The following is a 72,089-nucleotide window of genomic DNA, read 5'->3' on the forward strand; positions in this document are numbered from 1 at the left end:
CCACTTCCACTGAATTGTGTGTTTGTAAAAATCTTTAAGATTACTTGAACCCTTCAATTTGCTTTGACCTCATCACTTATATAAACTGTCTAATATGCTAACCAGGAATCTTTCCTGAGTAGCAGTGAGCAGCTAAGTACCCATACACTCTTGAGTTCAAGCAGTTGATTTGATAGCTTCTAAAAGTTTGAAAATCCCACCTCTTCTAAAATGAACCGTATTACATGTGTATGTAGGGGAGCCCAGTAATACCCCTGCTGTTAGGCTCAGATGAGGTGTTACCCAAGGAAGAGGAGAAGCCTTTCAACAGACAGACTAATGCTCTGGAGGAAGATCACAGAGGAGAAGCTGGAGGCTAAACAAACTCTGGCACAGAAATCGGTTTAAAAGATCCAGTGAGCAGTCATATGCTAGAGAATCACATCAAGTGTGCCATCAGAGAACAGAGACTTGGCCAGAGAGAAAAAATTCAAGCAGCTTGGTTAAGGAGACAGATCTGAGCACTTGCTGTTCTTTGCAGCTGCAGCTGCTGTGGCTGTTGCAGCAGCCTCCATATCAATAGAGAGAGCAACAAACACTGTGAACTAGTGGATTCTATTCACCACTGGCAAGAACTGACAAGGAAGACGTGAAGGACCTTTACGATGAAAACTTTAAAAACCTGAAAATGGAATTAAAAACAAAACTTAGGAAGTAGAAACCCTCCCCCCCCCAAAAAAAAAATGCTCCTGGATTGGAAGGAACAACATCGGGAAAATGGCAATATTTCCAAAGGCTATGTACAAATTCAATGAGGTACCTATCAATATTCCGACGTCTTTCTTCAATGAAATAGAAAAGGAAATCCAAAAATTCAAATGGAAGAATAAAAAACCCCAAATAGCAAAAATGAGTCCTTACAGAAAGAACATTGCTGGAGGAATATAAATACCAAACTTCAAACTCTACTACTAAGCGATAGTCACCAAAACAGATTGGTACTGACACAAGAAAAGACCTAATTACCAATGGAATAGAACTGAAAACCCAGACTTTCAGCCATGTAATCTTTGATGAGGAAGCTAAATAAATAGAATGAAAGAAAGACAGCCTCTACAGTAAATGGTGCTGGCAAATTTGGTTAATTGCCTGTAGAAAACTAAAGCTAGATCCTTATATATCACAACATCATCACCAGCATCAACTCCATATGGATCGAAGACATCTAAGTCAAAGCAGGCACTCTGAAAACATTATTGGACTGAATAGGAGAAACACTAGTTTTCCTTAGCACAGGCCAAAATTTTCTTAATAGATACCCAGAAACACAACAAATCAAAGAAAAGTTGGACAAATGGGATTGCATGAAGAAGCAGAGCTTCTGCATGGCAAAGGACATAGCTAGCAAGCTCAGTAGAAAGCCCACGGACAGGGAGAAGATTTTCACTAGCCATACAACAGATGAGGGTCTCATATCTAAAATATACATGGAACACAAAAAATTAAATCCCCCAACTACAAATCTTCAAAGAAACAACTGCCTGATAAAAAAGTGGACTAGAGACTTAAAGAGAAACTTCTCTGAAGAGGAAATAAAAATGACCAATAGACCCATGAAGAAATGCTCAACCTCCCTACCCATGAAATAAATGCAAATGAAAACAATACTGAGATTCCACCTCACCCCAGTTAGAATGGCTATGATCAAGAACTCTAATAACAACAGATGCTGGAGGGGATGTGGCCAGAAGGGATCCCTACTACATTGTTGTTGGGAGTGTAAACTTGTTCCACCACTTTGGAAAGCAGTATGGAAGTTCCCCAAAGACTCCACATAGAGCTCCTCTCTGACCCAGAAATCCCACGTTTGGTCATTTACCCAAATGATCACAAACAAGGCTATTCTAAGGCTACCAGCACAACAATGTTTATTGCAGCATTATTTACCATAGCTAAGCTATAGAACCAACCCAGATGTTCCTCAGTAGATGAAAGGATAAAAAAATGTGTCATATATGTACAATGGAATTCTATGCCTCCATCACAAAGAATGACATTGCCTCATTTGTGAGTAAATGGAAAGAGGTGGAAACAATTATATTAAGTGAACTAAGCCAGGTCCAAATAAACATAGGTCCCATGGTTTTCCGTATTTGCAATAACTAATATATGTTTGGGACAAGCAGAAAAAGTCAAAAGCTATGTACACATGACCATACAAGATGATGTTAAGCGAAATGAACCCCAAGATAGAGACATAAACATCCTCTTTCTTGCTTGCTATTGTTTCTAAAGTATTTATAATGTACCATGTGATTTTTTTTGTTTCTTTTTATGTTCCTTCCAAGGGTATAACCCCTGTCTTCACAGTATTTGATGTCGGTGCCCTGCATCTTGTATATACAGTTCTCTAATGCAGGGAGTGGAATGGAAAATACAAAATGCTTAAATAAGAATACAGGTTGATCCATTGTAACAATGAGATGAACTTTACAACTTCAGTGGCAGGGGATGGGGGTGGGGAGTTTGGGCAGGGTAGTTGTGGAGGTGTGAGGTTAGTGATGTTAGGGGAAAAACAAAGGATGAGGCAAAAATGCTCAATAGGAAATGTACTCATTATCTTGATCATGTAATTCTAACCCCTCTGTACAATATTCTTACAATAAAAATGTTCAAAAAACAAATGTTCTCATAACATTATGTATGTAATTATATCTCCTCTGTACATTATCTTGATGGTAAAATTAAATTTAAGAAACAGCAAAGAAAAAACAGACAACACTTGTCACCATCGAACCAATAAGATCTGAGCCCCATCCCCCTCATTCTCCTCTCTGATTAATTCTATTTCTAACTTTCCTTAAATGTGAACAGGTTTCCCTTATTTGCAATAACTAGTGAATGTCTGTGACAAGCAGAAGCGGTCAGATAAGTTGATGTAAGGCTAAATGAACCCCAAGATAATGATTCAGTGTTTTTTTTTTCTTTCATGCGATTGTTTCTACCATATTTATAAATTATTTCCTTGTTGCTTTGTATGTCACTCCCTCATAGTATAACCGCTGTTTTCACTGTACTTGATGTTGGTATAGTTTGTGGAGGGGAAGGGAAAAAACAAATTGTTTTTAAGGATACAGTTAGACCCATTGCAACAATGAGATGTACAAGACGTTATGTCGAAAAAAGAACTTTACAACATTGGTGGAGGGGGCAGTGAGAGGGTGGAGGGGGGCGGGTGGGGGAGATGGGAAGGGATGGGAAGGGGAACTAAAGGAGGAGGCAACAATGCTTGATTAGAAATGTACTCATTACCTTCTCATGTAACCCCTCTATACGGTATTTTCACAATAAAATATATGTATATATATATATATATATGTATATATATATATATATATTTAAAAACAAACATAAAAATCTGAACAGACGGTGCATCCAGTGCTGTTTCTTTTAAGCATGCTGCTGTTTTCTAAAACTACAGAATTTTAAGGAATCGTGGAGGAGCAGGGATCCCACTGAAAAGGAACTCTAACAAAATTAAAGCTCCTTTCTAACATTGGCAATTTAGGACAATTCACCCTCCTATGGGCAGATGACAGACTTACAGGAGTAAGAATGTGCATGTTCTGTACAAATATTCTATCTGTCCTTAGCCACCATCTTGTCCTCCTCCACAATGTGCTGGCTCATGTTGCTCTACATATTTAGAAGTTCTTTGAAAGTCAGAATCCAGTAAGCCAGTGACTTTTGTAGTTCCTGCTTTTAAACACAAGAAAGAGGGTATAAAGGAAGTCTTCACTCTATTTGATGTTGGTATAACTTGTGCAGGGGAAGGGAAAAAACAAATCGTTTAACTAGGGATAAAGGTGGCCCCATTGCAACAATGAGATGTACAAGTATTTATGTTGAAAAAACAAACTATACACTTTGGTGTGTGGGGGGAGAATCGGGGGGAGGGGGTGAGGACGAGAGTATGGGAAGGGATGGGAAGAGGAAACAAAGGAGGCAACAATGCTTAATAAGAAATGTACTCGTTATCTTACCCATGTAATTGTAAATCCTCTGTACGGTATTCTCACAATAAAAAAAATAAAATATAAAAAAAGAAAGCCTTCAACTCTAGCTGCTGCTGTTCCCATACCTATAAGATAATCCTTTGGTTAGACTCAAGGGGAGGAGGACCAGTCAAGGAAAGGGACCATAGGAATGAAGACCTACCTTGGTGACCAGCCTCAAACCAAGTTGCTCTGAAAAGAACATTCCTTCCTGCTTTCCTTTTCATTGCCTCAGTATTTCTCTAATGTTTATACAACTCACTCTGTTTTAAAATATAGGTCAAAACCTCAATTAAGAGAACAGTGAAGTTAATATTTAGTTGAAATATATTTAATAACGCCATATGTATTTAAAAGGTGTAAATAGGTGGCATCTTCTTTTAAAAATCTGAGGAATGCAGTGCTAAAGTCGTCATCACATGCAATTTCTCTTCAACTGGCATTATTTTTTGGCTAACTTTTGAAATGAAAAAGTGTAAAAAAATTTTAAAAATATAATTAGTGCAGATTTATCAGCAAAAAATTCATTTGGCTGTGGATAAATAATTTGTTGCTTTCTCTATTTTTCTTTGTGGTGGCTATCAAACAGAATTTTAGGAAAACATAGGCAAACTATCAGTCGCCATACCCTCGATGATTTGGGTTCTATTTAATTTTTTGTGCTGATCCTGGGACTTGCACTCATTGCCTGTGCACTGTCCCTAAGCTTTTACTGCTCGAGGCAACTACTCTAAAACTTGGGCCATAGTTCTACATCCAAATTTTTGGTTGTTAATTGGAGATAAGACTCACAGACATTCTGTCATTGGGTCCAACTTCAAACCAAGGTTCCTATATCTCAGCCTCCATAATAGCAAGGATTATAACCATGAGCCACTGTTAGCCACATTGTATCTTTTTTAGAAGCAGCTGTAAATGATAATAATAGAAAACTATCACTATAACTAAAGGCTCAAACCTGTAATCCCCTAGCTATTTCAGAGGCTGTGATCTATAGGATCATAGTTTAAAGCTAGACTGGTCAGATAATTCAGAGTTTTTTAATTTTTTTTTAACCTGCTGGCCCCAGAGCTTAAATTCATGCTTTGGCACTGTATATGAGTTGCTTTTCATTAAGGCTAGTGTTCTACCTATTGAGCCACAGTGATACTTGCAGCTTTTCCTGAGTAGTATATTAGAGGGAAGAGGTAAGGAGACCACCCAGTCTGGCTCCAAACTACCACCTAAAATCCTAAGCCTCCAAAGTAGCAAATCAGATATTATTATTTTCAACTAAGCAGCAAAAATAAACAGACTGGAGGTATGGTTCAAGTGTTACAGTTTCAGCCTTGAATGGAAAAAGTTAAGGAAATTTAAGCCCCAGTACTGGCACATATGCACACAAAAGCATGTAGATACATGCATACACAGGGTCCTATATTCAATTCCCCGGGATGAAAAAAAGATTAAAATATTAAATTAAATTAGAAGGACAAAAATAAGTAATTTAAACAGTATTTTTTGAAAACAAAACACTATGATAGCCAGGTGCTGGTGGCTCATGCATTTAACCCTAGGTTCTCAGGAGGCTGAAATCTGAGGATTGTGGATCAAAGCCAATCCAGACAGGAAAAGTCCATGCGACTCTTATCTTTAATAATCCACTCAAAAACCTTGAAGTAGTGCTTTAGCTAAAGTTGTATCGTGCTAGTCTTGAGCTGGAGACCATAGGTACTGAGCCCAAGCCTAGAGTTGAAGCCCATGACCAAGAAAAAACAAACAAACAAATAGAAAATAAAAAAAAAACTGCCATAGCTGAATTGTGACTTAGGTTTTAGAATACTTTCTTCCCATAAACGAGGTATGAGTTCAATCCCCAGTGTTGTTCATACCAAAACAACCCAGTAAAAGCACACCAATAACTATCTAACAAAAAATATATCATACTTTGTAAAGAAGATTAAAACTTACAAAAATAATTGAAATAGAGCTAACATGTGACTCCTATTAAACACCAAAAAAAAAAAAAAAAAGGCAGAACTTGAGCTGAGGCTCAATAGCCTGCTAGCTTCTAAATAAAAACAAAATACCAAAAACAAAACAACCATCAGAGAGAGTCCACAGGCCCTGAATTCAAGCCTCTCCCAACCCCCAAAAGAAAAAACCCTCAGGAGTTGACTTTTTGTTCCTGCAAGCTTTGAGCAAAAAACATAAACCCAAAATCTCATGGACAGTGAAGTAGTGTGCATAAATTGTAGAGCCTGCTAGTTTTGATCTAAGAAAACAAGCCAGGTTTCTCTGGCTCATTCCTGTAATACTTGCTACTCATGTAGCTTCCCACAATGGGAAGCCAGTCCAGGCTGAAAAGTCCCCTGGTGACTGTTTTTTTTTTTTCCAATTAAGTGGAAGTGGCACTGTGGCTGAAAGTGGCAGTGTGCCTGCTTTGTCCCTGACAGACAATACCTAGGCACTGAGTTCAATCCCCACAACTGAAAATAAATAAATAAATACTGAGTGTGAATAGCTAGGCCCTAATAATAAAGGACATGAACTTTAAAAAGGGGTGAAGGCAAATCAAATAAATGAAAAGGTGCAAAAATAAGCAGATTAAAGATTTCTAAATCATGGCTCAAAACTGCAATCTTACTTGCTCAGATTTCTGAAAACTAAGGATCGTGTTTCAAAGCCATCCTGGGCAGAAAGTACAGGAGACTTATTTTACTGTGTTCAGTACTGGGACTTGAACTTGCTATGATTTCCTTATGGCTAGAGGTCTACTTATTCCTACCTCGTGGTGGTTAATTAGAGATAATTTTCTCATTGATTTTCTTCCCCAGTTTGGCTTTGAACCATGATTCTCAGATTTCAGTCTCCCCTGTAATGTTCTTGGCTTGCTGTTGATATTCTAATCTCCTAGTAACCACAGGAAAAGCAGAAGCTGAGCTGTGGCTCAACTAGTGAAACCTGCCACCATTAAGGTAAAAATAAATAGAACCTCAAGGAGAGGTTCTCAGGCCTTAATTTCCAGAACTAAAAACCAGCACTCAATTTAAAAACAAAAACAAAACAAAAACAAAAACAAAAAAAAACCCTCAGTCACCATTACCTGAGTTTGAGCCCTAGAAGAAGAGCTACAAAAAAGAGAAACAGCCTGTAGTTTACCTGTGGTCAAATGTGTAAAGCATGGTAGTTTCAACAGGAAAGAAAAAACTAAGCATGAAAGCTAGACCCTAAGAACAATTGTCAAAAAAAGAAATAATAAATAACCTGAAAAGGTGAAAGAAAAAGTAATTAAAGATTTGTAAATGTTGACTCACACTTATAATCCTGAGTGCTAAAGTCACTGAAGTCTGAAGATCATGGTTCAAAGCCATCATGTGCAGGGAAGTCCATGAAACTTGCTTCAGTTTGTTCAGTCTAGGGACTTAAACTTGAAGTGTTTTGCTCATGGCTAAAGCTCTACTATCTTCTGCCTATTAGTGATTGATTGGAGGTAATTCTCATAGACTTTCCTGCCCAGGCTGACTTTGAATAGTGATCCTCAGATTTCAAGCTTCACTGTACTGCCCTTGACTTCCCATGGGACTCTTGTCTCATATTAAACACTTAAAAAAAGGCAGAAGTGGAGCTGTGGTTGAAGTAGTAGAGCCTTCTACCTTTCAGTTAAATAAGTAAATCAATAAAACCTCAGAAAGAGAGGGGCAGAATGAGAGTGAAAGACAGGAAATCCTACACTAAGCAAAAGTAGAGAAATGTAAATATCACCCGTTGTGGAAGAAATAAATTCTATTGTCAAAGCTTATAGAATTCACAAACTTTATAGTCCATGATAATGATAATTTGACTTGTGAAGGTTAAAATATGTTTGTGATTTCAACTAAATATCACTATTCCACAATTCTGTGAAATAAGAGAAAGTAAGGTGATCACCTAATCTCAATAATAATAAAAACCACAGAAAGAGTCACCAGGCCTTAAATTCAAGCCCTAAGTCACTAACCTGTCCCAACTCCGACCAAAAAAAAAAAAAAAAGACACTCTGACCAGGACCTGAGTTATTACACTAGGAGCAGAAGCCAAATGAAACAAAAAGTAGACTGTAGTAGTCCTATGCCCAAGTAATAAAGCGAGCTACTTTTAAGAGGAAAGAAAAAAACCTGTGTATGAAGGCTAGACCCTAAGCCCCTGACTCTTCCTATAATGGAAAGTGGATCAATCATGGAATCCAACAGTTTGTGCTTGCTCTTGCGATCACACCTGAAAATGCCCCTTCTAGACCCTCCAATCAAAAATGGACGGCAGGCTTGTTCTGGGCTTCTGGCACACAAGGACCTTGTGCAGAGGATGTTCCTCCTCTTCTTTCCTGGATCGCAGGGTTCAGCCTCTCTTGTGAGTCAGAGTGGGGAGTGGATGGCAGGATGACCAGATGATCCAAATAGAGTGGGAGCTGTGCTAATGGACTTGCAGCTGGCAGCTGGATGCCAGAGTAGGTAGGAACTGGTAGGGCCCTCTGATTACCCAGCAATAGGGAGATTGAGTTGGAGCACCTGCTGGCTCCACCTATAATCAAGTCCGCCCCACCTCCTCTGCCCCTGTAACAATCAGAGGTATAAATGGGGATCTGAGTTCACTGTGTCAGATTCCTGCTTCCCAGCTCTACCTGTTTGCCTCTGTGGGCACCACTGCTGAAGACATACATCCATCTGCTCTGCAGCCCTGCACCATGAGGGAGATTGTGTACATACAGGCAGGCCAGTGTGGCAACCAGATTGGTGCAAAGGTGAGCATGGCACTGGCCTAGGATCCAAGTCTCAAATTTAGGGGAAGGAGAAGGAGGACGGGTTTGGAGTGTGTAGGTGGTGGTGGTCATGGCTAAGCTGAGGTAGTTGGGGCTCCATAGTGGTCCCTAACCTTCTGCAAATGAAGTCCCCCAGATAGCTTCTCCAATTTCCCTAATTTGTGTGGCCCTGGTGGGTGTGGTATTTAAACAAGGCTGGGGTGGTTTCAAATCCCTTGCATGTCTTAGTCTTACCTGAGACTCAAGTCTTTGTATTTAGTTTCCTGGGAATAGACCAATGCACGTTTGGTCTGGTTTGAATGCAAGGAATGCAGTGTCTTTGAGCTGAAAGATACAGACAATTCCCTTTTTGTCAACTGATGAGTGTCAGATAATTGAGAACAGGTTTTCTATCTTAATGCAAATTTCTCTGAGTTTCATGCCCCATATCAGCTCCCTTAAGTTGGGTGTTTTCTAAATCATTGGTTGTCGTGTATGCTCTGAGGACACTTGGGGTTCTGGAGACCCTTCTAACTGAGTCTTCAAGTTACTGCTTTGGCAATTTCATGTCCATGTAAGGCCAATTACTTGTCATAGAATACAAACAGAATATGGTACTGCATAAGATGGAATACTCATAGGAGAACCCAGACATCTTCTATTCAGCCAGATAAGAGATTAACAAAACTAAAATACCACCCATGTCTGTGCTTTTTTTAATTTAGAAAATAAATTTTTTTTACAAATATATTTGTGTCAACAGGACATGGGTTTCTTATAGTTACTTTAAAATGCATTGTTTGGACAATTAACATTCTAGGTCATAATACACTTCTATTTCCATCTCAGTTTTGGGAAATGCTCAGCAATGAGCACAATATTGACTGCACTGGCAACTACTATGGAGACAGCCATTTACAGCTGCAGAGAATCGAGGTATATTACAACGAGGCAGCTGGTGAGTGTCTCCCATCTGGTTTCCCATACCGTGGCAAAATAGTTCCCAGGGGAATACTAATGAAAAGGAAGGAGTTCCTGCCTTTCTTATTGTAGTATTGTAGTTTTAATTTGGGACCTTGATCTTATAAGTCAAGTTCTGTACCCAACTGAGCCACTCCACCAGATACTTTGTTTTAATTTTTGAGTATACTTTTGTGAATTACCCAAGGAAAGCCTTATGCCTGGGTTCCCCCTATCTCTACTTGCTGACTAACCACACCTGGATTTTTTTTTTCCGGTCATGGAGCTTGAACTCTGGGCCTAGGCACTGTCCCTCAACTCTTCAGCTCAAGGCAAGCGGCTCTACCACTTAAGCCACAGTGCCACTTCCAGTTTTCTGGTGTTTTATTGGAGATAAGAGTTTACCAGCTTTTTGTGCCCTGGCTGGCTTTGAACCGTGAGTCTCTGATCTCAGCCTTCTGGGTAGCTAGGATTAAAGGCGTGAGCCTGTTTCACATAATTAAAAATGAGACTGCCTAAATATGCATTCTAAAACAATTGATAAAATATAATATAATCCAGTGCCATTTGTTTGTGTGCTGATCATCCTAAGCTCAAAGTCTGGGCACTGACTCTGAACTTCTTTTGTTTTGGGTAGTTTCTTGGAGATGAGTCTCCCAGACTTTCCTGCCCCAGCTGACTTCAATCTGCGATGCTAAGGTCTCATCTCAGATTTTTGAGTAGCTACAATTACACCCATAAGCATCCAGAGCCCAGTTACATTGCCTCTTTAAAATATAGATTAAATTTCTAAAACAATATTTTGAAAAAGAAAATTTTAAAAATTTTAAAGAGGGATGTTCAGCAGTCACTAATATATATGAGAATAGTCCAAATCACAAAGCTTAAATAAAGTGTCTCACCCTGAAATCTATAACATTTCTGGTCTTAAGCATTTTGAATATGAATACTTAGCCAACAATAAATTATTTTTAAGGTTTTTAAAGTAAGAAAACATTCTTTTGATGTTGAAAAACCAATACTAATTTGTAAACATTGCTTTTAAATGATTCATATTGTCTTTCCTAACATAAACAGCCTAATTGAAGTCTACAGAGTAGATTTTCAGTTTTTGTAACTGTCAATGTAAAGTTCATTTAATTTTATATTGAGTTTCCATTCTCCATTATTGTATACAAACAGAATCGTGGATAATTGGCTTTCCTATGTATTAATCCAATGAACAAGTACAAACAAAAGTACAAAGCTATTTAATTTGAGATTTATAGATCTATATTTTGGGATGTCCTCACCTTGGTTGAGAGTGGTTGGGTTGGATTGTGTCACTCCTATGAACAGAATTTTAGGTTGTGTCTTTATTAGATCCTGTATATCCAGCAGGATGGCCAGTTTTCTTCATGTGAATGTTTAGGAAGGGGGTATTCTAAAACTGGTGTTTACATCATGTTAACTGCTTTCCCTTGGGCCAAATCAGGTTAAATGTGAAATTGCAAGTCATTGCTCAAGGTTGCTCTGAGTATTTGAATACAAGTATGTGTGCTATTTGATAACCATTATTGAAACATTACAAGACAAGAAATATATATTGTATATACGTTTTCTCCAGGAAAGCCTTACACTTGAATTCCCCTACATCTACTTGGTGAATAGCCATACCTGGCTTTTTTTTTTTGGAGTTGGGGTGTCGGTCATGTGGCTTGGACTCTGGGCCTAGGCACTGTCCCTCAACTCTTCAGTTCAAGGCAAGCAACTCTACCTCTTGAGCCACAGTGCCATTTCTGGTTTTCTGTTAGTTTATTAGAAATAAGAGTCTTAAGGACATTTCTTGCCCCAGCTGCGTTTGAAGTGTGATCCTCTGATCTCAGCCTCCAGAGTAGCTAGGATTATAGGCATGAACCTGGTTCATTTCTTGAGAAATGTAATTGGGGAAGGGAAGGGATAGTGGGAGAACAACAAAGGAGGGGGAACAATTTTTTTTTGGGGGGGTCTGGTCGTGGGGCCTAAACTCTGGGCTTGGGCGCTGTCCCTCAGCTCTTCAGCTCAAGGCTAGCACTCTACCACTTGACCCACAGCGCCACTTCCGGCTTTTTTGTTTTTGCTTATGTGGTGCTGAGGAATCGAACCCAGGGACTCAGGCATGCAAGGCAAGAGCTCTACCACTGAGCCACCTTCCTAGCCCCATGGGGGGTGTAACAATTTTTCACAAGAAATGTTCTCATTTCCTTACTGATGTATCTAACTCCTCTATACAGCACCTTTACAATACAATAAAATTAACAAAAAAAGAGAAAGTTTCTTGCTGATAGGCACTGGTGACTCATTTCTGTAATGCTGGCTACTTAGGAGGCTAAGATATGAGGATCATGGTTCAAATCTTGCCTCAGCAGAAAAGTCCCTGAGACTCTTATCTCCAATAAGAAAACTGAAAGTGGGGTTGTGGCTCAAGTGATAAAGTGCTAGCCTTGAGCCCAGGCCCAGAGATCAAGCCCCATGATGAACCACAATAAAAAGGTGTTGCCACCTTTCTTTTGCACCATTAGACTCAAAGCCTGATGCTCATCTTTGCCTCCTCTGTAGCTGAGATTTCAGCCACCATACCCAAAGCAAAGGAATGAATATTCATGGAAATAGACAACTGCAAACATCCTTAAAGTTGCTGAAGCCTCTTGCATGAGGATTCATGCTCAAGATATCTTTTCTGTTTCCATGTCTCAAATGCTGTAATTTTGTAATGAATGCTGAGTCACTTAGAATCATAAGCTCTGCCCCCTAAGTTCCTTGTCAAGTATAGGCCTAAGTCAACTCTTTTTCTCACAGGCAACAAATATGTTCCTCGGGCCATCATGGTGGACCTAGAGCCTGGAACATTAGACTCAGTGAGATCGGGACCATTTGGCCAGAGCTTTAGGCCAGACAACTTCATATTTGGTATGTCATCATGGTCCATGGGTACTAACATCCAGGCACTCCAGTGCTGGGCTGAGACTTTATCCACCTAGATATTGTCCTTACCTAACCCACCTATTCCAGTCCATGGGAGTCATGCCCCTGGCCACTCAGACAGCTCAGATCAGTGCAACTCTGCAAGCCCTCCATGACAAAGAAGCCTCTGAAGGGAAAGAACAGCAAGTAGCGAAAGCCACCAACAAGGTTTCAGCACTGCTGGTCATTTTAAAGTCCTACAATAACAGAACCACTTCAGGACACCAGAAATCAAAGCACAGCTATGTGTGAGCAAGGTGCAGACAAGTGCTTGCAGTTTAGCTTCCCTCTGATCACACTGTGCTCCTGTCCCTCTTGTGAAAGTAACTACATTTCCAGTATTGAGGCAGGCTCAGTCCTTCATTTCTAGAAGTACTTGATTTGGGTTCAAATGTATTTTCCTCCACACTCTTTACTTTTCTTTAGAACCTGGGTGATTTGTAGAGTCCCAGATACATTGAAAACATTTCCTTTATTTCACCAAAGTGTATCTAATGTAATAGCAAAGGTTAGCTCAGAAGAGTCCTATTGTCTTCACAATAGGACGAGCACAGTCATTATTCTTGGAGTTTGTGTCTCATCATGTCTTTGTGTCTGATAGGCCAAAGCGGGGCAGGCAATAACTGGGCAAAAGGCCACTATACGGAGGGGGCCGAGCTGTTGGAATTGGTGCTGGATGTGGTACGGCGGGAGTCAGAAAGGTGTGACTGTCTCCAGGGTTTTCAGCTGGCCCACTCCCTGGGAGGTGGCACTGGATCAGGAATGGGCACCCTGATTCTCAACAAGATCCGAGAGGAGTATCCAGACCGTATCATGAACACCTTCAGCATCATGCCCTCCCCCAAGGTGTCAGACACCATGGTAGAACCTTACAATGCCATCTTGTCTTTCCACCAGTTGGTGGAAAATGCAGATGAAACTTTCTGCATCGACAATGAGGCCCTGTATGACATCTGCTTTCGCACCCTGAAGCTGCCCACACCCACCTATGGAGACCTGAACCACCTGGTGTCAGCCACCATGAGTGGAGTCACCACCTGCCTGCGCTTCCCTGGCCAGCTGAATGCAGATCTGCGCAAGCTAGCCGTGAATATGGTGCCCTTCCCCCGCCTACACTTCTTCATGCCTGGCTTTGCACCCTTGACCAGCCGGGCCAGCCAGCGGTACCATGTTCTCTCAGTGCCCGAGCTCACCCAGCAGATGTTTGATGCCAAGAACATGATGGTCGCCTGTGATCCCCGCCATGGTCGTTACCTGACAGCAGCTGCCATCTTCCGAGGCCGCATGTCCATGAAGGAGGTGGATGAGCAGATGCTCAACATGCAGAACAAGAACAGCAGCTACTTTGCAGACTGGATTCCCAACAATGTGAAGACATCTGTATGTGACATCCCCCCGCGTGGCCTCACGATGTCGGCCACCTTCATCGGCAACAACACGGCCATCCAAGAACCATTCAAGCGCACTTCAGAGCAGTTCAGTGCCATGTTCCGGCGCAAGGCATTCTTGCACTGGTACACGGGAGAAGGCATGGATGAGATGGAGTTCACTGAGGCTGAGAGCAATATCAACGACCTGGTGTCCGAGTACCAGCAGTACCAAGATGCCACTGCTGATGAACAGGGGGAATTTGAAGAAGACTTGGTGGAGGAAGAAGTTTAAGTCTTCCCATTGGTAGCAGTGCAACAGGACTGTCAGATCCTGCCTACTACTTCTCAAATGAATGGTGCTTTCCTGAGCTCCTGTTGTTGTGCAGTGAGGTCCCTGTTGTGTATCATCATGCACAGCCTTTCCGGTCAGGAACTCACTGATGGTGAATGTAAAAATACAGATTTCCTTGAAATAGTATTATTTTAAAGCCCTATTTATATAAATAAAGAAATATACATTTTGTACTCTTGAGTCCTTATTCTTTTTAGAATCTCTTTTTTTTTCTCTTTCAATGTATTTGATATATAAAGTTGACCAGCAGGATTTAATCTTAGCAATATAGGAATGGTGCTCAAGAGGAGTTCCAAATTCATGGTGTTCCTACTATTTTGAAGAGGAGGATGACAAGTGCCAATATTGTTTATTTTCCCTGGCCCAGTTTTAAAGTTAGCAGTCTCTCAATAGCATGCCAGTAGCATAAAAGCAGTTTGAAGAGAAAGTAAACCAGATCCAGATGTTACAATTTTCCTAGTCAAAGGTGAGGTTTGGAGTACTGAAGGGATTGATGTTCAAGACTTGTCTGGGCACTGTGGTAGCAGGGCCTCTTCCTCCTTTATTCTGACACAGGACTTGCTTTACCTGCCACCTAGTATGCATTCCTCTTTGGGAATGGGACCACAAAATGAAGGTATGAATACTGGCCATTAAGGATCTACTTCTCCTTCAGACAACCACAGGTTCTGGTCTCATGCCCCATCAGAGGGATTTCATTCACATTCCCCAGAAACAGTAGCAGGAACCCCAATCCTTGTGCTTACAGTTCAGTTGGCAGCGAAGCAGCACTCACAAGATGAGTGCAAGATCCTGGTTGCCAGGGTAGTTTCTCAAGTCATATGGCAACTCCAAGGACAGAAGTGAGTCTAGCCGTTTGAGGGAGTGAGAAGCTGACCAGTCCCATAGCGTATCAAGATCTGCTTGATTCAGTACTTCCAAGTCAAGGAGTAGAAGGGAGACATGGCCCAATGACCCATTCTCATACTCATTTTGCAGCATTCGAAGCTGTCTGAGGCCCACAGGAGGTTGTAAGAGAAAAAGATCCAGCTTGTTGGGTATGTTTATATGAGTGAGACAGAAATCTCAATTGTTTAGAATCTACACAATGGCCAGGAAAAGGGTGAACACTTCTGTTTTCACCAGAGGCCAAAATCATTCACTGGTTCTTTTTGCCAGAATCTTTCACTCTTCTTGCAGTGAGGCTCCAGGTAGATTTTCTGTTTCGGGCATTCCTCCATGGCCACTTGTAAGAGCCCCATTTTTCTTCAGCAACAGGACCTATGGGAATCCAGCAACTTTTAGGAAGCTCTAAGGAAAGATACTACTGGGTGAGGTGCAAGTTCCTTGTTTCTAGTAAATTTGGGAGATGGTAAGTTCCCTAAGCTTTCCTATACCAGGCCTGAGGTTGGGGTAGGGTGGGGAGGGATGGGGTAGAGATCTTTAAGCCAACTTGGTCTTACTCATCAGAAAGTAAACTGCCAGAGAGGCTGATCTGTGACTAGAAGCCCCAGGGCAGATCAAAGTGCAAATAGCTTCCAATGTGGGAGTCCTAGGGAGTAGGTGTGGGCCTTCAAATTGACATCCCTGAGTCTCTAGTCCTGGAACTGACCAGGTTGGATGACTCCAAATCCTCTAAGGCTGCTGGGTCTGAACTGAAGGCAGGCCTGGCCAAGGCACTCTCATTCTTCAGTGGGTTAAGGATTGAGGCCCCACCCAGCCTATTTACCAGTGTTTGACTAAGAACAGTTTTGTTTTCTCTTAATTACCCATTTTTGAGTCTTTTCTGGTGGCTTTGGCTTATTTCTTTACACTTTTGAAGAAGTAGTACTTGGTTCATAATTAATGACTCATGCCTCATCCCTCAGAAAACTCCTGTTGATAATTTTACCAGCAGATTATCATGTATTTTTCAGACATGGCTTTTGTTTTCTCCTAGCCAGAACTCTGCACTCTTTGCCACACAAGCTAATGTTGAAGTGACTACTATAGACAGGATGATTATTTTGTCCAAATGCTAAGTGCAGCATCTCCCTTATTCTCATGTGCCTTGGTAATTGTATCAAATAATTGAGTCCTTGACTAGTATAAGCAAAGCTCTGGGTAAAGATGCAGCTCAGTAGTAGCGTACATGCCTGGCATGCACAAAGCTCTCAGTTCAGTTCCCAGTACCAAAAGGAGGAAAGGTAACAAATGTTAGGCTCCAAAGATGATATATTAGGAGTCAAGGCAAAACACCCAGATTGGCATTGAGGAGTTGTGTCATGAGGGAACACTGGTAGAATGTTTGTAGGTGGAAATAAGAGAGCCCCTTGTAGCCGGGCGCTGGTGGCTCACGCCTGTAATCCTAGCTACTCAGGAGGCTGAGATCTGAGGATCGCGGTTCAAAGCCAGCCCGGGCAAGAAAGACCATGAGACTCCTATCTCCAATAAACCACCAGAAAACCGGAAGTGGCTCTGTGGCTCAAGTGGTAGAGCGCTCGCCTTGAGCTGAAGAGCTGAGGGACAGCGCCCAGGCCCAGAGTTCAAGCCCCATGACCGACAAAAAAAAAAAAAAAAAAAAAAAAAGAGAGCCCCTTGTTATGTGTACACTTTTAGAAAGCAGAGGTAGGAATGGGGGAGGAACTTCTGGTAGAGAGCCTAGGCCATCAAAGGAAGAAGCCGTGACATGTATGTTGCCCTAATGGGACCAGAGTCTAAAGTGGCACCACCATACCAGCCATGGCTCAACAAGAACAGGTTTGTCAGAAGGACCTTCTTGCATTGGAGAGATTTCTTTTGACCACTTTGGCCTTGTTAATCATACTTCCTTAAGCTGTTTCCTTTTTCCTTCCACCTTGTCATACCTATAGCAGATCCTGTCCAGGAGACCAATTCTCTCTAATCTCATTCTCTAAAAGTCTCCCAGTTTATAGCTGTACATATCCTAGACCAAAAAAGTATGGGGTGGATTTTCTGCCAGACATAGTTTGAAACTGAATGGTATTTTGAAGTAGACTTTGACAAGGTTCTGATATTGACATCGTTGTGTTGATAAATCCTGGAACTGCGACTAGCTTCTGGTCTAATTCTGAGGTGACAGTGGAAGAGAACTTGTGATAGGAAATCATGGACTAACGTGATTTCAAATCCTTGGCAGGTACATCTCCATTCATGGATGTGCTATCAGCCAAAATACAGATGTCTGTTAAGGAGTGATGGCTGGGAAAAGGAAATATATTGGCGACAGGGGAGACCAGCCTTTGGACAAGTGGTTGCCTTTCAGTGTGAGGCAGACAAAGAGTGCCTATGGATACAGAGATATTTTCAGGAAGCAAGACAGCTTCACCCACATCTTGTTATCCACAAAATAATCTGAGAATAACTCTGTAAACTCAGAGGTGAGAGACATGTACTTTGTGCTTCTACACCACTGCTTTGCTGCGTGGCTCTTTATGCTCTTCTGAAACCTCCTCCTGAGCTGGCCCACAATGTGCCCAGGAGGTGGGAATTGGAGGACTTAGCAGCTTGGCTGCTAATCACTTTAGCCAAACTGACATGGGGCAGTACGCATGTGATGGGCATCTGCTCCATGCTAGTTTTATGTGCCCAGTGGGAGCTTTGGCTCTTACTAGGAGAAGGTAACAGTTCCTCTGTCCTTGGGCCATCTCCCAGGTCAGGATGTCTTCAACTGCAGAGGCTGGAACTTTGCCATAGCTCTCATCTTGACAGGTTTCTTTCTGTTTTTTTCAATTTTCTCGTTCTTTCTTTGTTTTATTTCTTTCTTTGTTTTTTTTTGTTTCTTTTCTTTCTTTGTTTCTTTCTCTCTATCTCTGTCTCTTTCTTTATCTTTTTGTTCCTTTCTTTCGTCTTTCTTTTTTTTTTTGTTCTTTTTCTGGCCATGGGTCTTGAACTCTAGGCCTATGAACTATCTCTCAGCTCTTCAGCTCAAAGCTAGCTCTCTATCACTTGAGCCATAGTGCCACTACCAGTTTCCTGGTGGTTTATTGGAGATAAGTATCTCAAGGGCTTTCCTGTCCAGGCTGTTTTTTAACTGCCATACTCAGATCTCTGCCTCCTGAGAAGCTAGGTTCACAGTCAGGGGCCATTGTTGCCCAGCTTGACAGGTTTCTTATTTGTGCAAGATAACAATGGCCATGTTCTCTCCTGTGAGGAGTTTCCTTGTCATCCTACAACACTGATGGTCTTAGTGTTGTGGCAGAGCACACAGCAAGGGGGCTTTCAATGCATGCACATTGACTAGTATCTGAAAAGGCAGCTTGCAATGGCCAGGAAGGCTCAACAATTGCATGCATCTCAACTTGCACTGGACATGACCAAATTTTAAGTTCTAGTGTTGGTTCTTTTCCTTTGTGCACAGCTTGAGCAGGTTGTTTCCAAATGTCTGTCATTTAACTCAGTTACTCAATTAATTCATCTGCTCTTTCTATGAGTCTGATTTAAATGACTGCTTATCAGAGGCCAATAACTGATTTTAAGGATAAATGAAACACAGCAAGTGCTCAGGCATGTTGACTAAGAGTGCTATATAGATAATGTACAGCTGCATGGTACTTGTGTTGTACACATCTCATATCTTCACCAAATTCTAAATATTTCTCTTTTTTTGGGGGGGGGTCCGGTTTTGGGGCCTGAACTCTGGGCCTGGGCGCTGTCCCTCAGCTCTTCTGCTCAAGGCTAACACTCTACCACTTGAGCCACAGTGCCACTTCTAGCTTTTTTTCTTTTTTGCTTATGTGGTGCTGAGGAATCGAACCCAGGGCCTCATGCATGCAAAGCAAGCGCTCTACCACTGAGCCACCTTCCCAGCCCCACACTAACTATTTCTTATAGTGAAGAAAGAAGCCATACATTTTTGGCTTCTTCGCATAGGTATCTGAATCCAGCTAATGAGCACATCTTACATTTGTTGGGGTTCTTTTGGTAGTTTATGGTTTGATTGAACTCAAAGCCTCATACATACAAGGCATGCACTCTACCACACCTCCAGCCCCCTTTTTGCTTTAAGTATTTTAAGTAATTTTTGGGCATTGCTCTTCCCTCCTATATACCTCCCTCAGAGCTGGGATTGCAGGCATAAATGACCTAGCCAGAAGTGTTTGGTTTGAAATGTTGTAATCCCATTGTTATTCTGGGTTCACTAATTGGAGTTTTGTAGTATCGTAGTAGAAGGCAGTGCCTTCTTACTTGACTTGAAATTATAAGCCTTAATCAGTGGACATATTACTGCTCTAGACTATCAGAACTTCATATCAATGTGTGGACACTGCTCATTGTTGAACCATAATTCAGGATATGTTGCATGATTTTAAGCCTCACTTTCTACATGCACGCACACAAGCGCATGCACACACACATGCACACACACACCATTGTCTTCTCTGGTGACTTTTTAAATTTTCTGTGTGACCACCTGTGTCCTCTCCTGTGCATCTTGGAACTTCTCTCACCAATCCTGCTATTCTCCAGCCGTTCCCTCCTCCACTGTCCAGTGTCTGACCTTGACAGAGCCTGAGGCTTTGTAGTACTGGGATTAGAAAAAGAGAAAAGATAGATACACACATTTAAGCAGAAACCACATCTTTTGCACTTTTAGGTGATTTTAGATGCATGTTTTCATCACATCCTCACTCCTACTTCTTCTGCCAACCTCCCACTGCCATGTTCTTCTCCTGGCTCCCACAGAAGGCTCAGCTGATATTATAGGAAACAGAAACATTGTGCTTCTGCAAAACCTGCATTGCTGCTGCTTTGAGTGAATCTATTTTTGTCATGAGCAGTTTTCTTAATGGAATATGGGAGAATCAGAAAATATACTTATTTAGAGCAGTTTTACTTAAAACTTTTTTTCTTTCTTACTCACTTTATTTAAATTAACTTTATATGCCTAAGAGGGACATTACACAAAACAATTTTTCTATGTATATTTTTTGCTTGTTTCTGTGGTGTCATGTTTCAAATTCCTTAAACTTTTTGACGCTAAAATCCTCATTGTGGCAAATATCCAGAATGGAAGGGAAGGGAAGTGAGAATGGAGATCAACTAATATCTTACATTGTCCACTGTCTGGGGCTGCTATTTCCACTATTGGAATTGATGGCGGCCAGTTTGCAGATTCATTGTCATGAAACAGCCCTTACATCATTGATAAAAGTGAGTAGCTTGGGTCCCAATTATAGCATTGGGTTTTGGTGTCTGCATGAGTATGGAGGACCCAAAAGCAAGGTCCTCTGCACAGAAGTGAGGTATCCACTACTCATACAGTGAGATAATGTGGGAAGTTTTCAAAGGAAGAGGCTATTACTCAGGAGTCCTATATTAGAGAATTTGGAGACAGAGCAAAACAAACCCATAAACTGCCCCTAGAACTTGACCTCTTCCCACTCTATCCTTCCTCTTTCAGATAATAAAGCTGAGTATGCTGAGCAAGGCAGCACACTACTACCTAATTCAGATCTTGTTGCCTGGATTTCCTAGACAATTCCTACTCCCTTGTATGATGGTTTGACTTAATATCTGACCTTCTCAAGTGTCTTCTCAGACGGAATTCTGTCTTCAAAAACTAACTTTGTGGCAAATCTTTAACTCAGTTCACAGATGATCCAGTGGGAACAAATACTAATTGAGTATGCTGCATTATACATCTTTTAATGTTTATGGGCTTTAATTGTAACTTTTAAAAGTTATATATAAAACCAGGAACCAGCTACTTCATGCCTGTAATTCTAGCTACTCAGGGGTCTGAAATCTGAGGACTGCTGTTGGAAGTCAGCCAAGACAAAAAAGTTCATGAGACTCTTATCTCCAATAAACTACTCAGAAAAAACTGGAAGTATTGTTGGAACTCAGTTGGTGGAACACTAGCCTTGAGCACAAAGAATCTCAGAGACATGCCCAGGCCCTACGTTCATGAACCATGGGTAGCAAACAAAATCCTATATATACTTAACAAAGTTGTACACATTTTCCTCTTTAGGTCCATCATGATCTGTTACCACAAGACACACTGCAGCTGGAATTTTGTAGTTCATGATTCTATAGCTTTGTGGCCTGGGGAGGTCTCTCCTGACAGGTCATTTCTACAAAGCTTTGATGTGTGGCTGTGTTTCAACAAACTGAGTTTCTGTTCAACGCATGTTTACAAAAAGAATTCACACACCATCATGGCACCCTTCCACTGAGCAGGACTGCTGGTTAATTTAGCATGGATCTCTGAGACACAGACATAATTTCATTTGGCATTATTATTATTCCAGGCAAAATAGAAATTGCAGCTGTAAAACAATATATCAATCCCATTGAAACCCTGATATTGATTTTCTTCATAGATTTTTGAGACCAGAATTTTTTTTTAAATAGGTACAAATATATCATGGGATAAGCATGGAATAGTGGACAGTTTTTGATTCTTATGTGTTTATGTACAACAGTTTTATCATTAAACCCCAGTGTGAGCATTCTAACAATGCCTTGGGACATCTCATTTAGAATCATGAGAAATTAGTGTAGCTTGCTCATTTAAAGGAATCAATTCTCACATAGCGCAAAAACATTACTGACCTTGGGGGCAAATGGCAAGGCTGCGATGAGGTCAGCCTCACCTAATGGACTACACCTCACACCAGTTGCTGGAATCTGTATCTGCAAGCCCTGTTCTCCTGTGTTCTTTACAAACCTCCCAACCTCCCTCATTACAATATAATCTAGCAGGAGGCAGATGGCTTACATCTGTAATCCTACCTAGTCAAAAGTCGAAAATCCATCCATATGATCTTGAGCAGCTCAATTAGAAATGTCTGTTAAAATTGAGCTTCCAAGTGATTAGTACAAACAGGACTGAAAGTGATTCAAATATTCAAGTGCCAGTCCACTAAACAGAAAACCCTGAGTTCAACCCTCAGGACTTGTGGGGAGTGGGGGGTAAGGGGAGAGGCAGCACTATATTCCATCTTGATAGTGTTCAGAGGATGGAGAACTAGTAGGAAGTGTCTCAATGACTGTTGTCAGTCAAGCCCTGGCTTAGAACTCTGTGTATGAAAAGTTGTAATTGTTCTTCAATGGTCAGACTCAAACTACATAAAAAGAATAACTTTTTATGTAGGTAGGTATAAATTTATGCTTTGCTCTACTGTGTGAAAACAGAACAAGAAACCACCTTTGAAAACAGAATCAGCTTTATGGGAGGAGGCTGAGGAAGAAGCTTATTCCCTATATAGTATATCATCAACCTCCCTGGAACTACAAAGCCTGTAAAAATAAACTCCAGCAAAGCATTGGCTGCGCCTTATGGCAAGTTCTTGTCCCCTGCTTAGACCACCTCCCACCATGGCTGCTTTGCTCTCCAATCTCATGTGGCAGTAGCATCCACCAACACATAATGGGATACCGGCATCGGGATGCTTGCTGATCTTTCTTTCCAACATCATGTCTTAAATTAGTCTAGCTCCATATTCCTAAGTTAATTTAGTCCAGTTTATAAGACCTTAGAAAATCCCTGTTGTTCCCAGATTCAATGTGTAAAGTCTCCTAGCAGGGGCAGGTTTTATCCCTTAGTCAATAACCCTTCAGTCAGTACCAGACAATCTTCCCTTTTCCCTTTCTTGGACACAAGAACTCCCTAAAGTCAGTATGATCCTTGGGTCTTCAAAGAGAGAAAGTTGGAAATGCTACATATAATGATCAGACTGTCCTAGAGGCACTCTAAATACCAAAGCAGTTCTGGCTATGTCACCTACAATCGGTGGCAGCAGTCAACACTGTGTGATATCCAGGCTGTAGGTAAGCCTTTACAACCTGCAGCAAGTAGATCGACAGACTACATTTTCTTGGAGGAGGCTTTTTAAAAAATCTTAGTTTTTATGATTAGCACATTTTCTTTTTGGCAACTTGAAATCTAGAATAGATTTTTGTCATCTGCTCACACATGCAATGTTTTTACCAGTTCCCCATTTACTTTTTTAACTTTAGAAACTTGGTGAATACTTTGATTCAGTTTAAGAAGCCTAATATTGTAGCAGTAAAGGGCCCAGCCTTGGAGTAGGAGCATCCATAATGCCTCTTTGTGATGTGGTTTGGGCTAATGAAATGGTTTGGTTGCAATCACCCTATACCCCCGGACAGGATCCAGCTGGCTGCTGTACTGTTATTTTTCCCAAGATTATGGGAGGCGTGTTTGTGAGTACTTTCGTTAAAAAATTATTTTAGACAATGTCTTAAAGACCTGTGGTTTAGATGTTTTTCTACTCAGAGTATCTGGAGTGTTCTCTGGGAACATTTCATCAATCTACTTGGTTAATGTAGTGCTGTGATCCTTCCCGGGGGAAGGCCATTCCTCCCATGAGGAGACTCCAGATCTGCACAAATCAAGCTGATACCCAGTTTTCAATCAAGAATTGTTCTTTTACTTCACAAGCAAAAAGCTGCCCTTTTAAAGTGTCAGTGGGAGGCCATGCACCAGTTGCTCACACACACACCTGTAATTCTAGCCTTTTGGGAGGCTGATACCAGAAATGCAGTTTGAAGCCATGTAGGCAGAGAAACCCAAGAGATTCTTATTTCAGTTAGCCTGGAAAAAGCCACAAGTGGACCAGTGACTGGAATGGTAAGAGTTCTAGCCTTGAACAAAAAATCCAGGACCTGAGTTCAAGTCCTAGTATTCACAACTCCACCACCTGCAACTGTTCCTATACACCTCCGACAACAAACACACAAAAGCAATTAGGGATCAAACTTGCATAAATAAAAGAAGTGGGGAGATGGGTCCAGTATAAATTTGTGGTTCACTTTTTCCCTATTGAAATTAGCTCAATCATGATGAGAGATTGTATTTGCATTTTCTCAATTACATATACCTGTTCCTTAGTTCTAGAGAGAGAGAGAGAATTGGTAGAGAAGGGCATCCACAGAGATTGTACTCTGTTGAAGGGAGGGACTGGATGTCAGATTGGATAGGGGAACAAGTGAAACTCCTTTACCTCTATCACTGAGTGCCCATAATTTGCCCTGGTCAATTATCATGATGCTGTTTTCATACCCATCAATGTGGGGAGTGCTGGAAGACCACTATATCATGGAGAATGACTGTAGCTGAGGGAGTTGCAGAAGGAACTGAGAGACCACAGCTGGAGTAGCAGGACCTCCCTTTGGGATTCATAACTACGTTTACCTCTGTGTCACTGGGTCCTACCTCCTCATGCAGAAACATCCAGGATACAGGGGTATCACTTCCTTAGGGAGACTACAGTGAGAGGAGATAGACAGTACAATTTCAAGCAGTCTTGGGACAATGAAGAAGAAAATGTGTGTCTCCTCTCTAAAATTTTAGAGGGTAAGAGTAACTGAGGAGAGAGAGCTGTCAGTCACAGCTGAGTGGGTAGGGTTGAGGAGGAAGGAAAAATGGAGCTGGGAGTGGCCTGTGCAACCCTAAATATTTAGGATGCTGAGATGTGGACTATCATTATTCAGGACCAGCCCAGGTCAAAAGGTGGGTGACATCTCCTCTTAAGCTAGGGATGCATATCAACTTCACTACAATAGGAAGCCTAAAATAGGTGAGTCCAGGCCCTATATTGTGCCTGTATAGGAAGCAAGACCACAACTGAAAAATGACCAGCACAAAATAGTAGTATAGCTCACTGACCTACCAAGTCCAAGACTCTGACTTCTAACAGGAGTACCATGGACAAGTGTAAGCTTGGGATCCTCGGTGTCCCAGTGTGTTTCACAGAGATGGCTGTAGCATCTGTTGCTCTGTGGACTCCTGGCAAGGAGGAAGAGTCCTTCCACATCCCTCAATCTATGCCTACCAAGACAGCAAATGGTGAGTGGAACCCCTCACGATGTCTAAGCATGGAAGTTTAGTGGGCACTTTTGTTCCTCAAAGGGAAAGAGAGAAGGGATCTGCAGGACCAGAGAGACTCCTGAGTGAGAGAAGGGCAGAGGGATGCAATGGTGAGGTTAGCATGGGGTTTGTGTTTAGTGACTAATATGATTTCAATGGAAATGTTCTAGCTTTGATTATGACATGTGCATCGAGAGAGAGCTGTGGTAGTCGAGGGAAACACTTGTGTAAATTTTCCATAGGTTGAAACTTACTCTAAAGTCAAAGTTGTTTTGGAAACTGAAATGTGGAGAAGTTGAAAAAAGCACACAGCCCCCCAGTACTGGCACTGTTCTCTGTAGATGTACCTGCCCTAGCCACACTTCTACTGGTGGGTGCTTGTCCCCAGGATGCCTCATGCCCCATCCCTTCGTGCTGCTCAAGCCAGAATAGCTGCTGTTGGGCAGGGAGGATCAGGAAGCCCTCTTGCACCATGTACCAAAGGGCCTCCTTCCCTTGGAGGCATAACACATTACAGAGCTCTGCAGCACCCTATCATTGCTATGAATTGGAGCTTACAACACTTGAGCTTTGCCTGCATTAGGCCCTGACAACTTCAGAACAGCCTTTTGAGGAGACCTGGAGGGCAAGACAGGGAGGTCTGGAATGCAGCACCTGTTCCCGTTGGAACAGTGAGTTTTCCACAAGGAGCTAACAGGCTGAGAACCTTGGGAATGAGCAGTGCAGGGTGGCTAAACCCTGGTACTCCCTGCTAACATGCCAGGCATTCACTGAACTTTATATGCTAGCCCTCTATGCCCACCAAACCATGGCCACTTGGTGTGTTGTCTGATAAGCCAGGAAGTGATTGGCCAGCAACCAATGATGACCAGTGTCAATGGGTTCATAAAGTTGAGTGTACTGTCACTTTAGAACATGGGCACTGTGTCTCAGAAACAAGTCAATTTTCGTAACTCAGAGAGGAAAAGAAACCCCAGACAGCCAGTTCATGCCTGGCTCACTTCCATAAGATTAACAATTACTTGGCATTACTAATGGCTCATTGTCTTGCATATGAAGAGTTCACACATGGGAGCTGGCTTTAGAGGACAGAGTGCAGATAAAGGAAGTTAAAATAATAACCTCAAACCAAAGCAGACTTTTTTTAGTTCATATTTTGGAGTCCATGTGATTATCACCCAGCCCATCTGCCCATTGGATCATGACCCCACACAATTCATACTTGGTGTCTACTAGCACCCTCCCCCCAGGACAGGGGGTTTGTGAGTACCCATCCTCAATGTTGACATAGAGGAATGAGGCCCCCTCTGTCTGCTTGCATCATGTTTCAGATCACATCACTCTGCTTTCTTTCAGGCCAATGAAATATTGATCAGTGGATGGAAGCTCACCGCACAGGAGATATATGGAAAAGGCCTGATGTCCCAGGTTTCTGGCCAAGGGTGTCATAGTTCTAATCAAGGAGCTTGCTTCCTGTAATACAGTTTTTCATGTAGTTGGTTCTTTTTTTCCTTCAGGTTGTTTTTGTTGTTGTTTATTTTATTTCCCATCCCTTCCTCTTCCCCTTCAACCCCCCCAGCCAAGTTGTAAAGTTCGTTTTTCGACAAAACATCTTGTACATCTGTATCCCTATTTAAACAATTTATTTTTCCCCTTAGTTGGTTCTTTTACATGTTAGTTTAAAAAATAAAATCTTAGGCTGGGAAGGTGGCCCAGTGATAAAGTGCTTGGCTAGTGTGCATGAAGCCCTGGGATCGATTCCTCAGTAACCACATACCCAGAAAAAAGCCAGAAGTTTTTCTGTGGCTCAAGTGTTAGTGTGAACTGGCACTGAGTTCAGGCCCCAGAACTTACAAAAATGAATAAATTAATAGTTGTTCGGCTGTTTCCACTTAAGGCCATAAAAAATGGGCAACAAGGCTCAGGACTTTTGCCCCAAGAGTTCATGTCTCTGCCCACAAACAGGGTGATAATGCTCATGTCTCTCACTTTCTAATAAATAGAAAAACCTCAAATGATGAATGGATCGATACAATGTGTTATATATGTATGAGTTTACACACACACACACACACACACACACACACACACACAAACACAAACACACACACACACAGAAATCCCACTCATCCATCGGAGAGCATGATAGAATATTCTTTGTAACAAAGTGGAAAGACTGGGAAAGTATTATATTACGGTAAGTAATCCAGATTCAGAGAACACAGGCTGCATGGTTTCCCTTATTTGTGGCAGCCACAATTCTCCACTAAATCCAGAAGCAATACACTGGGTTGTATGCTAATGCTTACAGATGAATTAACTGAAATATAATGAACTCTATGAAGAGCAGAAATAGTGTAATTTTTTTTTTTCCTCTAAGGAAATGTTTAATAGTATGCAAGAAAAAAAAAAAAACTCCAAAAGTGTGTCAGGCAATCCATTCACAAATAAATGTGTCTTGTTAAAAGTTTTAATCTATTTCTAGTTCCTGACTTTCCAGACCAAGAATTATTGTCTTACAAGGGAATATGATAACATAAACATCCATTTCTGGAAATGAGCATGAGGGTATTTGTTCTTTCTCAGAAGTTTGTCTCAATGAAAACAAACAACTGAACTTAAATGCTGAAGAATATAAATGTATTACTCCATCATACCATAAAAGAATGTAATCTGTGAGCAAGATAAACATGACCAACCAAAATAAGGCAATTAACAGAATTCTCATAGAAGTAAATTTCTTCTTTCTCATTGCCATCTTAAAACTTCCACCACTGTGTTCTTCTGGTACACAGATGAGGATCTGACAGACCTCTTAAGGAGCAGAGCAGAATGGACAGTCTCCACACAGGCCAGATGAGCAGTGAGTTGACAGGTACCCAAGGTAGGTGTTTCAGTATGTAAAGCTGTTGGAATGATACTTTCCTCATAATCCAAACAGTCACATGTTCATGGCAAGGTCCAGAAATGTCTAAGTGAGGCTTATGAAGGTCACAGGTGAAAAAAAGCAATAATAATCTAGCATGAAAGGTAAATGTTTCAAACAAGACTGTGGTAGGGCATAACTGTAATTCCAGAACTCAGGAACCCGAGGCAGGAAGATCTTCAATTTTAGTCCAGCTAGGCAATAAAGCCAGGTCTTGCCTTACAAAGCTCAGCTTTCCTATCATCACGTGCTAAAGAAAAACTACTTGCACGAGATGCACCATCTGAGATTTCCATGGCACCCTCTCCATCTTCACATTCGTTGGCTTTACTAAGTTTCTTCTCTCTCACTATCCATTTCCCAGCTAATCAACTGCAATTCATCTCCCTTGTCCTTATCTTCTGCACACAAAGTATTATTGCCTATTCTAGTGCCATTCCCATTGTTTCTCTGCATTTTAAACAGTGTCCTGTCTTCATCTGAGTGATCATTTTCACTGGAACTCCATGGTATATTTGTGAGCTCAATATATTAAATATGGTTGTTTCTTTGGTCTCGGAGATAATTCAATATTTCAGGTGTCCTGAAATCCTTCTCCAAACTTGAGCCATGCTTCAGAGAGGGAGGGTGGCAGCTGTTCTCAGTGTCCTAATACTTGCACTTCTGACCTGTGGTGGACTCTTATTGAAAGCATGGATACTCTATGTCCCACTTCCTTTTCTTCTTGGGTCTGTTGGTGCCATCACCAGAGACATGGTATGGCTCCTGCTTGAATAATTCTTTGGAAAGAATAAGACAAAACCCAATAAAGGAAGCACAAGGAAATTATACATTGTTCAGTGTGAAAATATAAAATTCATAGTGAAGCAAAGTTTATGGGGGTCAAACCTCCATTTTCAGAGGCCTTGAAGGTCAAGCCATCGTACTAGTTCTCTATGTCTGTGTGTAACATTTATAGTCAGGCTCTTCTTGTGGTCATGTAGGTCTTGTTGACCACCAGGAGTCACTGGAAGTCCAGTGTACATTTGATACATGGGTGGAGGGGTTCTCCTGGAGAACCATTTTGGCACTGACAGGCCAGGGATGAGGGCGTGAAGCCAAATAGGAGGCAGCAGTAAAAGTAGGGGAGGCTGCAACAGTGGCTGAAACCCGAAGGGCTACAGCATGGTCACTGAAACTTTTGGAACTCATGCAATCATGGGGAGCTCAATTAGCATGCACAGAGCAGGGAAAAATTGTGTATCCTGAAGGCAACCTCCAGACAGCTGTGGCGGTGCAAACTGAGGAATGATGGCTGAGAGTGGTCAGTCCAGAGGCCCAGTGGCTGGAAGGTATGTCCACATAATGGTCGCCTAAGCCCTGGAGTTATTTGACAGGGAAAATTTGTTGTTTCTTTTCCCCCTGTCTAATCTGCCTTCCCACCATCACCCACACACCTCGCTTACTCTATAGCATGATCATAGGCAAGAGGCACCCTACTCAGCTTAGAAGAGATTTGGCAGTGGGCCCCTAATGATCCCCACCTCTTCAAGCGGCTGCATCTGGAGCCGACCTTGGAAAGTTACATACAAACCCAGTGAGCACTCGAAAGGATGCCTGTGCTGCTGAACAAAAGTATGAGAAGCTGAGACCATTTGAATATGGTGATGGAGGTCTGCCCCAGTTGGTAGACTGATAGCCAAGGAACCAAATGATCAGGTCCTGATTTTGAGTCCTCATCTAGAATTAAAGAAGAAAGGGAAAAAAGATCCCTTTGTAGCATTTTTTACATTTGATATTTGTTCTGTACTCTCACTAAATACATCTCTACATACCCATAAGAAATAAATTTATTCCTCTGTAGTTGTGCTTTAGTTACATTTTTACATAACTGTATTTAGTAACCCAGGACATCATCAGTCATACTTCCACTCCATTTATTTTGTTTTTATCTATTCTAAGAGATTGAAGTCCAGACCATGGCTCTGGCCATCGTCTCTTTTTGCCCACATCCCTACATTTTGCCTTTTTATCTTGTGTGTGTGTGTGTGTGTGTGTGTGTGTGTGTGTGTGTGTGTGTGTGTGTGTGTATGTGTGTGTGTGTGTGTGTGTGTGTGAAAATAACATACATAGGGGTTACAATTACATGGGCAAGGTAATGAGTACATTGCATATCAAGCATTGTTGCCTCCTCCTTTGTTTACCCTTACCATCCATTCCCATCTCTTTCCCCCCCATCCAGGACTCCTCCTCCCATCCCCACCCCATCCCATAGTTTCCCTTATTTGCAATAATTAATATATTTCTGACACAAGCAGAAATGGTCAGATAAATGAAATGAACCCAGAGATATGGTCTCAAATTTTTTTCTTGCCTTTGTATCTTTATTGGAATCTTCGAACCTCATGCAATTTCCTGCCAGAAGTTATCTCCAATGGTGGTTCTCAGATGCAACCTCTAGACATATGTAGTCATGAGCCAGCAGCAGCCGACTTCTACTGTCATTTATGCTGGTGATCTTCCAAATCATTTCTTAAAATCTAGGCTGTTCCTGCTAGCTTGTAACCCATATCCTTCAGCTCTCACTCTCCTCAGAATCAAGAGTTTCAGGTTCAAACCACCAGCCTACAGCTGAATACTTGTTTCATCTTCGTTTTCCCTTTTATATCTTGATGATTCTTTAGAAATTTAGAGTTTCAATAAAACCATGGACTGGGGAGCTAGGAATGTGGCTTATTTGTAGAGTGCTTGCTTACCATGCATGAAGCCCTGGGTTCAATTCTTCAGTACCACATAACAGAAAAAGCCAGAAGTGGCACTTTGCCCCAAGTGTTAGAGCACCAGCCTTGAGGAAAGAAACTCAGGAACAGATCTCATGCCCTGAGTTCAAGCCCCAGGACTGGCAAAAACAAAAACCAAAAGCCAAAATCAAAAAAAATATAAAAGCAACAAAAACAAAACAAAGCAAAGCAAAAAACCATGCATTGCTGGTACAGTTGGCTCATACCTATACTCCTAGCTACCAATGACACTGAGATCTGAATGTTCCCATTTGAAGCCAGCATGGGCAGAAAAGTCTGAGAATCTTATCTCAAATTAATGACAATAAGCCAGAAGTGCATCTGAGGTTCAAATGCCAGAGTTCTAACCTTTAATACAAGAAGCACAGGGACAGCACCTAAACCAGAGTTCAAATATCTCTTATTGTTGGAGATGTGGTTCGGTCTATTGAGCACTAGTCAATGAGAGAAAATGGCAAGTATTGACTTCAAGTCCTGGTTTGAAACCAGAAAAAAAAAAAACAGAAAGGAAAACCAAAGAAACAGACATTATAATAATAACTGGTGGGTGTTTACAGAGCATAAGCAGGCCCTGCCTCCATTCCTCCCTCTTCCAGCCTTCTCTGACTCAGCAGATGAGCAGCCAGGCCTGACTTGCTGGCAGTGGAAGAGGCTGCTGGTTTTGGGGAATAGTATCAATGCCCCCAGTCCCCAGCTCAAGTAGTCAATGAAGAAGGAGAATATTGTGTGGGAGAGGCCAGTTTTGCTGCTGCCTTAGGCTTCATCTCATGGCTGGCTCTCTGCCAAATTGGCCATACCTCCCAACTCCCTTAATGTCTATTTTTTTCAACATATATTTTATTTTACAGTTTTGTCTTTTAATTTTTAATGAATTTATTTATTTTGTTTTTGGTTCTAGACCATTTTTTTGTTGTTGGTCATGGGGCTTGATCTCTGAGACCGGGCACTGTCCCTCAGCTCTTCAGCTCAATGCAAGTGCTCTGCCACATGAGCTACAGTGCCACTTCTGGTTTTCTGGTGGTTTATTGGAGTTGAGTCTCAGACACTTTTCGGCCCAGGCTGGTTTTGAACCATGATGCTCAGACCTCACGTATGAACCACTGGCACCCATCCTAGACCATTTTTGTTCAAGGAAACTGCACAGTAACATTTCAGCCACAGCTCAACTTCTGGCTTATTTCGCTTGTTGGGTTATTGGAAATAAGAGTCTATCTTTTAAATATCTGGTTTTCCTGGGTACTGTTGACACCTGCGTCTAATTCTAGTTAAACAGAAGCAAAGGATCACAGTTTAGAGCCAACCTTGATAGAAACGTCTGTGAGACTCTTATCACCAATTAACCACCATAAAAGTGAGAGTGAAGCTATGGATCAAAAGTGTAGAGTGTTAGCCATGAGCAAAAAGAGTGCTGGAACACCACCCAGGCCCTGAGTTCAAGCTCTGAGACATAAATAAATAAATAAAAAATGAAGGCTTTCCACTGTAGGTGTCTCACACCTATAAACATGGTAGTCAGGAGGATCACAGTTTGATGCCAGCTTGGACAGGAAAATTTGTGAGACTCTTATCAGAAATAAGTAGAAAAGCCAAAAGTGGAACTGTGGCTCAAGTGGTAGAGTGCTAGCCTTGAGCAAAAGAAGCACAGTGATCATTAATTCTATCTCAGGGACTGCCTTTCCCAATTAAATAAATACATTAAAATGTTTAGGGCTTTGAGGAGTGACTAAGATTGCTGAGCATTAGCCAATGAGCATGAGCACTAGGTACCAAGCTGGAGTCCTGCTCTGACTAGGTCATATGTGGGTCCTGCCACCCCACACCTTCACCATCTGGCTTACAGCAGAGGCAGGCCAAGCGAGACGGGGAGGAGGATGAAGAAACTGCTGGGTTTATGGAAAGTTACACATGCTCCCAACCCCCGGCTTCAGTGGGAAAGTGAGTCAGGAGTGGATTTTCTGCAGGGGCATCTAGTGCTCCAGGGAGGCAGGTGATGTAGGGGCTAAGAATAAGGTTGAGGTCTCTGCCTCTATAGGGCAGGAAGGGAGCTTGGGCTGGGCACCTAGACCTAGGGAGCCAGCAAGTTAAGGTAGAGTAGAGTCTTGATGTAAGGGTCTGCTCCACATGTTGCCCTAGAGCAGCAAAACCATGGGGTACCTGGAGCAAAGAACGTGCTTCTAAGCTCTGAATCCAGTTGGGGAAGGCTTGGATTTTGTCTTTGTTTCTAGGTCGGTTGGGGGAGGTTGTCTGCAGCTAGGCAGGGTCCAGCTGTGCTGCAGGCATAGAGCTGCTGCTGCCTGTCTGCTGGTTGGAGGAGGAATTTCTTTCTCGGCAGACTGTGAATCCAGATCCTCAGATTACTGATTTTCAATAGGTATGATTGCAGATGTGAGCCACCACCTCCTGTCTCATTTTAGAAGCCTTAATTCCTTTTTTCCCCATATTTTTACCTCTAGGACCAGGACTCCCACAGGCCACCTTATGCTTTCACTCAATGGCCCTACTAATTTAGCCAGGCTTCCCCACCCCCTTAATGCCTCATTTCTTCCAACTTTCCTTTTATTTTTTGTTTGACATTGTTAAATTTTAATTAATGAATTTATTTTTCTGTTGCTTCTAGCACTTGAACTTAGGGCCTGGCCACTGTTCCAGGGTATTTTTGGTCCAGGATAACATTCTGTATAACACATGAGCAATAGCTCAACTTTGTGTGTGTGTGTGTGTGTGTGTGTGTGTGTGTGTGTGTGTGTGTGTGTGTGTGTGTGTGTGTGTGTTTTAGAGACTTATTAGGAATAGGAGACAAATTGAAATGACTGGCTTTTGGTGGGTGTGGCTCACACCTAAAACCCTAGCTATTCAGAAGATGAGATCTGAGGATCACAGTTTGAAGCCAGCCTGGGCAGGAAAGTTTTTGAGACTCTTAGCTTGAAGTATCTACCAAAAAACATAAGTGGAATGGTGGCTCAAGTGCTAGAATGCTTGAAAAAAAGCAGCTCAAGGACAGAGTCTAGGCCCTGGGTTCAACCTCTAGGGATGGCCCTCACTAATGAATTATTTCAGGGCTTGGAAATGTGCCCCAGTGGGGAGAGTGCTTGATAAAGAGCAAGAGTTTTCATACCGATTTCAAGTGCAGGCCTGTGAAACATAACTAGTCTGAAGAGGAGTCTGAAATTTATTTTCTTTTTTCTTTCATCTGTCTTTTGTCTTAACTACCTTAGGCTTCTCTGGAACTCTCACTCCACCTTCCAAATTCAGACAAGTGACTTCAAACTCTTCACACTGAGCGAACATTTTAACTCTTGACAGAAGCATTTCACTTAATTAATGAGCTAATATTAAAGATACAATTATTCATGTTCTTACAATCCAAGAGAGTAACCGTGTTGTGAGAAAATTCAATTTTCTACATGAAAAAGTGGCTTAAATTATTTTCCAACCAGGAATAAAAAATAGTGAACAGGGAGTCATTTATTGAAATTACGGAAATTGATGATGAAGCTTTCAAAAGTGTCCAAACACATAGGATAGAAACTTTTAGACATGTTATTGGGAAAACAGATACTCTACTTGCACTAGCTGGGAAATTGTGTGTGTGTGTGTGTGTGTGTGTGTGTGTGTGTGTGTGTGTGTGTGTGTACCTGCCGGAGCCTGCCAGCAACGAAAGGGAATCCTGATTTAGGGGGCGAGGATGAGGGGAAAAAAGACATAAGACAAAGGATGGGGTGGAAATGTCTGCATTTCAAGAATGTAGCACCGTTTATTTTTAACTTTTCATAATATAAACGGTTAGAAGTCAAGAGGTAATATAAGGTTACTGTAGTCCAGAAAAATGAGAAAAATGTTGGTAAAAACAAGTCAAGGTCAACTGGTTGAAAGTAAAACAAACTCTGCAGACAAAGCAAAGCAATCCTAGGCACCTGGTGTTATTCAAGTAAGCCAGTTTCTTGTATGTGCCTTCAAGTGAGCACAAGGGTCAAGATGACCTTTGAGTTTTACTGTCGGCTCCTGACATGTACCCACTGCAGGTCTTCAGCTCAGGCCTTGGGTCCTGTCATCTGCTTATTCTGTGCAAGGATGGCAGTAACCACTGAGCCACAGGTCTTCTTTTGGCTTTTTAGTGGTTAATTGGAGATTCATATCTCATAGATTTTCCTGTTTGGACTTAATCTTCTGATCCCCAGCAATCCTTGGATTAGTGTTACTGTGATGCTACTATAAAGTATCAGTTCATTAAACTAGGAACAATATGGAAGTACTTGTGCAAGATGCAAAGTAACCAAATTCATTATTTTGGGAATAACACAGGATCACATTAGAAGCCCCAAACATAATAAAAACCTATTAGCCACAATGTATGAAGCATCACATATTTATGGTGTAGAACATATACAATGAATTAAATCCTGAATCAAAAGTCTTTGCTGGGTTTTCTACTTTAAAAAAATCAGAAATAGAGTGTCATTGAAATGAAGTGCAGACTGGAGATTTGTAGCAAGCAGCAGAGCATCAGCTTAGTGAGCACAGGCCCTAAGTCCAATACCCAGGACCATAAATAAGTAGAAGAAATTGAAAAAAATGAGGAAAGAGAGGAACGGAAAAGGAGGAGGAAGAGATGAGAGGAGGGAAACAAAAATAGAGGAGGAAGGGTAGAGCAGGAGAAAGAAGAGGAAGGGAAGAAAGGAAGGAAGAAGAGGAGAGGAATGAAGGAAGAGGGAAAAAGACTGGGGGAGGAGGAGAGGAGACATGAGGAGGAAGAGAAATGCAATATAACAACAAGAATTGTTGGCAAACATCTTGTATAAGTGATCTGCATCTACGTGGCAGGATTATTTTCTCATCAAAGAGATAGCTAACACGGTGAAAATGTGGGTGATTACCTATGGCTCAGTCGTTTGGTCATCAAAGCATTACATTCAGTTTTTACACTCACTGAATTTAAAGTTATCACAGATGCATTCAAATGAGGGAGAATGAGTGTGAGCACTTCCATGTGCAGGGTGGGGTGAAGATCTCTCAGGAATATGTTGGAGATTTTGGAAGGCAATCAGTGATAAGCCCATTCTTTCTGACCTTTTCCAGGGAATATGTAACTGAGACTTCTTTTCAGGAGCAGGAAATAGTATGCACACTGATAAAATAAATTAAGCTCAAACAAGACAAATTGGAGACACACAATTTCTTCAAGGCTCATCAGGTGGTGGAGAAAGTTTGGAGGCAGTGGCCGCAGCCTGCCATCTGGAACATTAGCCAGTTATGCTGTCTCCTGCACAACAAAACAGATCAGGAGAACTTTGGGGAAGCAAAGGCACTGTGGGTTCAGAAAAGAGAAACTGTGATGCCACCACTTCCATGTGCTTTAAATATATAACTACCTTATTAGCCATTAATATTTTTATATTCTTCAATAATACTTTTTGGCAGCAATGCTCTCTTTCATTCTCTCTCTCTCTCCCTCCCTCCTTCCCCCCTCTCTCTCTCTCACACACACACAAATTTTTTTTAAAAGAAACTAATTTGTTACCAAAAATGGGAACTTTTAGTCAGGTGCCAGTGGCTCATACCTATAATGCTAGCTACTGAGGAGGCTGAGATCTGAGGATCGTGGTTCAGTGCCAGCCTGGGCAGGAATGTCTGGGTGCTTATAACTCTGGGTTATTTTTCCAACTTTGCTTTTATCTAAAGCTATTCTTTTAAGAAAATATAATTTAAAAAACTATAATAACAACTAGATAGTCAACATTTACAAATAACCACAAAAGAGCTATTTGAAGGTTCCTAATACAAAGTAATAAGAACATAAGCAGTACATATTGTACACAAGCATTGAAATATAAGACCATATGCCACAAATATGTACCATATGGGCTAAACAAACTTAAAAAAATAATGATCTATAGCTAAGATGTGGAACCATCCCAGATGCCCCTCAGTAGATGAATTGATCAAGACAATATGGAATATACACTCAATGGAATTCTATGCTTCCATCAGAAAGAATGACATCTCCCCATTTGTAAGGAAATGGAAAGAGTTGGAAAAAATCATATTAAATGAGGTAAGACAGATCCACAGAAATAGACTCCACGGTTTCCCTCATTGGTAATAACTAGTGTGTTTAGTATAGTCCTAAAAGAGGATCACAACAGCTCAATAGCTATGTACATATGGACCATATAAGATGATGCTAAGTGAAATGAACTCCAAGATGTGGAAACGAGGTTTTTCTTTGTTGGTGTTGTTTTTAAGGTGCTATGTTTTTTTTCTTTTATCTTTTCCCAATGGTTTATCCCTTGTTGTCACTCTATTTGATTTCAGTAATCTGTGTATTGTATATACGTTTACCTGAATAGGGAATAGGAACAACAAAATGGTGAGAAAAAAGATAAAGAGCAAACCTACGCAACAGTGATACTCATGAGACAATATGTTTGAAATGAACTTCATAAGTTGGGGGAGGTAGTGAGAGGTGGAGAAGTGGGAGAAGAGGAGGGAGGGTATAACAATATTCAACAAGAAATATACTACCTTACTTATGTAACTGTAACTCCTCTGTACTTCACCCTGGCAATAAAATTAAAGAATTTTTCAAGGGAAATAATATTTGAAGGGGAATGACCATGTCTTGCTTTTGAGGTTTCTTTAAAATTTTACTCAAAAAATTACACATTAGTTTCCAAAAAATTAATGATATATAAATGCAAACTATCTTGTTTTAATCATTACAACCATATACATGTGCTGAACTGTCCTTCCATGCCCCATAAATTTGTCTAATTAAAAAAATACAAATAAGATCATAGAATGGCACATGGAATTGACAATATATATATATATATATATATATATATATATATATATATATATATATAATTTAATTTAAACACTTGATATTTTACCAACTGACCAAAAGCTATAACTGTCATGTTAAATAATGTTCCATAAATAGAAGCAATATGTACATTAAACATGTTCTTTCTTTACTGGGATTCTGGAAGTTTTTATTTGCATCTTTGAAAATCTATTTAACAAAAGATCCAAAATATCTTTGTTGTTTGTAAATTAGCCCTCTTAAGTTTTTATTACATTTTGTTCAGAGTCACTTGGAAAATCTTATATCACTAAACAAAGAGAGTTATCAAGTTTACCTTCAGCTCTTAAAGCTGAAGTAGATTAGAATTTTAAACAAGTGAAAAACAGAAAGATACAGGGGAACTACAAGATCTAATGATGGGAACTCAATGTACAATTTAACCATGGAACTGCTCTTGTGACCAGGAATATCTCAACTAACAAGCCTTTCTTGATGGATGCCCTATCTTGTGCTAATGAATACTGTATTTTATATCAGAATGAAATGTTTTATCATTTTGGAGCATCTAAATGTAGGGAACTTTCCTAAGAATTGTCACAGACACATTTTGCTTGCCAAGTCTCATTTATATGAAGTTGAGAAATGTGTCAATATATTTGACAAATAATGACTTTGAAAGAAGTAATAACTTTGTAGCTTAAAACATTAGCCAGGTGCCAGTGGTTCATGTTTGTAATCCTAGCTACTGATCTGGCTAAGATTTGAACATCATGGTTCAAAACTAGCCTGGGCAGGAAAGCCTAAGTCTCTTATCTGCAATTAATCACCAAAATTAAAAATAAAACACAGGAGGTGAGGCTGGGTTTCATGTGGTAGAATGCTGGCCTTAAGCAAAAAAAACTCAAGAACAACACCCAAGCCCTGAGTTCAGCCCTCAGGAATGGCACATTCAAACATAACAAACAGAAACATTATATATGCCAACATTTATACAATATGAAACAAAACACGAGAATGGAGAGTACCCTTCATTTTTCAGAATTGTTTTATGCTTATGCATTTTAGCACTAGAGTGTTTTTCTTAGTTTAGAACATCATCTACACAGAACTATCAATTGCTAATGTCTATAATATCCAATTAATTAATCACGAGACCTAATTCTAAAGGTTATAAACAACACTGTGGGCAAGTAAAGCAGAATATGGCCACTTAGACCCAAGTCTCATTATATGCTTGGACCCTCCAAAATCTGAATAGGACAAACTTGGAAGTCAGTAAAGTTTGTCGTGTGTGTGTCTCTCTGTGTGTGTGTGTGTGTGTGTGTGTGTGTGTGTGTGTGTGTGTGTGTGTGTGTGTGTGTGTGTGTGTACATTGGAGCTTGAATCAGGGTCCCGCACACTAACTTTGGTTCTTCGTTCAAGGCTGGGGCCCTCCACTTTGATCACAGCTCCACTTCCATAAAGTTCATCTTTTCTTCCTTTATTAAACTCTCTTCCCTTCCTGGGTATTTTCTACCTTTTTCAGCAATTCCAGGTGCTATGTCTCTATTTCAAGCTCTCCTTAGTAGAGCTCCCCACACAGGAGACACACAGGGACCTTGTTTTGATGACAACTTGTAGTGACCGCCTACTCGACCAGCGAGGAAAAACGACCACCACTCCAGGAGTCTTCTCAGATCACGCTTTATTGGAGAGCCTTTTAGTTGTAGGAGAGCTTGGGCGCGAGAGAGAGTGCACCCGAAATACAGCCGCTTATATAGGGAATTCGAACACGGGTCTTTTCTATTGTTGGTCGCCTGCCTTTTACCGTCACCAGGTGTCATGGGATTGGCTGGGGACACTACCTTGCTCGCGCACGCGCCAAGCACCATCTGGAGTGGTAATCCTCAAAACTGCAAGGGAGTGGGCGGAGTCTCGCCTCGGCTCCCTACAGTTCCCCCTTCTTTGTTTTATGGCAACAGGTAAGAGTAGAGGTTGGGCCTCTGTCTAAGACATTAATGAGAGGACCTTGCACTGGCCTTCGCCTGAGGGGCGCCTTCCCCAGTGATGACCAGGCCCGTCCGATGCCTTTTTTGCAGAGGTGGGATCTTGGGCATCAACCCACTTGCAACCCAGCATGCTCTTCTTGAGGAGATGAGAACCATCTCCTCAAGTGCAGTGCACTTGCCTTGCACCCTGTCCCAAATTGCAAATTGCATACCTGTCCCGGTGCAATGGGATCCCCTGATCCCTCGGGGTGCTAAGGCTATGCAGGATGGTAAGGCTTAACTGCCTCTCAGGGCCGACAGCCAAATCTGGGGTGAGGATCCACTCTCCAAAGCGGCTAATGCTTGCAAGATAACAACCTTGTCCCTTCTGGTTTGGGCTCGAAGGCGACAGACCAACCATAGGCAGACCACGCATCCTCCCAAGCAGCAGGCTAAAAACATTCCAACTCCCACCCGCTCTTTGACAAAGGACACCACAGAGGCAATCCAGTCAGTAAATTGTGACAGCCCACAGCATCATCGGTTTAGCTATCACAGGGATTGCTATTAGCACTGTTGCTAACAGCAAGAAGATCAGCTGCATCTTCAAGAGCGGGTTCTGCTGCAGTCTCCACCGGCCTGGTCAGTCTCGTTGGCACCCAGTGAGGTACTTCTTGACTCTGTGGAAAAACACAAACAGCTCCCCTGGATCTCGTTATTACCGGATCCGGTCCATACCATTTATTATTAATAACATCCTTCCACATAACCATGTCTTTAGTATCCATGGAGTCTCTTGTCATATGCCGATCTGCGGCAGACTGATCGTTGTCATTTAGAATTAAAAAATTGAGGGTAAAGAGCGCAAGAGAAAGTCTTTCCCTGGGGGACGCGGACTCAGCAACTCCCCCTTTTTGTTTTTGAAGCATTTCTTTTATGCTTCTATTAGCTCTTTCCACTATACCTTGTCCTTGAGGATTGTAGGGCAATCCAGTGGTGTGGGCAACCTGCATTTGTGCGCAAAAGGCGCGAAAACCATGGGAAGTATAAGCAGGGCCATTATCCGTCTTGAGTCTAAGGGGCTTTCCCCAAGCTGCCCAAGCTTCTAAGCAGTGTATTCTGACGTGAGACACCTTTTCTCCTGCCAAAGGTGTGGCATGAATGACACCAGAAAAGGTGTCCACAGACACATGTAAATATTTCAACTTACCAAATTCCGTCAGATGAGTAACATCCATTTGCCATAGGGCATTTGGTCTCAACCCCCTGGGGTTTACCCCCACATGGGGAGGATGAAGAAAGGTAACACAAGATTTACAGGCTTTAACAATATCTCTTGCCACATGCCTGGACAAATTATATCTTTTCCTAAGGGTATTAGCAGGTACATGATACAATCTATGAAAGTCTTTTGCCAATTCTACAGGATCAGCAGCGACCAGAGCCACAGCCCGAGTTGCCTGGTCCACCAAATCATTACACTTTGCCATCGGGCCCGGCAACATAGAGTGGGCACGAATATGTCCAATATAAAAGGGATGTTTTCTGTTTAAGATAAGGGATTGAATCTGTAACAAAACATTAGAAATTGTACTGGCCTGCTTAACTGAAGCAGCAACTTCAAGAGAAGCAACGGCATTTACAACATATAATGAATCAGAAAATAAGTTAAAAGGTTGATCAAATCTTTTAAAAACTTCAAGCACAATTAAACATTCAACAGCCTGTGGGACATTCGGCCGAAAATTAAAAACTACCGGCTGTTTGTGTCCTTGAACAAAAAAGGCACCTTGTCCAGATTTTGATCCATCCGTAAAGATGGTCAGAGCATCAGCCAAGGGCTCCTTTGAAGTGACAACAGGAAAATACACTAAATTTTTGTTAACTATGGCAAGCAGAGGATGCTTAGGATAATGATTATCAATTACATTTGGAAATGAGCAAACAAGAATTGCCCACATATCCATTGTGGCTGCTAAAATTTCAACTTGCTCGCCATCCAGGAGCGGACCTTACATTCCAGCCTTTTAATAATCATGAAATAGGGCGAGGATTCTCTCTGGCTACTTCCTGCTGACAAGGGGCGTCGACAATAGGGGTAAAAGGCTGGAATTTGGTCTCCTCCCAGAGAAGGTAGTGAACAGCAGCTGTCCCTTGGTTGCATGAGTCCTTAGATGAAATCTGGAGAAGTCTCATGAGCATTGAGGGGCTGGAAAAAAAAAAATACTAGAGAGCAAATAAATGGCAAGAGGAAGGACTTGGGGCTGAAAATGTTGGTAGAAATGTCCCTAGTTACTTCTGACATCTGGCGACTAGGTAGAGAATTCAGGTGACAAAGGCAAGAATATAAATCCCTGTTCAGTTAATAGGTAGACAGGTATAGACATTGGATGGGCAGGCTTCTTACTTCTACTGACCTCCCGGCTCAGGTTAATTTTGAAAGGGCAGGCACAAAGTAGCTGATGTGACATCATCTCCTCTTACTCCTTTCCACGTTCCCTTGTTCCCTAGACTGGCTGAGTCTAGGTGCTCGTTGCTGGGATGGCTTGTCCCAGTTGGTATTCAAGATTTGAACTCAAGGCCTGGGCACTGTCCCTGAGCGCTTCCGTTCAAGGCTAGCACTCTACCACACTGAGTTATAGTACCACTTGCAGAGTTTAGCTGGGAGATGGAGTCTTAGGGATTTTTTAGCCCGAGCTGGCTTTGAACTGAAATCTTTGCCACAAAAGCCCTTTATTATTTTCAATTAAAGCAACATGGAGATCAAGTAGAATAAGTAGAGCTTACCTGGTTCTTATCAAGAATTGACCAACAAATATTCTGAAATGACAAAACTCATTAGATGTGATGAAAATTTTAGCATAGATATGCCCAGTATTTTAGAACCATTTAGTCAGTAGTAGAATACACAACACAAAACAAAAAAGGCAAAACTTAAAACCTAAAATTTCAACTTGCTCACGGGTATATGGAATAATTAATTTATCTGGAATTTTTGCAAAATGCATTAAACAATACTTTATACCCAAAATTGCCTTCTTTTTTTTTTTTTTTATTTTTTTGTTTTTATTTATTTATTTATTTTTCTCAGATCAAAATTGCCTGTTTAGCCACTAATTCAGGAAAATATTGAACAGTTTTTGCTCCCACAGAATCATAGCATTAATAGTTAGCCTTTGAAGCAAGGCAGTGGTATAATTGGCCGTCACTCCATAAGTCCTGACTGCCTCAACTAAATCCTTAAGCTGGAAGTAGGAAACCGGCTCAAGAATTCTCTCATTAGTAATGGGATTTTCAAAAACTGGAAAAGCGGCCGCTAACGGCGACCAGGTGCTGCCTTTTATAAAGTGACTCTTCCCTGCCGGCGGGCACGGCGGGGGGGGCCGACGGGTGAGGGGCAGCTCCATTTCCTCTCCCTGGCTGTTGCGGTACTCCCACCCCTAGGGGGCGCCACCCTCCATATTTGTCTGCCACGTGCTCCGCCGCAGCCTCTTCTAACTCTTCACTATCAGCTGGATCGAGCTGCTCTCCCTCCTCCTCTAACATTTCTTCCTCTGAGTCACTCACAAGATTACTATATTCTTGGTCCCGCCCTTCCACATGTAGGGCTGAGAACCGGTTTGCTTTTAAAGAAGGGCGCGGGAATCTCCTTGAGACCCCCTCCTCTCTGAAACCCTTCTCCTTTTGTGAGGGCTGCAGCCCCTCTCGCTTCAATTCTTTAGGATCCTTCTGTCTTTTTTCCCTTTTTCTTTTAGGCCTCTTTTCCTCCCCATTACTGTATACTGACTCTGATAGACTATCCTGATGCTGCGGTAGTACTTTGCGTCCTTCCTGGATTAAATCAAACCCTCCCTCCTCGAGGCAAGTGCGCACCATCAAAAAGACAAGCCACAAGGGAAGAAGCAATGCAAGCAACCAATAAATATCTAAATCTACAGTGAACAGCATACCGGGGGATGTTTACCAACGTCTCCTCTCCGCGTGTTGAGTTCTGGCTCCAATTCGGCCTCTCGCGCGGGTCCCGTCCCAGGTTCGTTCCCGGGTTTCAGCACCAGTTGTAGTGACCGCCTACTCGACCAGCGAGGAAAAACGACCACCACTCCAGGAGTCTTCTCAGATCACGCTTTATTGGAGAGCCTTTTAGTTGTAGGAGAGCTTGGGCGCGAGAGAGAGTGCACCCGAAATACAGCCGCTTATATAGGGAATTCGAACACGGGTCTTTTCTATTGTTGGTCGCCTGCCTTTTACCGTCACCAGGTGTCATGGGATTGGCTGGGGACACTACCTTGCTCGCGCACGCGCCAAGCACCGTCTGGAGTGGTAATCCTCAAAACTGCAAGGGAGTGGGCGGAGTCTCGCCTCGGCTCCCTACAACAACTCTTCAGCAAGTAGTCGGAAGACAGGGGTCTTCAATTCGGGAAAGCTCCTGGGGGAACCAAGGCTGCAGGTCTCAGGTCCTTGATTAGCAAAGCCTGAGAAAAGATGTGATCTAAGTCCAGTGCATGCTGCGCTCCTGGGAACTGAATAACCAATCTCCCTCTCTTGTGGCTGTGTTTTAGGACCTATATCTTGTAGAAAACTTTTGAGACTCTGTGCACTCAAATTATATCCCTAACATTACATACCAACTCAGAGACCAAAAATAGTAGGTGGGACAGTAGAATAAGAACTCATTTTTGCTCTGTGAGTTTCTTATGCTCCTCAACAAAATGCCAGCCTTGATTTATTGGCACAGTGTGTTTATTTCACATAAAAAGGAAGGAGGAAAGAAAAGAAGGAGAAGGAAGGAGATGAGGAAAAGAAGCAAGCCAGCAAGAAGTTAGTTTGCCTGGGAGCATACAGTCATGGGAATGGCTGGAAGGACTTGACAAATGGTCAAAGCTATACATATCCAAAGGACCTTCTCTGAGGGATGCTTAGTTTGGAGTCATGTATATTTTTATGAAGACTGAGCTCACTGGGTAATGATTCTTGGAACCAGGAATAAATAATAACCTCTCTTCTAGGTGGGACTTCAGAGCCATATACAGAGGTAGGCCAGCCTTTTCTTGACAGAGAGAAAAAATGTTCCAAATTTTAAAGCAGCTACAGAAATTAGGCACAGTGATTTGGAATTTTAGTCATTTGAAGGAACATGGATCTGGGGGAAGGTGGGAAAAGAGACAATGTATAAGGATTTTTTTTCGAATATAAATAATTTGGAATTTTCCTGCTAAAATCATCTCTGAATTTTGTGAAACTGACCTCCACAACAGAGTGTTCTCAAACTCCACGCTATCTAATAATATCTTTAAGTAACTTTCTAAGTTACTTTTTATATATAGTCAACTGAGCTAAGCTAAGGTACTTAGTTATTTGTTTCAATTCTTAGTACGTTAGTGAGAAGCATCATCCTTTAAATCCAGAGACTCTGAGTACAGCAGATGACCCTCTGTACGCAGGCAATGCTCATCTAAGAGAGACGGCCCAATCAGAACAGACTGAACTCTGACCTCCCTGAGGAAGCCTGCAGATTTTTTAATGGTGGCTTTTTGTGATTATGTGGGATTTTTATTGTAGTTGCTTTTTTCAGCATTTGAACTTAAGTATTTGTGCTGACTAGGCAGACACTCTACATTTTTTGAGAAATGCCCCCAGATTTTGGCATTTTTAAAGAATAGAACTTTGTTTTTTCCCCCAGGCCAGTCTAGACTTTAGCCCTCCTATTTATATTTCTCATATAGGTGGAATAGCAGCAATATACCACCGTGCCAGATGTTGAGTTTGAGCTTTGTAAACATTTTGTCTGGGCTGACTACTAATCATAATCCTCCAGTCACTGCCTCCCAATGCTGAGATTATAGAAATGAGCACAAACAGCCTTTTTTCTCCCTATCTGCAGTCTCTGGGTTTCCAACCTGTCATCTTCCCCTGTAGCTCCACAATCGTGTGTCAATCCCTTAACATCAACCTGACCCTATGTAATATATGTTTGTATATGTATTACATGTGTGTGCACATGCACATGCATATGCATGCACACATCAATTATTGGTTACATTTCTCTGAGGAACTCTAGTGCAAGTGGCTGAAGTCATTTCACTTGTTAATCACATGTAAACTAATGTGCCACCCTGACAGGAGAGATGGCATTGCCAACACCCCAAAGATACAAGAGAACACTAGTTGTTGCTGAATTTAAAGCATTCAAGTATTATTCAGTAGACCAGGCCACTTTCTAAAGCCTCAGATGTTCAGCTAAACTATCATATTTTAACTCCAGACAGTGGCTCTTCTGGTACATTTAAAAATTAGACAACCTGCCTAATAGATCAGTGGACTTTATTAATCAAAAGAGAATGTACTCACCATATTTTCTTAGGAGACAGCTGATACATGACCCTTTAAGCCAATACACACACACACACACACACACACACACACACGTCTATATACACATTCATAATGCACAAATACATGTACACAGAACCAAAGGTAGTCTGCCTGTACCTTGCTGTAACTCCCTACAATGTCAGTGCCTCTCTAGCCTAATGCAGGTCCCTGGGGCCTTTGTCAACTCCTTCCCCAGGTTAGCAGGTGAGAGACACTAACGTAGAAATGACACTCTCCTGTGTTTTGCCAGGTATGTTATTGTGTCTCTCCATGTCACAGCCAAACAATGCAGGGATATGAATACAGCCAACTGCTCTGTAAGTAAGAAGCAGAGCTAGTGCCATGCTTTCCCTCCAGGCACAGACTGTCTACTTGTTTTCTCTGTGTTTTCTCCTATCTTTGCATACCCTGATCTTGTCACTATAACTAAACAGTTACAACCCACACACCACTTTCTCTCAAGATCATTTCACTTCAGGAAAACAAATAACCATATTTATTTTCAGTTAGTCAATTATCTACAGATATTTCAGACTGTTTTGTTTTCTATGTGAAGAATCTTACATGACTTCCTTATGGTGCTGGTGTTTCATCTGGATTATCTCTGTTTGAATCTTATGGTTAGAGAGTTATACATACACTGAGAGTTCTGTGCTTTTTTCCTCTGCTGTGTGCTTGCATAATATTGGTTTTTCTCTGAATGCATCCGTTATATTAGAAGAGAGATTCCAGCAGTGTGATTGATTCCTTCCTTCCTTCCTTCCTTCCTTCCTTCCTTCCTTCCTTCCTTCCTTCCTTCCTTCCTTCCTTTCTACATTTGCATCTCCAGCTAATCAAGCAACAGTGGGAAACAGGTACTAGGCCAACAGAACTCCGAGGAATATAAGAAAAGTATTCTGCATCCCAAACACTCATGCTAGCAAATGGTGTCTCTGGAAGAGAAGATGACACAGGAAGATCCTGAGACATTCCCTTCATAAACAAATATGAGCTGGTGGTTCTGGAATTATTCCAACTCAATCCAGAGGAGATTGCAATTCTTGGTTACAAAAGTTACGAATTACAGAGTAACATATCATGTATGAAAAGTTTCAGTCTGCCATGGCTGCTCAGATCAGTACTCATGGGTACTTCTCCAGCCTCCCTGGAGTCTTCTGCCAGAGCTTTTGCCTGTTGCTCCAGGCAACCAACCATGTAACCATACTTTTACCATTTCAGATTCCAGGATGGAGAACTCCCTGCTAAGAGCTAGTGATCTATCACTTGCTAACCCATGATCCTTTCCCTTTTTATTTTAGTTTATACTCCAGAAAGGGTCTGGCAATTTTCCTTAGGCTGGCTTCCCAAAGATATACCCATTAGTAATGCAGCAAAACTTAGAGCAGAAAATATTTTACAACATTTGTTGAAGCTGGTGGTTCATGCTTGTAATCCTAGCTACTCAGGAGGCTGAGATCTGAGGATTGCGGTTCAAAGCCAGCCCGGGCAGGAAAAGTCCGTGAAACTCTTATCTTCAATAAACTACCAGAAAACCGGAAGTGGCACTGTAGCTCATGTGGTAGAGCACTAGCCTTGAGTTGAAGAGCTGAGGGACAGTGCTCAGGCCCAGAGTTCAAGCCCCACGACCGACAAAAAAAGAAGACAAAAAGAAACATTTGTTGAGCTTGTTCAAAGTAATTCTCCAAGTGAGACAATATTTAAGAAAAACAAAAACAATAGCGAAGACACAGGAAGTCTTCTTAAAAAATTTTAACCCACCCCTGCAAGAGGAAAGCAGATGCACTCAAGTTTTAAGTCAATCTGGAAAAGAAGCTCAGATCAATAGAGATCTTCAAAATGGGACCATCCAGGTCATGTGAGTCCACAGAACATACTCACAGGTAGGAATTGTAGGTGGCAACAAGAAATGCCCTTTCGTAGCCTCTTCAACTGGACTTTCACAGCATATATAAACTTAGAAATATCCCCCTTAAAGTCAGACATCATTGACAGCAGCAGTTTTATCTCCTTCAAGGCAGCAGGCTGTCCTGAGCCGAGAAGTAGCAGAACTGTATTGAGTTGGAGATTATCCCTGGCACAGGCAAAGGGCAATTGTCCCTAGCCTTCAGGTGCATAAGCCCTATCCAGCTCCACTTCACCAAGTGCAGCCCACAGGTGGTGAAATCCTCTCAAGGGAAATCTTCAGCCACCACAGGAAGATAGGGAAAGGTGGCTGGGTCAGAGAAGAGAGATGTCTTTTCTCTTCCATAGGAAGAATGATACTCTAAAATCAGCTGATCTTGCCTGATTCCTTATCACCAGTAAGTGCTGGGCCAAGGCATACCCTCCTGTGATTCATCCCACTTGGCATCCTGGCTGTTTTCACCTTCTGGATAGAGAGAACATTTCCAGGCAATTTTTCTTTTTTTTTCTTTCCTTTCCCCCCCCCCCCACCCTTCCTAGACATTGAACTCTGGGCCTGGGCATTGTCCTTAAGCTTTTTGCATTCTACGCCTTGAGCTACAGCACCACTCTGTCTTTTCTCTGATTAAATGGAGATAAGAGTCTCATGGACTTTTCTGCCCAGGTTGGCTTCAAACCACAGTCCTCAGATCTCAACCTCTTGAGTAACTAGGATTACAGCTATGAGCCACCAGCATCCCACTCAAATTTTGACCTTTCACAGGATACTGTTTTTAAGGACTCAGTGTCTGGTACAATACTAGGGTCATAGTAGATACGCACACACACACACACACACACACACACACACACACACACACACACACACACACATACATGAATTTAAGCAAGGAAATGAATGAATGAATGAACAAAAACAGCAAATGAAACAAGAGTTTCTGGGGGAAGAGAAGAGATATTTTTTGGTTATGATTTCATAGCTGAAGAAAAACATCTTCCACAATTTATGGAGATGATTCAGCTGGACAAATATTAGACTAATGTCAAATCTATACAGTTCTTGAAGACTTCAAGTCCCTTTAGAAGAATAGCTCTTATCCGTGGTAAACATGTAAAACTTATGAAAGGAAGTATATCCTAAATTTGCAGATTTGGCTTAATTTTCTATCACATTTCTTTTCAATGAACAAATAACCAAATACAAAATCTTTATGCCATATAGCCAATACACATTTATAAAAATCAGTGCAGTTGGAATTAGCAGTGTCCAGCTAACTTGACAAATGTTACAATGGCAATGTCAGGATGGCACTGGCAGTTTGCAGGTGACTTTCTGAAGCACACTGCCACAGAGAAAACCCATTCCTCTCATCAATTTCCTATGGATACCACAGAAAATTCAACCCTTTGTGCTTTTCTCAGTTTATGAGAATACATCAGGCCTGCACCAAGTGTTCCTTCCTGTCATCTTTCTTAGCCTGTGACAACACACACAATGCCATACAAACACAAAGACAAGGTTGGAAACTGTGCAAGTAAAACTGAAATGCAGGAGTCATAAAGAGAAATCAAGATGTGCTTTTACTATTTTGTCTTAGATTATTATTAGAACAAAAACCCTCCAACACAAAGGTAAGCATCCTGAAGTGTCTTTGATGTCACATTTGAGAATAGACAGAGATGTGTCCAAGAGTATCCAAACTGTGGTATGCAAGGAGAGCATCCCTGTTCTACTTGTTATTCTGCATCCTAAGTCTTTCAGGTACCAGGGACTCCTAAGTATTTAAAAAGGTTGAGGTCAAGGTCAGTTCTACGTTGAGTTCTATGTCAATAGTGAATCAGGCTGGGTGCCAATGTCTCATGCCTGTAATCCTAGCTACTCAGGAGGCTGAGATCTGAGGATCAGGGTTCATGATGATCATGGTTTAAAACCAGCCCCTGCAGGAAAAGCCCTTGATACTCTTATCTCCAATTAACCACCAGAAAACTGGAAGTGGCACTGTGGCTCAAAAAGGTAGCTCACTCTCCTTGAGCTGAAGAGTATAGGGACAGCACCCAGGCCCAGTGTTCAATCCCCACGAGTAACCAAAAAATAGTGAACCAGAAAAAGTATTAGAGAACTCTGTTGGTAGTATAGAATCAGCTATCCTAATTTTGTAAGGGGAAATGGACAAGGGATAAAATTAGATTTTCTCCTTTTATAATCAAGAGATTATAAGAAAATTTCACTTAGAAGATACTGAATCCTTACAAGATGAAGCTATGAACTTGTTCAAAAAATGATTCCAAGGAAATGCTAAACATCATAGAGAGATTTGACCCCACAATTTTCCACTGGGAGTTAGTGTTTACTTTCCATTTTGTTACCTGATGCAAAATTAGTACAGTGGAAGGATGCAGTCTGAACTCAGGATAAGTTATTTCATACCATTACTTCATTCTAACTGCATCCTATATTCAAGTGCCACCTATATTGTACACAGTTATGTGTGATGCAGTGATGATGACTTTATCTACCCTCTAATACTAGAAAGAGTAAGTACCTCTCCAACTTTTCAAGCCAGGCACTGGAGGTTCATATCTGTAATCCTAGCTACTCAGAAGGCTGAGATTTGAAGATCACAGTTCAAAGCTAGCCTGAGCAGGAAAGTCCAACTAGTCTTATCTCCAACTAGCCACAAGCAAACTGGAAATGGAGTTGTGGCTCAGAGTGGTAGAGTGCTAGCCTTGAGTAAAAAGAGCTTGAGAACGGCACCCAGATCCTAAGTTCAAGCCCACAACTGATAAAAAATACAGTGAATCTTTCATCGACCCACCTGTCTATTCAAAGTAGAACAGTAGGATAGAGGTGATGGAAAAGATGAAGTAATCCAGGCAAAAAGGATGATAATAGTAAAGATGTTAAATGCTTAAAATGGGAAGACTAATAGAACCATGAATTCGAGGTATAATTTGGGAGAAAAGTTTATGTTAAAAGAAAACCTAGGAGGGCGGCAGCAGCAAGGGTGCGGGTGGGGCCGTGGCGGGCCTGGCACAGCAGCCTAGTGAGCTGAGAAGGTTTATTTTCCCGGTGGGTTTTGAGGCAGCACTGAAGAGAGGTCCAAGGTCCATGGGTGAAGTGAGCATCTTAACCTGGGTGGGGGGAGTGGGAGGGGGTGGTGTGAGAGGAGCAAAAGGACAAGAACCACCTGCTGGAGAAGAGGAACTACGGAGGCCGGGCAGTATCCAAATATTTCCTGTAGGCGGCTGAGAGGCAGACTTGGGGGTCACAGGGAAAACAAGGGTTCTTTCGAAGGGGTGAACAGGGCTGCAAAGTCACCCCGCCCCCCCCTCCCACAGGCCCTAGGCTGCTCAAGGCAGTCCCCTGCCAGTTAGAAGGCCATGGAAGTGGAAAGGATTGTGGGACTCTAGCAGCCTGGGTTTCCAGGCTCCCTTAGAAAGCACAGGGATGCTCTAAATTAAGATTGTAGTAGACACACTGCAACTGATCTTGCCAATGAAAATAATGACTCCATTCTCTGTAAGACGAGCTTTACAGTTGGCTCCCAATCAATCAGATTACTTTAAGTCCCTGAGGTGTGGCAGAATCACAGAGAGAAGTTGCCTGTTCCTACATGAGAGGAGCGATGCCCACTGACCTGGAAAAACCAATTCTTGCATATACCATCCACAACAAGAATAAGAACATGAAGAACAAGATTTGGGCCAGCAGAAAAAAAGCCAATGCAGCAGGTTCTCAATGGCTGCCAGACTTGCAAATGTGGCTGCTGTTGTCCTCACCTCCACCACCCCTCACTCCAGCAAGAATCCAGTCAGTCATTCAGTAGATACTCAGAGCTTCTAACATGCCAGACCTATTGGTAAACAGTATGCAGTTCCCTGAGCATGTGACTTTATTTCTTACTTCCTAGGTTTTATTGTGGGCTCTTATGGCCCAAAATAATGCAACTCTTACCTATAGACATTCCTAAGGTCAACTTCTCCATTAAGACACAAGGAGAAGTTGTGCTCCAGTGGCTCACACCTGTAATCCTAGCTACTGAGGAGGCTGAGCTCTGAGGATTGCAATTTGAATACAGGCAGGGAAGAAAAGTCTGAGAATCCCATATCTAATTAATCAACAAAAAGCTGTTCTGGAGATGTTGCTCAAGTGGTAGAGTGCCAGCCAAACAAAAAAGCTAATCAAACACAAGGCCCTGATTTCAGGCCCCCATATCAGAAAACACACACAAGAAGGGAAAGCCTTTTCTCACCCCTAAACTTAGTTGTTCTTCCTCCATAATCCTAATATCCACTGTGTTTAATATTATCCTTGCTGTTATGAGCCTTGTTAAGGTATAAATTTAGTCTCTTTTACTTACTGATATGTTATAGTGCCAGGCTCATTATTTGCATTCCATAGTGCTGAATGAACAAATTCAAATGGAAAAAAAGGAAACCTAGATAAGTGTCTCTAGTTCTTATAGTCTCAAAGACACTTAGTTTAAAGTTTATTTCCTTTGTTGTTGTTGTTGTTCATGGTGTTTGAACTCTGGGCCTATACTCTTCAGCTCAAGGTGAGCACTCTACCACTTGAGCCACAGCACCACTTTTGGTTTTCTATTGGTTCTTATGGACTTCCTTGCCCTGGCTGGCTTTGACCCATGATCCTCAGATCTCATCCTCCTGAGTAGCTAGGGTTACAGGCGTGAGCCACTGGCACCCAGCAGCTTATTTCCTTTTTGACTAAACTGTAAGAGCAAAATAAGCATCTCTCTTCAAATTCTGAGAATAAAGCTCTGGACAGTGAAATCTGAGGGTAAGCGTAGGTCACAATCCATATACAGCCATAACAGATTGCACTCAAATATTAGAATCCAAAATGACTACTACCAGCAAGTACAGACTATAAAATCTAAGCTATGCACATAGTGAAAAGGCCCCAGGAACTCAAAAGGTTAAAAGTAGAGCTGTAGTTTTTAACACACTGCTTCTCCCATTCAGCAGGGCAATGATATACATGATTATAGTAGAATATTTATTAGAGTAAGAACAGCAACAGTTTAAAAGATCAAAGAAATATATATTTCTGCCTGTGTCTATATCTATGTCTATGTCTACCCATGTCTATATCTATAGATACCTACATATAGCTATATATAGATAGCTATAGATACAGATACAGATATCTATAGACAGATATAGACATCAGCAGAAATGTAAAGGAGAGGGCAGAATACTGGTTCATGGTTCAGATCCAGAAAAGGCACAGATATCCCCAGAAATCTGGTATTAAAATCCATCATCAAAACTACTCTTAAGCCTCACCCAGGACTGTGCAAGACCCCCTTGGGATTCAAGGCTGGAATAAGTATCTCCTTGGGAAATAATTAAATATTACAGTACATACGCATTAAAATATACATTTATCTTTTAACTCTACAACCACACTCTGAATTCTGAAATACTCACCTGTGGAGACCAAAGAGAGAAAAGTAGATTTACTTCTATCATCTCAACATGGGTCAAAGTCAAAAGCTCACTAGGTGGAAGATGGGGTAAACTGAGGCAAGATGGAATCAATGAGCCTGTCTCTCTTTCCGTCCAACATTCTGCTAATCATTCTTTGGCTCCTTCTCACTACGCAGCCCCTCCCTCTGTTATTCCTTGTTGGGTTTGTGTCTTCTTTTTCCTCCATCACTCTTTTCCATTACCATTTTGCCAACTCATGTAAATTAAGCAAGCCAAAAAAGAGAAGAGAAGTGACAACACAGAAAGTGATTAACAAGGCAGTGCTCCTTCAGTCCTTTCCCCATTAGAAAGGCCTAACAAGGAAACCAAGAAGAAATACTAAGAAACCCTGACCACTAAGGAAACTTAGCTTCTGCTATTTTGTTTTTCAAATATCACAACTGCGTGGAACTGATTTACAATTGTTAAGCCTTTCCCCTTGACTTTAGTCATCTCTTCTATTGGCAGAGGTAGACTGAGCTAATATATACAGTTTGCACACGCATAATATTGATTCTTCTCAATTAAATTGTTTTGTTGGCTGAATGGTTGGCTGACCTGTTGACTGGTTGGCTGGCTGGCTGATTAGTTGATTAGGTTTATTTTCTCCAGTGCTGAGGATGTAGTTCAGGGCTGGTGGAAATTAGGCAAGTTAGGAGACATAAAGAGGCTATCTAAATATGCCTTCTTTGAGATGATCAAAAGGCTTTGTTCTGAAGTCTTTACAACAGATAAAGAGGCAGAAAGAATTAACAGCATGTCCAGACAAAGGGTGTCCTGAAGGTTATATACATTTTGAATAGACCTGACTCATTTTACCCATCTAGAAGCATTTTCTAAAGATTAGGAGTCGCTAGAGATAGTCTTCCAGCTCAGAAAGTATAAAGATCATAGTCAAGGGCCACTATCTTCATGGCCTCCTTTTGTCTACTTCTTCTTGCTTCATTCTGTCACAAAAAAATGAATTCTTCATAAAACTCCTTGTTTGTGAGATTTCATAAAATGCTTTTTATACATGAATCTCAAGGATATTTGGTTTTTCATATAAACTGGGAAGCCAAAGGAACACTTCATCCAGTAACAGAAGAAAAGAATCCAAGAGTATAGACCATTTGATTCACTCAGCAAACATCTACTGAATACTTACTATGTAAAAAACTCCCTTTCACCAAGATAAAGACCCGGGAGCCAGACATGAGCTAAGCTGCATTGCAAGTTTGCTCTCTTGCCTCCCTACATCACCCTCCAGAACACAATTCCTATTTCCAGAAGTTCGCTTGAACTGGTATCCCTTTCCATCCGGCATTCTGTCTCATCTGGCAGAGAGAATAAGGAAAATCTGATTTTGGCTCAACAGGAAGTGGTAAGCCCAAACTGAATATGTAGACCATCTACACCTGCAAAATGTAAGGTGACAGGTCCCATGCCTTCTAGGCCACTTCTCTCATCAGCCTGAAGAAAGCAGTCCCTGACTTCCTAAGAAATCCAAACTGAAGAATGTATTGACACACATCACAAATGACATTTTCAACCTCTTACTACATGATTTTATTTCTTCGATAATCTCACAGTTATTGGAGATTAGAGAATTTAATACAAAGTCATTCAATATTATGATTCAGTATTGAATCATATTTAATGATCTTTGAAGCAGAAATCCTGTCAAAATGACCATTCTTTACCTCTTACAAGAAGGAAACAATCAAATCTACCAACCCCTCTTCTCAAACTGGACCGGCATGGGACAGAGAGCTATCTGATAAGAGGTGGAGAACAAAGCAACAAAGTACACTCTCCTAGACAGACTCTTTTCGCCTCAGAAGAAGTCACAATGTTTTATGTTAAAACAAATCCTGCTAGTCATTAAGATTATGCTTATCATCCTTTGAACTCAGGAGGATGAATTCTGGAGGATTTTATTTGAAGCCACCTGGGACAGGATTAAGTCCATGAGATTTATTTCCAATTACAGAGCAATAAGCCAGAAGTGGAGCTGTGGCTCAAGTGGTCGAGTGCCAGCCTTGAGTTAAAAAGTTAAGGAACAGCACCCAGGCCTTGAGTTTAAGCCACAGTTTTGGCATACATACACACACACACACACACACACACACACACACACACACACACACACACACACACACACACACACACACACACAGACACACACACACAAACCTTAACTTTTAATAAAATGAACAAGTAGTTATAGGTAAAAACTTAAGGACCAGTGAAGTGGCTCATATCTGTAATCCTAGCTACATTTAGGTAGAGATAGGGATAATCAAGATTTACATCAGTCAGATCAAAAAGCTCCCAAGATCCCATCTGAACAACACCACAAAAAATATCCTGAGACTTCTTCTCCCAAAAAAAAGCTAGGTTTAGTGACATGTGGCTGTTACGCCCGCTAAAGTACAGAACCACCAGGTCATAAATGAAGAAAAGAGAAAAAAGAACACTGAATCAGAAGGGGCTGAAGGCATGGTAGAGCCCATGCATAATTAGCATAGGGTTCTAAAATCAAGCCGCAGTATTGTATACAGAAAAAAAAAAAAAAACTTCTACGTAAGAGGGTCCACAATATCTCAACTTCCTGCAAATAACCCTATTGCCTTTAAATATTCTTTAGTGAAACTTCAGGGAAATGTTGCACCCATACTCTGTACTTTATCTTATCTTTGTTTTTGTCCCCAAGAACATACAACAGTAGCTAAGATAGTATCTGGTATAAATAGGTAACTCAGCAAAGTTTGCAGAACTAATGAAATAATGACAACATTATCAATAACAAAAGACTTTTTAAAATCACTTTTGGTTGAAAGTATAGGTGGACCAATAGATACAACAGGAAATGGGGTGAAAGCAATCCAATTTACCAAAATAGTCAATGGCTGCCATGGTAAATTCAGGTAAATCAACTCAAGTGGAGTTCTTTTCTACTTTGACAAGTTCAGGAAAGCAAATATTGTACTTGTTAATCTCACATTGAAAGGTGAGGCTTAGGAGACAAGTCCACCAGGTGAGACTGGTGCTCATTCAATGTAATAACCTATGAACATTTGGAAAGGCATAGTGATAGTAATAATTCTATCAATGATATGAAGTCTTGATTGGTGGAATGATCTTTAAAAATAAAAAAGGTCAATAATCATTTAAAGGTTAACTATCTGTTCCTATACTGGATAACTATGAAAAGATCCTATGTACACAAATATGGACAGTATGAATACTTCAGTCCTAAAACTGCGTTATGATATTTTTGTTTTTTTTTTTTTGGGTGCCAGCACTGTCCCCCTGCTTATTTTGTGCAAAGACACAATTCTTCCAGATTTTTGTGGATTTAATTAAAGATGAGAATTTCATGGTCTTTTATTCCCAGCCTAGCTTGAAATATGATAATCAGATTTCAGTCTCCTGAGTAGCTAGGATTATTGGAATCAATCCTCAAAGACAGTATTATTATTATTATTATTATTATTATTATTATTATTATTATTATTATTATTATTATTATTATTATTATTCTTAGTTAGCTAGACAAAGTTATGCTGAAAGATGATTCAAAGAAAGAGGAGAATGTCCAGCCATGTTTACATTTTCCTTACACCCTGGAGAAAACACTGGTTTCATCTCATTTGTAAATAGAAAAGATCAACTGCCACACTCACTTTCTCTACACAAGCCATCTTATGGCAGGATGAGTTACTTCCTCCTTCTCTAGACCCATTTCCACATCCCTGTACTCCCCAGACTGGAAGTTGAGAGGGAGGAAGAACTCCTCCCTCCCCCTCCAACCTCCAGTCTGGGAGTGAGAACTACCTGCCTTACACGTGTGAGGGGTGCAAAGCCAGTAAGTAGTAAGTATCATGACACACATGGGAACAAGATGTTCTTTTCTGAGACCCAGGCAATACATTAGCCAATATACTCTCTTTCCAATTTTAGTAATAACAAAAAGAGCTCAATACAATTTTAACTAAAAATCCAAACAGCAAGCAAAAGAACCTGCTCAGCATTAACTGAATCAGGGTTGGGTGTGTGTGTATGGGGATAAATAGTAGGACTAACAATTGGAGACCTGACTCCAAAGCAGGGATTGATACAGATGCAGCTGAAAATTTTCTTCCTCCTTCCTCCCTGGATGTCCTATAGTCTGGCCTGCTTTCATCCCTTCCCTCCTGAGAACTAAATGAGAAAAGTGGTATTAAATTATTTCTCTCATAGACAGAGATTTGTTATTTTATTCTATTGTGTAATAATCCAGTTCTTCTGTTACTAAAACCAGAGTGTGGAGGTCACTCATGAACACCTGTGTACAAAGGCCCGGCATGTGGTGGGAACTCGTGAACACCTATGTACAATGCCTGGTGTATAGTGGGCACTTGTGAACAATCTGGGCCTAAGCACAACCAAGTTTCCTTGCCTACCTGGTCAGGATCCTCTGACCTGGAGTATGCCAAGTGGGCTCACTGGGCTGAAGCCTGAGATGTGAATCCCTGCGTCCCAACAGCACTGCCAGGGTTCAGCCTGTTACATGGCTCTTCGGAGAGCTCAGGAGCCTCTCCTGGGAAAAGCCAAGCAAGAAGGAGAAAGGGGCCCAGAGAGGGAACAAGATTGAACACCCCAAAAGTCACCACCACCACCACTACCACCACCTGCCACCTGGGAATGAACCTGGCTTTGGCCACAGTCTTCCCTGGCAGTCCAGCCAAGCATAGCCACCTTGCCTTGCCGGGCTCCCCAGGGCATCAGGCTGCTGCCCAGTCCTCATCCTCATAGCCCTACTCCTTGTCCTCATGGTGGTGGTGGTCGTGGTTCTGGTCATCGACCCCTTGCCCAGCCCTCGGCCCTCTGCTGCCCTAGCAAGCAGCACACAAACTCCTGGAAGTTGATGGCTGCATTGCGGTTGGAATCCAGGCGTTGGAACATGGCCTTGGTGTCCGCGGGATATAGGCTTAGCTCACAGCACAGTGCACCAGGTGGCCTGAGCATTTCACATTGCAGGCAGTGAAGACTGAGCACAGCCATGCCAGGGCCTGCTCCTCCGGGGCCCATGCATATCCTTGCCACCGTGTCAGCCGGGAGCTTCACCAGGAAAACGCCAGGGCATAGCCACCGGTAGCCTCACCAGGGGCCTGGCCAGGAGCTGGACTGCAAAAACGCAGCCATGGGGGGTGGGGGTTCGCTGCTGGTGGGAGTGTCCTGGAGGGGCAAGACATCCAGGCTGATCACTGGGGCCTGGTGAGCTGGGGGGAGGGGGAGGCTTCTACCCTGGGACTCGTTGTGATGTGCCCTGCACAGCCATATATACAGAAAGATATGCCTCATTGCACGCAGCACTGGCCGATCACCCTGCAAGACCTGGCTCCGACCTCCAAGGCAGGGATGGTGGCTCGGACTCACCCTCCACCTCCAGCTGTGAGCTTCTACTTTCGTGGACTTGGTGGGACAGGCTAAGGTAGGCGGGGCCAGGCATAGGGGCTGAGCTGGGGGCCAGGGGCGGAGCCAGGCCGGGCCTGCCAAGCTTCCCAGGGCAGGATAACTAGAAGGAGCAGAACGCCTCGGCAAATCCGGGAACTAGGAGGCCTTGCTGTCTTGGAACCCGGCACGCAGCTCAGGCAGTCCCACTCTCCATACAGTTCAATCAGCTGTGGTCCTGGTTGTGGCAACTGCTGCATGGCAGGGCTCCATGGCTATCCTTCTGGCTGGTGGGGTCTGAGCCTCCCTGACCTTAGGGCAGTCCCAGCCCCCAGGCTGCCCCAGCCATCACTGTGGAAGCCTGAGTCAGAGGGAATGTCCTCAGACAGGGGCGACTTATGAGGTGAAGTGGATCAGCTCATGAGGTGAATTGGATCTCCTTCTCGGAGGCTGGTTTAGTCCCTGTCTTCCTGCAGATCCAGAGCTGGTATCTCCACACACTATAAGTGGCTTTTCAGTGCACCTGTTAACCCTAGGCATTTCAAGCTGCCTCAGATTATTACTAATGATCTTCCCCATCTGACATGCACAGTGGAGTTTTTCCAAACAAGTTAAAATTTTAAACTGCATTACAGGCTTGGTTCAGATTTGGCCTGGCAACCTCTAGTCCAAGTCTCCACTCCACCTTCTGCCCTGGTTTCTGGATCTTTACACCACTTCCCCGGAGCCCTTCCTTGGAGGTCACGGAGAAGCCGGCTTACAAATATTGTGAGTTATCTCCACCTCTCCACCTGTGTCTGTCTACTCCACCCCTACGTCCATGGCCACTGCAAGCCCTCACAAACAGTGTGGACACAGCAACTGTGTAATGTCCTCATTACACTCATCATTATCCAGGCAGGTCTCAGGTAGTAGATTGGCCACAGCTCAGAGTTTGGCAGTGGCTGGCTATGGCTGGCAGAGACTAGCAGAGGCTGGTAGAGACTGGCAGAGGCTTGGTCCTAAGGTAACAGTATTCCTGGATTGTGGGGGAGGAGTGCGTTTCAGATCTCAGCTTGTACTTGCTGATACTTCATCGGCCATGGCAAGTCACCTGAGCAAGCTCTGAGCACATGTAGGAGGGAACTGCACAGCCATGTATACAGAAAGATATGCCTCATTGGAAGTTCTTGCTACAGTAATAGACCACAGCAAGTTAACTGGACATTTTACTACAATTTCCTGGGGTCTTAATCTACCATTCTCCTATTCATGCTATACCACCTCGGCTTGAACACAGAGCCACACACTAGTTCAGCTTTTCTGCTCACAACTGGCACTCTACAACTTGAGCCATACCTCCAGTTCCAACTTTTTTGCTTGTTAATCCAAGGTAAATTCTGGAAGCTTTATCTGTCTAAACTAGCTTCGAACCATGATCCTCAGATTAAGCTTCCTAAGTAGCTAGGGTTAGAGGCATGAAACACAAGCACTTGCTGGACAGTCCCTTTTAACCACTAATTATCCAATTATTTACCAGTTCAATGAGTCCCAGTCAGATGACAGTTTTGTTCCATAGGACACACACAATATTTGAAGACATTTTTGGTTTCCTCATTTGAGAAGGTTTTATAATAATTCATATCATGTAAAAGCCAATTCCACCCATATCCCCCCATCCAATTAAAGCAAATTACCTGATAAACAATGAGATGTGATAAAGCTGAGAAAGCCAAAAAGAAAAAAAGGCCTTTTATCTCTTACATCTAAGCCATTTCTCAGCTTCAGTAGGATTATGCTTTTCTGACTATGGTTCCACAATTTCATTATGATTTGAAACTTAACAAATGTGACATTCAGTGTGTTCTTATGTCAGCTCAAGTAATAGCTGCAGGAAAGTTTTTGAAGATCTCCAAGAGTGCTCTTAGGGAAAAGCCAAGGTTTTATGATGTCATATAATGTTGTTTTCAAGCAACAGAGGAAAGAATGAAACAGGAACCCTTACTTTTCTACTCTGGCATCCAGGAACAACCAGACAGGAATCGGAGCTAACAGAGGAGTCTTTGAGAGCTAGTGAATTGGAAGTAATAATGACCCATCATCACTTTTAGAAAGATCAGCTTACTCTCTGGCTTCTCAAGAAGTTTAAAATTTAGAGATAATCTTGTTAAAACATGTTTCTAAAATAGTGAAAAGATTCCTTGCAAAGAAAGGTTTTTGATCAAATACTTTTGGGAAAAACAAGTCGTTTAAGGATACAGGTGGACCCATTGCAACAATGAGAAGTACAAGTTGTCATGTCGAAAACGAACTTTGCAACTTTGGTGGGGGAGGGGAGGATTGGGTGGGGGGGGGGCGGGGGGAGGCTGGGAAGGGATATGAAGGGTAAACAAAGGAGGAGGCTGCAATGCTTGATAAGATAGATATGTACTCATTATCTTTCCCATGTAATTGTAACCCCTCTGTACAGAATGTTCACAATTAAAATATTTAAAAAATTAAAATAAAAAATTGTAAAAGAATCGTATTATTTCCTTCTGGGATGAAATAAAGATATGTATTTCCTAGTTGAATTTTATTATGAAATCCTTTAGTTTAAAGTTTTGGTTGGAATTCCTCTGAATTTTCCAGAGTAATGGCTGTTGAGAACATACTTTGGAAAACTTCATGGTAGACAATGACTAGGGTGGGCTACTGTAGGAAATGATTCCTTCTTTGCATCATAAAGCAACCCAACATCCCAAAGCAGTATTGAGAATCAGCTCTGCAACCTGCTTTTCATCTGATGAGATAAGCTTTTAATGGAAGCCTGTTGCAATGATCCAGGTATAATTTCCTTATTGCATAAGAGCATCCTCAATAAATGTTTTATCCCTGAAGTCACTCTGCCTTAGAAAGATCTGATATTCTATTTAAGATAGACCTAGATAGCCAAGTAGTGGAATACCACTGAAGGGAGCAATGGGTAGGTTTGAGTATTCTCTGAAACTTATGCACCACTGAAAGAGTTGGAGTGCTGGAGTCTTTTCTCATGAGCAACTAACTACATACACATAGCTTACTATTTATTTGGAAAAAAATGAAAAGAAAAGTATTTAAAGAGTTTCCTAGCACAGATGAGTCAGCATACATATAGTGATCTACTTACTCTTTTTGTAATGCATAAAAAAGAAAGAAAATAAAATAATATTCATATTCTCCTATGGAGTAGCATCCAATGGGAATACTATAGCATATTTAACTCTGATTTGTTTTATTTTTTCAAACAAAGCATTAGAAATTGAGTTGAACTTTTCACTTCATTGTATGTTTCTGGAACTCATCTACAACATTATCTATGTGCTATATTAGCAGATATTAGGCTTGGATGAACTTTTTATTATAAAACACCAGACATCTTTATTGTGCTCCAAAGTGTAACAAACACTATTTTGTAAGTCAAACCAGACTGTTGTTGGCATTTGTCCCTGGAGCTGAGGGAGGAATGCTAAGTTCAAAACTCCTGATCCCCTATGTGATGATGGAACAAGGCACCTGTGTCATTTTCTCACATGTACATAATATGGGTCTTGCACATATTGCTCCTCTCAGTTGAAACAAAACTTTATCATTTATATTATGTGTAGGAAAACACAAATGGCTCTCAGTTTAATTTTGGTTATCCAAAACAGCAAACTGCTTAACGTATGATTCTACAAGAGCTCCCAAATTCCTTCCCTTTAGTGTTCAAGCTCTGAACACTACAGGGAACAGGACCCAAGAACATGATGAGAAATCAGGGCTGTGATAACTTTAGATGATATAAAACTCTCTTCCCTTGCTGCCTGTGAAGAGAGGAGCTACCATGACATGAGAAGGCTGGGCAGCTAGGTCCTGAGCAACCATTTAAGAAGCCTAGAAGAGATCTGAGGAAGGCTGCTAGGAGCTGAGTATGACCATACTCACAGCCAGCAAGGAAGGATGCCTTTGTCCTACAACCGAGAAGGATTGAATATGGCTAACAACCAGAATGAACTTGGAAGAGGACTCTGAGTATCAGATTAGAACACAGCCCCAGCAAGAAATAAGGCCTTGATTCTAGAATTCTGAGACCCTGATCGAAGCACCCAGTTGTCCTGTTCCTTGACTTAGTGGACTGTGAGACAATAAATGTGACTTATTTTGAGCTGTGAATCTTGTGGTGATCTGTTTTCAGTGACTTTATACTGATATCCAAATGAAAATTGCTTTCTTGAAAAAGAGGAAAAGGAAATGGGAAAGGATAAAGTTTAAAAAATATGCATGAAAGCTGATAGCAAACTATTACATATAGTACCTCTGAAAACTATGTAACATATAATCTTAAAGTAGCTTTTCAGGAGTTTTGGTTTTGAGGTCTGGCAAACATAAGCCATTTCAGATTGCCCAGGTATAATCAACTGCCTATTAATATTGCACAAAAACTGATTAAAAATAAAACTTTAAAACAAATATTAGAAAAAAATAAGGAAGCTTTTATAACTGTGAGACTACCTAATGAAGATTCATCTGAAATCCTTCAATATATGGAATGCCCTCTGGAGCACTTGCTTAGCATGTGTGAGGCCCTGGGTTCAATCCTCAGCAACACAAAAGGAGGAGAAGGAGGGAGAGAAGAAGAGGAGGAGGAAGAGGAGGAGGAGGAGCAGGAGGAGGAGGTAGAAGATTGTACAGTTAACATGCAATTATGACACAAGAAAATGATAAAATTTAAAGAAAAAACACAGACTCGACACACAGGTCTTACAGAGAACATAGGGAACTGATTAAAAGAAGTCTTCCGGGCTGCGAAGTTGGCTCAGTGGTAGAGCGCTTGCCTTGCATGCATGAGGCCCTGGGTTCCATTCCTCAGCACCACTTAAGCAAAAAGAAAAAAGCTGGAAGTGGCGCTGTGGATCAAGTGGTAGAGCACTAGTCTTGAGCTGAAGAGCTGAGGGACAACACCCAGGCCCAGAGTTCAGGCCCGACAACCGGACCCAAAAAGAAAAAAAAATCTTCCTTGTATTTCCTCCATGGATCCCTTGAACTACATCAGCTTTGAATCTGCCTTAGTCATAAATTGCTGTTTTTTCAAACCATTTCTTGAAAATTTGTGCTCCAGTCCACATTGGAACATAACCTTAGTCACATACTAAGTTCACCTGTGACATAATGATTTAAAAATCTACTGCTAAGTCATTAATCCTAGTTACTCAGAAGGCTGAGATCAGAGGGTTGTGGTTCAAAGCTAGTCTAAGCCCGAAAATCTATGAGACTTCTGTCTTCAATTAGCCAACAAATAGCTGTAGTGACCTGTGGCTCAAATGGCCGTGAAAAAGCTGAAGGTTAGCCCCAGACCCTAAGTTCAAACCTTAGTATCAGTATAGAAAAGATAAAGAAGAGAAACCTGATGGCAGAAAGATGCCACACAATCTTAAAAAACTTTAAAAGATTACACAGCAAATAGTTAAAAGTTAATTTACATTGGACAAAAAGTAATAGAAATGGGCAGCCCTGTTGAGGTGGAGGCATGGGTCAGTGGGTAGAACAATTGTCAGTGAGTGAAAGTGTCCTTTAATGAGTTTAAGTCCCAGTCAAAAAAAAAATTATCTTCAAGCAGAAAGATTGAAAACTTCTGCAAAATACTGAAATGAAGTACTACAGTTTGAACTCAGGAACATGTACTCTTAGTTTGCTTTTCCACTCAAACTGGCACCCTACCACCTAAGCTTGCAGCTCAACTTCTTTTGCAGGTTTGCTGGAGGTAAAAGTCTCATGAATGTGTTTGCCTGTCCTGGCTTTATACTGGGATTGAAGATACCTGTACTGAGTACAGGTATCTTGAGGCCTAACTTCTCAATGTCCAGAAATATTCTACAAATATAAAAGTCATTGTGTGATTCCCTCTAATTATATATTAATAATATGGAATTTATAGAGGAGCTATACATTTCACAGTACTCTCCATATGGCTCTATATATACTGAAATACGGTATGCCATTGTGTTAATTCAAACTGAGATCCTCAGATCTCAGTCTTCTGTGTAGCTAGGACACAGGCATGAGCCACTGGAACTCAGCTTGGTATAACATTGGGTTGCAGTGTTTATTCAACTGAATCAATTTTGAAAATGTCTTCTTCCCTAACAATTTATTAATTATGGAAATTCTGAAATCTTCAAAATATATTTAAATTCAGATATTTAGATTTAAATACTGGTATTTCTGCTCTCAAAATATTATTGAACAGAGAAGCACTTTTTCTTAAATCAGTAACAAGAGTTTGTTGGTTATAACTAATCCTTGGATTAAAGAATTTAATAGAAATATGAGCAAATAAGCTGAGCAGTGTGTTTCTATCTGCTCACCACCTAAATCCTTTCCTACATTACCCCAGTTTATCCCCTTCCTGGCTGCAGTGTTGGCATTTTTCTCTTGTTATTAATGAGGAAACAGAGACACAGAAGTGTTTAGATAACTTAACCAAGGTCACACAGCTAGATTGGACTTGAGAATTGTACTCCAAAGTCCACATCAATTCTTCCTCTCAAATTAAATGAAAGTGATCCCCATGTATGTATGTAAACATAAAATGTTTCCCCCCCCCACCTTGAGTGCTTTATTAGTTAGAAGTCTTATTGCTTCACACAGAGAATGTCATGTGATTCTCATTTGTATCAGTCTGTTAACAAATAAGTAAACAGGACTCCAATTTTTTCTTACTGTATCTATTCAGTTCTGGCTCACTCTAAATCTTGCCTGTGGTTGCACCACAAAATGCAGACCATCATTTCTATTGGGTGGTTTCAGGAGCACGAGGATTACTTTAAGCAAACAAATCCACTCATGTGGGGAAATCAGATGAGGGCACGTTTCATGTTTATTTAGTGTGGTTTCTCTCAGAATACGTTAGCCAGCAGTGGATCTACACATCACTATTTGAATGAAACCTTTCCTCTCATAATAGAACAGGTCTTGCTAAACGAGGCAGCTCTACTCAGGGGCACTTCTGATTTCAAATGTTGTCATAAAAAAATGAGACACATGAGTGCCTATCAAATATTTACCTACTAAATCACCTCTCCATAAATTGAACTACTGAAGTACTGGCTTGAGTGCCTTAAAAACGGCAATGTAACTGAATTAATTTTCATTTGAGTAACCTGAATGTTTTTTTCAAGGCAGGAAGTAAAATATAAATGGAAGACTCTGAGGAGGCATCCACTAGATAATCCTATGAGAGTGCCAGGAGGACCAATCAAATGGAGATGTTGCCATGGTTACCAGGAAACAGAGCTGGGAGTCTCATTGTCAGGAAGATATTGAAAATGTCCCCCAATAAACTCATAACACTGGAGGCATTCTGTCCTATCTACCTTAATTATTGTGATCTTGGCTTTAGGAAGGAAGCCTGAATGGAGAAAAATATCTTTGTTCTACCAGTTGGCAGTGTTCAATTCTTAGAAAGCTTTGCCTGTTATATGGCACAGCCCATCTTGAAAATGAAGGTAATTTCCTAATTGGAAAATGGAACAAACTTAAGCATTCACGGAAGCCCCCTGCCATGGCTACCAAATGAGTAACACATTTCTGTATTTCCATGTCAGGATGGGGAGCTAGCTGCTCTTGTCTCAAAGGACACAAATTAAAGTTCGCATCTCACAGTGGCTTATAATCTGTCACAGCACACTCTGTATTTACTCTCCATTACAGTTCAGCTAGGCTTAAAGTGGAAGCTCATATATAGATAGATAGTTAGATAGATAGATAGATAGATAGATAGATAGATAGATAGATAGATAGATAGATAGATAGATAGATAGATATAGATATAGATATAGATAGTAAGCAAATCAAAGGGATCATAATATTCATCTTTATACAGATTATTAACAGATGAATAGCAGGTGTACCCAAGCAACTCTGGTACTCAGAAGTCAGTCAAGATGCTCTCAAGTTTGAGGCCAGGCTGAGCTATAAAGAAAGACTCTGCCAAAAATTTAAAACTAGAGAATAGTGACACTAATAGCACCAAGAAAAACAGGCAATCACTAAGATAGACAAAAACAGAAAGGCAATTGCCATCTGTAATAAGATCTAGCACAAGTTAGACCCAAATTAAAATTAGACTCAGGTAGCAATGAAGTAAACTTACTCCATCTTCCTTGCTATTTGTTTTGACTATCTTTCGTATATAAAAATCTATTGGACTGAGGGAAAGGGAAGGGAAGTATGACATTCCCCAAAGAGAAAATGTATTCATTGCTTAACTTATGAAATGGAAGGCCCTTTCTTTATAAAAGTTGTTTAAAAATCTATTGGAATCTGATAAATTACCTCCTATCAACTGCAAATTTACCCGCTATAAACTGCTGCATAAATCATGAAAAGAATAATGGATAGCAGAATAGGTAGAAAGAAGAATGAGATGGGAACCAGTGGCTTACATCTATAATTCCAGCTATTGAGGAGGCTGAGATTCAGGGATCCTACTTTGAAGCCAGCCCAAGCAGAAAAGTATATGAGACTCCACTCCCAAAATGTTTAGCAAAATATCAGTCTGGAAGGGTGACAGAAGTAGTACACTGCTAGCTGAGTGCTAGGTTCTGATTTCAAATCCTGACACTTGGAAAAAAAGAAAAAAGAAAAGGAAGGGTGACATTGTAGTGTAGAAAATGGAAATGGAAATGTATCTGATTTACAAATTAAATGGAAATTTGCAGGACCAGTGATCTACAAGTATCAAGGTATATATCTGTAGTAAATGAGTGAAAATGCTCAGGTAGTTTAAGTGATCTGCAGGGGATTCATATCCAAAAGGAGGAGGCTGCAATGCTTGGTAAGAAATGTACGCATTATCCTGCGCATGTAATTGTAACCCCTCTGTACAGTATGTTCACAAATAAAATAAAATAAAATTAAGAAAATATAAAACAAAATAAAAAATTAAACATCAAAAAATCCCATCAATAAATGGTAAAATGAATGAAACAGTTCTCAAAAGTACCAATGGGGGGCTGGGAATGTGGCTCAGTGGTAGAGTGCTTGCCTACCATGCATGAAGTCTTGGGTTCGATTCCTTAGTACCACAGACACAGAAAAAGCCAGAAGTGGTGCTGTGGCTCAAGTGGTAAAGCGCTAGCCATGATCAAAAGAAGCTCAGGGACAGTCCTCAGGCTCTGAGTTCAAATCTTAGGATTGGCAAATAAAAAAAGTACAAATAGCCAACAAATACATTTTAAAGTTCAGCATCTTTACTCATTAAATCTACATTGAGATTCCATCTCATCTAACTCAAAACAACTATTATCAGAAGGGAAAATATCTACAAAGAGCAGCAGATTCTAGATGCAATATATATACATACATATATATATATATATATATATATATATATATATATATATATATATATATATATACCCTCTTAATGTGCGTGGGGGAATGTACAGGAAATGTTTGTATGTATGTGCTGTGTATGTGTTTATGTGTGTGTATATCTCTGTGTGTTTATGTTAAACACAAGGAGAATTATTCAGAATAATAAAGAACAAAAATGTTATTTATAGGAAAACAGGTGGACCTGAATATAATTATAATGATAAAAATAAGTCGGACTTGGAAAAAAAGCATATTTTCTCTCATAGGGAAACACTAGATTTTAAGAGAAAAATTGGAAGTAGAAAGTGCATGATTTGGGAAGAGAAAGGATCTGTGGGAGAAGGCCAAGAAATGATGATGTTGGTGAATACAGTCAAAGTGCATTATCCACATGCATGAAATGTCATGTAACCCATTATTGTGTACAAGAGTACATGCTGATATGAGAATAATAAAACATCAAGAGCTAAAAATAAAGTATATAGTAAATTGATATTCACAAAGTTGTGCAACCATCACCACAAATTCCAGAATATTTTGAAAACACTGCCCTACACACAATAGCAAATTACTTTCCATTCCATCTTTCCCCACAGCTCCTGAACAAAATGAATTCCTTCGTTTCTCTGTCTTCTATGTATGTCCTATGAATGGAGTCTTTCTTAGCATAATCTTAATTTAACATAATTATTTTCAAGATTCATCCATTGTGTAGCATAGACCTGCACTTCATTTATTTCTATGGTTAAATATTTTATGGATATACTCCATTTTGTTTATTCATAAGTTGAAGGGCTAGTTACTAATGCTTACCACGCTGGGAACACGTACAGGGAGAACAAAGTTTGGTCAGGAGGCAGTAAGAGACTAGGGAAAACACGGGCAAGAGCTAACCGAGTTAATTTTATGGAAGTAACCACTGAGGTAAAAAAGCAGACTTAGAATGGATTAATTTGAGTAATTCTAACAGCCTCTACAGCATAGCCACTGACTAGTTGTGGTAAGTATTTTGTCTGGTCCTCACATTTCAGACCATTCCCCAGCATATGGGTAGTGGCATAATGTCTGGTAATCCCTGGAAAGGACATTCTCTCCAGATCAACAAGGCCCCAAGTACCAAAACTTCAGAATAAATTCATCTTTGAGCCAGGCACCAGTGGCTCACGCCTGTCATCCTAGCTTCTCAGGAAACTGAGATCTGAGGATTGCAGTTCAAAGCCAGCCCAGGAAGTAATGTCTGTGAGACTCTTAAACCACCAAAAACCCCGAAGTGGCACTGTGGCTCAAGTTGTAAAATGCTAGCCTTGAGCTGAAGAGTTGAGGAACAGAATCCAGCCACAGAGTTCAAGCCCCATGAAAAGTCATCTTTCATATATATCTATAGTGACCACTTTCTTCAGGCCACCTTCAACTTGTTTAAATTGGTTTACAGAGAGGACAAAATTAAAGAAGAGAGCTTCTTCTAGTAACTAGAGTAGAATACCCAAGGACATAATTTTTCACTTGATATGGTCATACATATAGCATAATGAAGTTGTAGAAATCACTTGCCACTGAAAGACCCCAGACTCCTGGGATGCTTTCGTGAACGGGAGGGCGCCCCAGAAACTCAGACTCCAGGCCAGGAGATGCAATAAGCAAGAGGAGTTTATTTGACGTTTGCGCAAACGGACTCCGCACCCCGGGTGGTCAGGGAGCCCTGAGCAGCAGTTACAAGCCTTCTTTTAAAGGCAAAAACCACAATATTAATGCATAACACAAAGCATCCCATGATTGGTCCATTTAAAGGTCATCATATACGCCAACAATCACTTTGCCACGCGGGAAATTTTGTAACACTCTTTGTAAAATGACTGGCTCATGGTTGGTTTAAGGGGGGTTTACATGGTTACAGGCCTATGATTGGTTGACATTTGGCTTAGCTTGTGGTCTTGCCAGGTGGTCATTATCTCAAGGTCCTGTCTGGGGAATTTCTAAATGAGAACTGAGGAACACGTACTGTCTGTTCTTTATCTATGACCACTGACCTTGTCCTGGGGCCGACATCTGGTCCCTGAAACTTCTTAACTCATTTTTGGGAAGGGAAGGGTCAGTGCCAGCGTAAGCAAGTTTACAGAAGCAGAATCATCAGTTAGCAAATTAGCAAATTGTAAAATGGACTCAGCCCTAATTTTTGTAATTCTTCACCACTATGGAGTATTCATTGAAAACACAACTTTTTCTTTTAAAAAATCTGCTCACTCGTGAGCAGATAATTACCAAACATTTATGATAACCTAATAAAATATGATACTTTAGTACTTCAATGTGTTAGTATTTACTCTAGTTCTTTTCTTATCTTAAGGTTAACTGAAGTGTTTATGGGTAAAATAATATATATGAGGTTTGCTTTAAGTTACCCCAAAAACAAACAGAAAAGCTAATGGCACTGGTGCCATAAGATAGAAATACTCATAATAACTGAGACTTGAAGATGAATCCATTAAAACTACAGCTGGGAACCAGTGGCTCACACCATTAATCCTCCCTACGCAGGAGGCTGAGATCTGAGGATAAGAGATCCAAGCCAGCCAGGGCAGGAGATTCTGTAAGACTCTAATCTCCAATAAATGACTCAAAAAGAAGAAGGAGGAGGAAGAGGAGGAGGAAGAGGGGGAGATGGAGGAGGAGGAAGTGGAGGAGGAGGAGATGGAGGGGGAGGAGAAAGAGGAGGAGGAGGCTGAGGAGGAAGAAGAGGAAGGGGGGAGGAGGAGGAGGAGGAGGAGGAGATGAAGGAGGAGGAGGAAGCCGCCAGAAGCATTGTTATGGTTCAAATTGTAGAGCATTTGCATTGAGCAAAAAGAATCTTAGCACAGTGGCCAGGACTGGCAAAAACAAGAAACCATTTACAATACTTTTTGTCTGTGCATGAATACATTATTCACATAATAAACCCTTTAAAACTAAGGTGAAATGCACAGGAAAAAGAAGTACTACAACTTGCAATTAGTTTAGGAGAGTAATTATATAGAAACCCAAATTCATATACAATATTTATACCATTATGAATCAAAACTCCATCCCTTTTCCTTAAATTCCAGGATTGCTAAAGTGACTTGATCTTTTCTCTAGTTCCAAATATCTGCAGGCCAATATTGACACAGGTTGATCCAATTCTTGTTGAATTCGTATTATGCTAAGCAATGAGATCCTGAGGGTGAGGTAATGCATGTTGTTATGCTTTCTTATGAGAATCTGATCCAATTAGGGAATTTCAGTAATCAAAGACTTCACTCTCAAGAGAGCTTTACTAAACAGCAGTAGAGGTTGCTTAATTAATAAGGTTAAAACACCCTTTGGGGGCTGGGAAGGTGGCTCAGTGTTAGAGTGCTTGCCTTGCATACATGAGGCCCTGGGTTCCATTCCTCAGCACCACATAAGCAAAAAGAAAAAAGCCAGAAGTGGCGCTGTGGCTCAAGTGGTAAAGAGCTAGCCTTGAGCTGAAGAGCTGAGGGAGAGCACCCAGGCCCAGAGTTCATGCCACACTACTGAACCTAAAAACAAACAAACAAACAAAAAAACCACCCTTCAGAAACAAGAAAGGATGACATTTCTATCTATGTCAAGGAAACATCCTCCAAATATAGTACTGTGAAATCTTGGTGGGAATATTTGGTCCGAATGATCAGAAGGAAGGGAAAGAGGGAAGGAAGGGAAGGGAAGGGGAGACTATTGATCTTTATACATTTATTAGTTATTGGTTTTAAATAGTATTTCCTTAAAGTTTCCATAAAATATGAACTAATTTTTGCTTAAA

General features: G+C 41.3%; 1 protein-coding gene across 3 annotated transcripts; it reads left to right on the plus strand.

Moving 5' to 3' along the window:
• Positions 1 to 8,736: 8,736 nt before the first annotated feature.
• LOC138815591 (tubulin beta chain-like) lies at positions 8,737 to 14,394 on the plus strand. 3 transcript variants are annotated; one of them, XM_070004993.1, is made up of 4 exons: positions 8,737 to 8,793; positions 9,640 to 9,752; positions 12,542 to 12,678; positions 13,334 to 14,394. In XM_070004993.1, exons 1-4 carry the CDS (start codon positions 8,737 to 8,739, stop codon positions 14,392 to 14,394), a joined length of 1,368 nt encoding a protein of 455 aa, XP_069861094.1. The 3 variants fall into 3 exon arrangements, with proteins under 3 accessions (XP_069861094.1, XP_069861095.1, XP_069861096.1); XM_070004994.1 differs by having other exon boundaries at positions 9,640 to 9,748; positions 12,568 to 12,678; XM_070004995.1 differs by lacking the exon at positions 12,542 to 12,678 and having other exon boundaries at positions 9,640 to 9,754.
• Positions 14,395 to 72,089: the final 57,695 nt, after the last annotated feature.

The sequence above is a fragment of the Dipodomys merriami genome, unplaced genomic scaffold (genome assembly GCF_024711535.1).
Source record: "Dipodomys merriami isolate MVZ:Mamm:240054 unplaced genomic scaffold, mDipMer1.0.p SCAF_653, whole genome shotgun sequence".
Classification (NCBI taxonomy): domain Eukaryota; kingdom Metazoa; phylum Chordata; class Mammalia; order Rodentia; family Heteromyidae; genus Dipodomys; species Dipodomys merriami.

Coding starts and splice junctions, on each gene's coding strand:
- LOC138815591 (XM_070004993.1), top strand. CDS start 8,737: ATGAGGGAGATTGTGTACATACAGGCAGGCCAGTGTGGCAACCAGATT. Junction 8,794..9,639: donor GCAACCAGATTGGTGCAAAG/GTGAGCATGGCA, acceptor TTTCCATCTCAG/TTTTGGGAAATGCTCAGCAA. Junction 9,753..12,541: donor TACAACGAGGCAGCTGGTGA/GTGTCTCCCATC, acceptor TGTCAAGTATAG/GCCTAAGTCAACTCTTTTTC.